At 36.3% G+C, this 60,948-nt stretch overlaps 3 protein-coding genes across 3 annotated transcripts; 1 reads left to right on the plus strand and 2 right to left on the minus strand.

Moving 5' to 3' along the window:
* The first annotated feature begins 20,307 nt into the window (after positions 1–20,307).
* MARCOL (MARCO like) lies at positions 20,308–24,465 on the plus strand. Its single transcript, XM_036424285.1, has 2 exons — positions 20,308–20,396; positions 23,765–24,465. Exons 1-2 carry the CDS (start codon positions 20,348–20,350, stop codon positions 24,463–24,465), a joined length of 750 nt encoding a protein of 249 aa, XP_036280178.1. The 5' UTR covers positions 20,308–20,347.
* Positions 24,466–32,096: 7,631 nt separating this feature from the next.
* Positions 32,097–35,791, minus strand: LOC118711837 (serine protease inhibitor Kazal-type 12). Its single transcript, XM_036425222.2, has 4 exons — positions 35,238–35,791; positions 33,637–33,662; positions 32,512–32,636; positions 32,097–32,279 (listed from the first exon to the last, which is right to left on the minus strand). The coding sequence occupies exons 1-4, from the start codon at positions 35,392–35,394 to the stop codon at positions 32,234–32,236; spliced, it is 354 nt and encodes a 117-aa protein (XP_036281115.1). The 5' UTR covers positions 35,395–35,791; the 3' UTR covers positions 32,097–32,233.
* Positions 35,792–44,658: 8,867 nt separating this feature from the next.
* On the minus strand, positions 44,659–58,457 carry LOC118711391 (serine protease inhibitor Kazal-type 6). The gene is made up of 5 exons (XM_036424426.2): positions 57,256–58,457; positions 54,438–54,460; positions 49,667–49,741; positions 46,747–46,862; positions 44,659–44,891 (listed from the first exon to the last, which is right to left on the minus strand). The coding sequence occupies exons 1-5, from the start codon at positions 57,311–57,313 to the stop codon at positions 44,846–44,848; spliced, it is 318 nt and encodes a 105-aa protein (XP_036280319.1). The 5' UTR covers positions 57,314–58,457; the 3' UTR covers positions 44,659–44,845.
* Positions 58,458–60,948: the final 2,491 nt, after the last annotated feature.

Consider the following 60,948-nt stretch of genomic DNA (forward strand, 5'->3'; position numbering starts at 1 on the left):
CAAATGGCCACCACCTGTTAATGCTTAGGTCACCTTTTTGGCTAATTTGGAGGGTCTCCTTAGGCTGAGGGCCATTTAGGGAGAATTCCGCACATTGGCTGCAGTACTAGCAGAGCCTTCTGGAGACTGGTTAAGGACAGAGGGACTAATAATTGTGCTTTCACTAAATGCACATGCACAGGAAGCCAGGCAGTGACTTAGAGGTGTTGGGGGGGGGGGGGGGCTCTAGGGAGCTGGACTGGCCAGTTTGAAGGGCCAGAGGCAGTTTCCAGGCTGGCCAGTGCTCCCCATCATGGTGAGGGGCCTGCTCAGGGGCAGTGCCAGGTGGAGTGGTGGCCAGGTTGTTCTGGTCATTTTGCCATTCAGTCACTGGGCTTTTATTACATAGGATATGTAAATAAAATGTTTTTCCTGATTTTCAGGTTGTACCTTTTACTTTATTGATATGACCTTTACTGTAATTTTTACAAATTTAATGAATTCCAACTTGTCAGTTTTTTCATTTGTTGCTTGTACCTTTGTTGTTTGATAAAATAAATTGCTGCTTAACCCAAATCCAAAAAGATGTGCACCTCGGTTCCCTTTTAAGATTTTCATAATGTTAGTACTTGCATTTAGATCTTTGAGTTACTTTTTGTATGTGGTAAGTTATACTTTTTGCATGTGGATATGCAGTTTTCACAGCATTATTTCTTAAAAAGACTATTCCTTGGCCATCATTTTTTTAGAACTCTTGTCAAAAAATAAATTGACTAGTCAAGACAGTGCAGTATTTATGAGAGAATAAGACAAAATGGTGAGTGAAACAGAATGAAGAGTGTAGAAATGGGTCCATATAAATACCGCAAAATGTAAAATGCAAAATTATAAAACTAGTAGAAAAAAATATAGTGAAAAACCTGGCTTATGTTGTGTATGTGATGGCTCTTTAAATACAACACTAAAGGCTTAGCCCATACACACACAAAAAAATTTTTGATAAGCTGAAATTCATTAAAACTTAAAATTTATTTTCTGTGAAAGACAATTATCAAGAGAATGTGAAAACAAGGCATTAACTGGGAGCACTATTTGAAAAAACAAATCTGATGAAGACTGTTATACAATATGTACAAAGAACTCTTAAAATTCAAAAATTAGAAAAGAAGTAACCCCACTTTAAATAAACGGGCCAATAACTTTAACAGACAACTCATTAAAGGTACACAGATGCAAAAAAGCATATGAAAAGATGCTCTCTATATTATATGTCAGCGGAGAAATGTACATTAAAAAAATGAGATGCCACTACCTAATACACTGGGTAAAATTTGGAAGACTGACACCACCAAATGCTGGCGAGGATGTAACAAGAACTCATACAATGCTGACGGGAATCTAAAGTAGTATATCCACTTAGGAGGACAATTTGGAAATTTAATCTCCTTATATAGTTTAATTTTTTCAAATATATATACTATATATTTTATTGTGGGTAGCATTATAGACTTCCCTTTTATCTCCCAATTAGACCTTTCTGCCCAATACCTACAGCCACTACCTAACTTAGAATACTCTTAACATACAATTGAGCAATCTTGCTCCTCAGTGTTGAAAACTGCTGAAACCGGTTTTGCTCAGTGGATAGAGCATTGGCTGGCAGACTGAAAGGTCCCAGTTTCAATTCGGGTCAAGGGCATGTACCTTACTTGTGGGCACATTCACCGTGGGAAGTGTGCAAGAGGCAGCTGATCGATGATTCTCTCTCATTGATCTTTCTAATTCTCTATCCCTCTCTCTTCCTCTCTAAAAAATCAATAAAATATATATTTTTAAAAAGTGTTGAAAACTTATGTACACTTAAAAAATCTTTATTCATGTAATACCTTTATTCCTCATTGGCAATACTTGGAAACAAAAATATCCTTCAGGACATTAATGTATAAATAAACTTTGGTACATTGGGTCATTGGAATATTATTCAGTTATACAAATAAAAAGTATTGAGCAATGAAGCCAAGAAGAGCTATGAATAAAAGTTAAATGGGTATTACTAAGTGAAAAGAAATACAATTGAAAACATTATAAACTGTATGATTCCAACTGTATGACATTCATGAAAGGTAAAAATACCAATGGTTTCCAGGATGAGAGACATGAGAAGGCACAGTGTAGATACTTTTAGGGCAGTGGAAAATGCTCTATATATTTACAATGATTGACAGAGTTCATTAAATTTTTGCCCATCTACACTAATAAAAGAGAAACGTGCAAATTTGACCATCACACTGCTATACCCACCAGCCAATCAGAGGATGCAAATTAACCCAACTAAGATGGCGGCCACCAGGGAGCTGGAGCAAGCAGGAGGCTTCAGTTGACCCTGGTGATGGAGGAAGCTAAGCTTCCTGCCTGCCCTGGCTGGCCCTGGCATCTGCTCAAGGCTATAAATTTTCAATTATAGAAGATAAATAAATCCCAACAAAGATGATGGCCACCACGGAGCTGGAGTGAGTTGGAGGCTTGGGTTAACCAGGCAATAGAGGAAGCTGCCCACCCTGGACTGCCCTGGCCTCCACTCAAGGCTTCAAAGTTTTAATCACAGAAGATAAATAAATCCCAGATACCTGCTTCCAGTTGGCACTGGCCTATGCTTGGGTCTAAGGGAAGTGTGGACAGCCTGCAGAACACCACAGGCCCCTCATCCAGGCCGTCCCATGTCCCAAGGGAAACCCCACCCTGATCCCTGATTTGAGACACCCTTCTGGAAAAACCAGCTGGCCCCACCTATGTACCACACTTTTATCCTATTGAATAAAAGAGATATATGCAAATTGTCACTCCAACACACAAGATGGCTGCCCCATGTGGTCAAAGATGGCTGTCCCCATGTGGACAGGATGGCTGCCACAAGATGGCCAGCAGGGAAGGGCAATTGGGAGGGACCAGGCCTGCAAGGGAGGACTGTTGGGGGTGATCAAGCCTGCAGGAGAGGGCAGTTAGGGGTGACCAGGCTGGCAGAGGTGGGAAGTTCAGGGAAGGGCAGCAGGGGAACCCAGGCATGCAGGGGAGAACAGTTGGGGGAGACAGGTCTGCAGAGGTGGCAATTAGGGGGGTACCAGACCAGCAGGGGAGAGCTGTTAGGGGTAATGTGGCTGGCAAGGAAGGGCAATTAGGGAGTGACTAGATTGGCAGGGGAGGGCAGTTGGGAGGCCCAGGCCAGCAGTGGAGAGCAGTTAGGAGTGGCCAGGCTGGCAGGGGAGGACAATTAGGGGCAATTAGGCTTGCAGGGGAGCAATTAGGTATCCATCAGGCTGGCAGGGGAGTAGTTAGGAGGTGACCAGGATGGCAGGCGGAAGCAGTTATGGGCAATCAGGAAAGTAGGCAGGCTAGCAATTGGGAAGAAGCAGTCCTAGATTGTGAGAGGGTTGTTCAACTGTCCATTTAGGCCTCATCCCAGTAGGATCTGGCCTAAACAGATAGTCAGACACCTCTCAAGGGGACCGAGATTGAAGATGGTTGAGGCTGGGCTGAGGGACACACTCTCCCCATGCACAAATTTCATGAACCGGGCCTCTAGACCCACAGAATATACAATACCAAGAGTGAACCTTAAGGCAAACCATAACTTTGGCTGATGATGATGTGTTAATGTAGGTTTATCCTGGTAAAAAAATAAAGTAGCATTCTATGAGTGATGTTGATAATGAAGAAACCTGTACATGCATGGGGCAGGTAAATCTCTGTCCTTCTTTCTCAATTTTGTTGTTACACTAAATCTTCTCTAAACATTAAGTCATAAAAATCAATTGAGCATATATGTACAAATTTATTTTGACTAAATTCTATTGAATTGTTCTATATGTCTATCTTTATGCCAATGGTATATTATTTTAAATCACTATTGCTTTTAGTATTTGTTAAAATATGAATATGTGAATCTCCCAAATTTGTTTTTTTATTTTTTTCAATATTATTTTGGTTACTCTGGGACCCCTGCATTTACAAGTGTGTAATATCTCATGAACATTCCCACATCAACTTTTGGAAATATTCCTAGAAGTGAAATTGCCAGTAATTCTATTTTAAATTTTTGACTACTGCATTCTGTATGGTCACACCAGTATTTACTTCTACCAATAATTCACAAGGGTTCCAGTTTTTCCACTTTCTTCCTTATACTTAATAATATTTTTAATAGCAGCAATGGTAATGAGCATGAAATATATGTGTATGCACATAAATATATTTACAAATTTATGTTTTTGCTTTTCCCCAATACTTAGTGATATTGAACATCTTCTCATATGCTGGTTGGTGATGTGTGTATCTTCTTTGGAGAAACATCTATTAAAATATTTTTTCCAATTTTTATTCAAGTTTTCAAATGCATTATAGTTCTTTATATATTTTAGATGTTAACCCCTTATCAGTTATCATTTTCAATTATTTTCTTTCATTCTATTGGTTTCATTTTCACTGTTTTAATTGATCCTTTGAGAAAAATATTATTTTTCATTTTGAAATAGCCCAATTTCTTTCTTTCTTATGTTGTTGCTATTACTTTTGGTGTAATTACCAAGGAACCATATTCAAATAATCCAAATCAATCACTTTGTTCTTGGATTTACAGTTAGTAACGTAAAGATGGAATACAATAATTGTATCCTTTTTTAAATTGAATTCTCCCAATCTAGATTTTTGATTGGGAAGTTTAATCTGTTCGCATTTATAGTAATTCCTAGTAGTAAAGAAATAATCATTGCCTTTCAAACTTGATTTTTCTATGTCTTACAACAGTTTTGTTTTTTATTTCACCAAGACCAGTCTTCCTGTGACTTAGTTGAATTTTTGTAGTGACAGATTTTAAAGCCTCTTTAATTTCCTTTTATTTATATCCCATGGATATTTTCTTTGTGGAGATTGCATGGCATACAATAGTTATAACATATAAACACACACAGATATGCTCTTGTAATAATCTCTTTTATGCTGCTAATTTCAACTGCATAAAACACAAATTTATTCCAGCTCTGTCCCTTACTTTATGTTAGTAATGCCAAAAACTCTATCTTTTTATATTGCCTACCAATGAACATACATAGGGTGGGGAAAAATTAGGTATAAATTGTGCATGTGTGAAATAGTACAATAATTAATAATAATAGAAGATAGCTTCTGTGTTTAGTAATTGCACAAATGCAAACCTACTGTTACCCCACCTTGTACTGTATACAACGTTTTATGCTCTGGTCTATAAAATCTTATAAAGGAATAAAAAGTAGATTTATGAAAATTACAATTAAATAATATATTATAATTGTCCTTTATTAATGAACTTTATACTTTCATGTCACTTATATTTAATTCATATTGTCCTTCTAACTTCAAAGAGAAGGATTCCTTTTACTATTTTTTGTAGGATAGGTCTAATGATAATGAATATCAGCTTTGGTTTATCTTGAAACGTCTTAATGTCTCCTTCCTTGGTGAAGGATATTTAATACCATATGATTTAAGACATTGATTGTCCTATCTGGTTTTAATTCATTCCACGGGTTTCACTCTTTTCTGTCAAATAAACAGGGAATATGGTAATTGACCCTCACACCATCACAAAGATGATGGCACCCACAGCCAATAAGGAGGGAATATGTTAATTTCCATATCCTAAAAGATGGCAGTGCCCACAGCCAATAAGGAGGGAATATGCTGACTGCCACACCCTCATACACACTCCCTACTGGGAATGTGCCCTAAACCAAGGGACTTAAGCTTTTAAGTCCCTACAAGGCAAGAGCCATCTAAGACCAATTGGGTTTTCTTTTCAAACTGTAAGAGTGGTCTTTCACATCTCATTTTTTCTCCCTATCAGGAGCATTTGGTATTTTTTATTACTCCTTTCTTTCTACATCCACTTTTTAAAACTTTGCTCCAGTAATATCATCCTTTTGTTTTTTTCTCCTTTATCATCTCTTGTTCCTTATTGGTTCCTTTTACTGATTAAATTTATTATTTTGGTGCTGGTACTCAATGTACAGTCCTCTTCTTTTTTCTATTTCCCTGAATGATCTTATCCAGTCTCATGAATTTTAAATCCATTTTATTATACATTAATTATTCCATAGCTGTATCTCAAAGACTAATTTCTGAATTCCAGATATGGCTATATCGCCAAGCCCACATAGTACTTGCATGCCTTTTTCTTATCCTTTCAGGCTCTATCAGTTCTTGGGGCTCAACATCTAACTGCCACTATCTGCATCTCTTTACCAAAGGACTTTCTCTGAATACTGAGCCCATATACACAGAGTGCCAGAAGCACAGAAAATCAGCACATCTTGTGGTCACCTCTCAATCAATGACTGATGAAGGTTGATATATAAATACTAGAGGCCTGGTGCACAGAATTGGAGCATGGGTGCAGGGAGGGAGGAGATGTCCCTCAGCCCAGCCTGCACCCTCTCCAATCTAGGACCCCTTGAAGGATGTCCTACTGCTGCTTTACAGGAATCGGGCCTAAACCGGCAGTTGGCCATCCCGCTTGTAATCTGGGACTTCTGACTCCTAACCTATCATCTGTCTGCTTGTCTCTAAGTATTCTGCCTGGTGGCCTGCTCATTCCCAACTGCTCTCTACTGCTGGCTTGCTTGCCCCCAAATGCACCCCAGCATCCTAACCACACCCAACTACCCACAGTGCTCCTCACCTCAAAATGTCTTCCCTGTCAGCCTGCTTACCTCCAACTGTCCCCCACTGATGGGGTGAGGGACTAAGTGCTGTTTTCAGGATGGCCACACCATCTTCACGATGGGGGTCCCCACTGAAATGCCTGGCCACCCTGGGTGAGGGTCTGATATCTGTTTGCAGGGTGGCCCAGCCCCTGAGTAAAGACCCTCACCCCACAGGAGTGTGGCCAGCCTGGGTAAGGAGCTGAGGGCTGTTTTCAGGCTGGCCATGCCTCCCAGTGATCCAGGTTCCCAGCCCCTACATTTATTTATTTATTTATTTATTTATTTATTTATTTATTTAGTTATTTATTTTTCAGCACCTCCTTGAGTGGAAGCAAGGGCCAACTGGAAGCAGGTATCTAACTGCACTGAACCCCAGCTTTGGGCAAGACCCTGGGGACCCAGGCTTATACGGGGATATCTGGATTATCAGGTGCAACCTAAGGGGAGCCACAAAAGACAGAAGTCTGGGGTGGGAAACGGAAGCAATCCCACTATGCTGTACTCCATTCCTGAGCGAGAATCTGGGAATCCAGATTAATTGGGGTAGAAATTGGACTCTCTGGCAGCGGGCAAAACTTGAGGGTGGCTTACTCTTAGAGGTGCTTGCAGTGATTACGGAGGGACACTGAGACTCACGGTCATCATAGCACAGGGCTAATGGGAAGCCAAGACTGTCTGCTCAGCCCTGAGACTACCCCATCCAAGCTGAGCACAGAAGCTTTTGCAATTTTCTAAGTCTTGTCTCATCCAGCTGTCTCCATCACAAAAGTTCTCCTGGTGTAGACAAAGCTGATCCTCACAGCCAATTGGCCTAGAGGTCAATTCCTCCCAGTGATACCAACAACAATCAAGACTTAACTACAACAAGGCTGTACACACAGGTTTGCATCAAAAGTGTCCATCTCAGGTAAATGGAAGAGGCTGAGCCACTGGGCCATATAGGACACCTAGCACACGAAGCTACCCTACCAACTCAGGGAAGCAGTGAAAATTTGAAGACAAAGAAACAGATCACAAACAAAAGAAACGGAGGAAAACAAATGACTGAGATATAGAGTTAAAAACCACGGTTATAAGGTTTTTCAAGAATTTCCTAGAAAAGGCCAATAAATTTAGCAAGACTCTCAAGGATATAAAAAAGGACCAACTAGAAATTAAACATATATTGACTGAAATAAAGTATATTATACAGAGACTCAATAGCAGACTAGAGGAATGCAAGAATCAAGTCAAAGGTTTAAAATACAAAGAAGCAAAAAAATCACTCAACTGGAAAAGAAAAAAGAATCCAAACATTTGAAAATAGTATAAGAAGTCTCTGGGAAAATTTCAAATGTACCAACCTCAGAATAATGGGCATTCCAGAAGAAGAGAGCAAGATACTGAAAACCTATTTGAAGAAATAAATGACTGAAAATTTCCCACACCTGGTGAAAGAAATAGATTCACAAGTCCAGGAAGTGCAAAGAACACCAAACAAAAGGAATCCAAAAAGGACCACACCAAGACACATCATAATTAAAATGTCAAGAGCAAAAGACCAAAAGAGAATATTAAAAGTGGCAAGAGAAAAACAGTTAGTTACATACAAGGGAGCACCCATAGACTGTTAGCTGATGTATGATCAGAACAATGAAGGCCAGATAGGAGTGGCAAGAAATATTCAAAGTGATGAATAGCAAGAACCTACAACCAAGATTACTCTACCTAGCAAAGCTCTCCTTCAGAATTGAAGGTCAGATAAAGAGCTTCACAGATAAGCAAAAGCTAAAGGCGTTTATCACTGCCAAACCAGTATTATACAAAAAGCTAAAAGGTATTCTTTAAGAAGAGGAAGAAGAATGAAAAGGTAAAGATAAAAATTCTGAACATCAAATACATATCTATCAACAAGTGAATTTAAAAATCAAGTGAATAAACAATCTGATGAACAGAATAATCTGGTGAATATAATAGAATCAGGGGCATAGAAAGGGAGTGGACAGAAAATCCGCAGGGGGAAAGTGTTTGGGGGTGTCAGAAGATAGTGGACAGAAATCGTACACCTATGGATGAGGACAGTGGCAGAAGGTAAGGGCAAAGTGTGGGGTGGGACCAGGTAGAGGGGAGTTATGGGGGAGAAAAAAGAGGAGCAATTGTAATAATCTGAACTAAAAAGTTTTATTAAATTAAAAAATAAAGGAACATCATTATAAAAAATACATTTCAGAATTAATAGAAGTAATCCTTTTATTTGCAGATTTTTAATTTTTCCTAAAACTTTGTGATATTATATTATGTTAATATACTTTTGATGATATAATATTTGAAATCTTTTTCTCTTAAAATATTAATGATTATTGACTGTAATCCTATCCTACAGTCCTAATATGTAAATCCTAATATGTAAATCGACAGAATGGTGGAAAGTCCAGTGGAATGACCGGTCACTTTGTTGTGCACTGATCACCAGGGAACAGATGCTTAATGAAGGAGCTGCTTCCAGCCTGCAGGCCCCAGGCCAGCCAAAGTGGGTGCCAGTAGGGCCCCAATCACCCTGCCCATTGCCCCACAGATCGGCACTGATTGCCACCCAAGACTAGGGACCCTACTTGTGCATGAATTTTATGGACCAGTCGTCTAGTATTATTATATTTAAAATATTTTTCTTGAAATATTAATGTTTATTGCATGTAACATTATTATATTTTAAATATTTTTCTTGAAATATTGTTTATTGCATGTATTATGCTTAAAATAATTTTTCTTAAAATATTAATATTTATTGTCTATAAATGAATAATTATTTTGTATCTACAATCTGGTAATAGATTTAGTTTGTATATTGTAAAAAATAAAATAAAACAAGGAGTTTAAAAAGTTTGGGGAAAAGGCAAAATAAAAATATAAAGAAAATACTAAAAAATTAAAGACAAAATTAACTTTTGTCCTTCAACAAATACATAAGAAGATGTTATATAAACAATGGTATGTTACTCAACCATGAGAAAGAAGAAAATCCTTCTAATTGTGAAAACACATGGTTCTTGAAAGACATGAATGACGTCAGACAAGACCAACAAATACCGTTTGCTATTAATAAAAGCCTAAGTGATCATCACGCCCTCACACCATGATGCCCTCATACTGCGATTGGAAATCACTTGCAGGCTGTGTGCACAGTGAGCATGCATGAGTGGGCAGGTTTGCATGCACATGCAGGTGGGTGAGAGCTTGACGTGTGCACAGGCAGCGGTAGGTCCTACAGCTCTGTGCTGAGAAGCATGGGAGTCCTGCAGATGTGCCTTATGGAGGAAGGGTCCACGACTCTGTGCAATGAGGCCTGGGGTCCCACAGATCAGGCCTACCTCTTTGGAGTGATCAATTGTGTAGCACCCACACTATAAGAGGGCACAGCCCAGACTAGCACATCCCCCTCTGAATGCACAAATTTTGTGCACCAGGCCTCTAGTAGTATCTAACATACATGGACTCTTAGAATGCTTAATTGATAGAAACAGAAACTAGAATGGTGATTATCAGAGCCTGGGGACTCAGGAAAATAAGGATATGTTGATCAAAAGGTTCAAACTTGGAGTTAAAAGATGAATAAGTTCTGCAGGTCTGTAGAACATTGTGATTATAGTCAACTAGAGGCCTAATGCTCAAAATTCATGCAAGAGCAGGCCTTCCTTGCCACAGCTATTAGCAACAGCTTCCCTAAAGCAATTGGGACACAGGCTTCCCTTGCAGCCCTGGCTTTACTACAGAAGACCGTCCAGAAGATCATCCAGAAAGACATCTTGTCTAATTAACATATCACACTTTTATTATTATAGATAATATTTATAAGATGCTAAGAGACTAGATCTTAAAGGTTCTCATAAAAAAGAAGTGATTCTGTGATGTGGTAGGAGTTTATCTAATGCTCTGGTGTTAATCTTATGTACTATACAAATGTATCCTATTAACATGTAATAGAATTAAAATCACACAATGTTTATATCAATGTTATTTCACTAAAAATACCCCCCTCCAAAGGCCAGAATTGTTAAGGAAATGTAAATTAAAACCACAAGAATATACTAATATATACCTAACAGAATGGCTAACATTATAAAAATTGATCACACCAAGTGTTGGTGAGGGTGTGGAGCAACTGGAACTCTCAGGCACAAGTCATTGGAATGTAAAGCACAACAATAGTTTGGCAAAGAATTGGGCAGTCTCTTTAAAAATTAAGAAGCTTTTAACCTTTTGAACTACCAGGTGTTCCAGACCTTCTACTGCTAGCTATTTACCCAAGTGAAACGTTTGCATATGCTTATGAAAGACATGTATGTGAATATTTGTGATAGCTTTGTTTTATATATCTGCAAAATGGAAACAATGTAAATGTACTGATACACACAACAACATGGATGTTTCTCAAAATACTTTTGCTGAATTATAGACATACCAGGGTACATATGGCACAGTCTATCTTTGAAAAATTCCAGAAAAAGCAAACTAATCTAAAGTGATAACAGATCATCAGCTGCTTGGGGGGAGAGAAAGATAGGGGTAGGAAGAAACTTTTGGGAGTGATGGATATGTTCACTACCTTGATTGTCAATATGGTTTCAGGGGTGCATACATATGCCAAATTTATCAGACTATACAGTTAAGTATGTGAAGTTTATTGTACGTGAATTGTACCTCAGCACAGGTGTTGGGGGAAAAGTATAAATTTTAGTGTTTGTTGTTTTAGCTGGTATACATTGACACTATATCCTGGAATTATGATGCATTCCTATTTATTTTAGTAATTGCCTTTTAACTTGTACACTTCTTAAGCTATTCTGCAGAAAACATATATTAATAGAAACAATTTACTTTTCTTTCCCCCAGGCCTTCTACCTTTGCTTTTTCTGTTCTTTATTGCACTGAGACCTTCTATTATTGTGGGAAAGCAATATAAATCACAGCATAAATTATACAGCTTGCTGTGATACCTTACATTTCAGTCATCAACTTTTTTTTTTTTTTATCATCAGAAGCTTTCTATTTAGCAGGTCCTATGATTTTCCTTTTATCTGTTAATGTAATTAATTACATTTTTTAGTTTTCAAATGCTGAATCAACTTTGAGTTCCAGAAAATACTACTTGATACCAGTCTTTCAAAAATATTGCTGTATTCAATTCACTAATATTTGGTTAATAAATGAAACAGCCCTTTCATATAACAGGTTTTCATTAACTACTTGAAAATGCTTCTGTCTTTATTCTAAGCTAATATGGTACAGGCACCTTTAGGCACTTTGTATGTGACATATTTAACAATGGAAGGAGCTATTTTAACTCATTTTTTTAAACAAATGTTTTAACTTATAATCAGATAATATGTGCAATTTTAAAAAGTACCTCACATAATAAACCATATAACTGAGTACAGGGGCACAGTTGGCTGACTTTAGTTTCTGTTGTTGTTATTAATACTCAGTGGAAGATATTTCTCCCATAGATTTTTTTTGAGGCAGTGGGAGGGGTTTGGAAGACAGAGATAAATATAGATGAGAGAGACACACATGAATTGGTTGATTCCCTTAGATGCCCTGCTAGTGGCTGGGGATGGAATCTGCAACACAGGTATCTGGGCTGAATGGTGGATCAAACCTGAACACTTGATTGTATAGGCTGATGCTGTACCACCGAAAAAAACCGGGCAAGGCTAGCTCTAGATTCTTAAGACTATGCTCTCATGATCATTTTAGAGTTTACTTTCCTTCCTTTGAGACTAGAAAACAGAAACCTGACACAAACTGAATTTCCAAAATGAGTGTAATTTAAGTGTGTGAATAAAGCTAGCCACAGACTGGTTGGTATATACTTCACTAACTATGGAAGCTCTGGTTTAGGGAAGTAGGAAGCATGATGGAATAGTGCCCCAGAGATTGCTCTGTGGCTCTAGCTCAGTCACTCTGCATGTTATTGCTATCTTAGAAACTTTAAAACAAAAACCTGTTACTAGGATCTCATATAGAAAACTGAATTGCAAACTTGGGGCTCAGGTAACTGTACAATGTTCTCCAGGTGTTTCACATAGCTATTTATGTTTTCAAACTACAGAGGTTCCAGGCATATTTTCAAATTATAGATTGTGAAATTCTTTTCCTGAGTGATCTCCTGATCCAATTATATACAGCTCCCTTGCTTAGCAACACTTCATGTCCTACCTATTTTAGGATCTATAGACATGTTTATTATTTTCTCCCTTTCCTATTCATTAGGCCCATCAGATAAAATTGTCCTCTAAACTTCCTGCTTTGATGGAATAGCTTTGATGACCTATGTGTGTGGCAACTTCCCAGTCATTGGCAGGACATATGGTCCCTCTGTGTCTTATCTATCTTGACATTTGTCTTCCTACATAGCAGTATTTAAAATACACTGCTCAACATAGAGGAGTGAGCTGAGGCTACACAAGTAAAGAAAACATTCGCAGTCTCCCTTTTATTGTGTCTTCTCAAGGTGGGTAACTTGGGACATACATTATTGTGTTTTCTTTTGTACAGTATTTCTGTCAGTACTGCTCCATCCAGGTCCTAGGAATAACTGTTCCTTGTTCTCTGAAGGATAAATTGAATATTTAAAACTGCATATATTCTTAAATGCTACATGAGATCCTTGAGCTTTATTCCATATGTATTGTTTAACATGTTTATTTTTAATTAATTTGAATGCAGGAGGAAAAAAAGGAAACAGCCTTCTGTAATGAAAAGAAAGGGGGTTTAGTCCTGGCCATCATGACTCAGTGATTGGCGAGTCAGCCCCTTCTACCTCCTAGAAGAGTCTCTCTGCTTCCATTCCTGGTCAAGTGTGAGTTCCTTGGTTGCAGGTTCTTTGCTGCCCCTGTTCTGTGCACCTCCAGGAGGCAAACAATAAATGTGTCTCTCTTGCTTAGATGTTTCTCTTTCTCCCCCTACCCCCTTTACCTGCCTCTCTCTCTCTTCCTCTCTCCCTCTCCCTCGCTCCCTTCTCTCCCTACCTTTTCCCTCCCTCCCTCCATCACTCCATCTTTTCTGACCTCCCTCTTTTTCTCCCTTCCACACTCACTGAAAATAAACAGAAAAAAAATGTCCTTGGGTAAAAAAGAAAAAAGAAAAAAGAAAAAAAAGAAATAGTAAACGAGATTAACAACTGAGGAGTTGAGTCTCTTCTTTCTCACCTTGGAGGATCCAGGAAGTGGCCTCTCTGGTTGTGTTCACTAAACTCTTTTTGGGACTTTGTCATATACATTCTGGTTTATTTACAAATTTCTAAGGAGTTTTCATGGCTTACTTCTCATTGAATACCATTGCCAGCTTTTTTATCATCATGTTGGCATTTAAAATTTTCTTCTGATGAGTACATTTTCCAATCCTGGGTAGAGTATTTCTCAATTCCTGGAAAATTCAGGCAAGATGTCCTACCATCTAGGAACAAAATTGGTTGTTCCATATGGTTTAGAATCCCTGAATTGATAAATCCAATAGGCAACAGTGCACATGAATCTTTAACAGTACATTGATGGATTTTTTAAAATCCCAAATTGCAAAAGGTTTAAAAACTGTAGAATAGATTTGAATGTCCACTGGGTATTGAGGCAGGGAAATTCATCCTAAGGTACCTGAAGAATCATTATGTAGGATTTAGAGGTCGTATTTTACTGTGGAAATGGCTAGACTACTCTCTTTCAGGTCTGATATTTTTAGTTATCAGTCCCAACATCAAAGCCTTACCTTAGGCAAACTGTCTTTGCTATCCCTTGGGGCAATTCACTTGCCTTGAAATTGAGAGTTGTTTATGGTGAGGCAATTACATGGACATTGGAAACAGCATTAAAATAATCAGTCCCAATTAATTCCATTTATATTAGAATGATGTTAGCAAGTTATTATCTTTCTTGGTTTTCGGTTTCTTCATCTAAAAATGTATATATCAAAATAATATCTTTAAATGAAGGTATTGTTGAGTTATATACATATTTTCAACTTTTGCAATTACATTATGCATCATAAAATAAACAACCTTGTGAATATGTATTTTATTAAGAAATTTCTTTGAATAGCAATTTTAGGTTCACAGCAAAATTGAGAAAATGTACAGAGGTTTCCTACATCCTTTATCCCCTTTGACACTACACATTCATAGTCTCTTCCATTATCAACAGGACAACAGAATGATACATTTCTTGAGAATGATGCAAACACACAGCCCAACATATTTACACAAAGTCTATAGTTTACATTACAGTTTACTCTTTGTGTTGGATATTCTATGAGTTTGAACAAATATATAATAATATAAATTCATCATAGGATATATATTTTTTTATTTGCCTAGATTTCACTGTGTTCCACTTACTCATCACTCCTTGTCCCAATGCCTGGCAACCACTAATTTTGTACTGCCTCCATAGTTTTCCCTTTTCCAGAATATCATAGAGTTGAAATATATATTGGTAGCATTTTCAGATTGGCTAAATTCGTTTAGTAACATACAATAAAGTTCACGCCTTGATAGCTCATTTATTTTTAGATATGAATAACAGTCCATTGGCTGAATTGACCACAGTTTATTTATCCATTCACCTATGATGGACATTTTGACTGCTCCCATTTTTTGGCAATTATGAATAAAGCTTCTCTAAACATCAGAGTGCAAGCTTTTGCTTTTTTTGGGGGATGGAGGGTGAGTGTCATATAATCTCAACTCCTTTAGGTTTATGTTAAAAAGCAACATTATTGGTATGCATGTAAATAAGTTTAGTTTTTGTAAAAACTGATTTCTAAAGTGGTTGTAGTATTATACATTCCCACCCACAGTGAAAAAGAGATTCTGTTGCTCGATATCCTTGCAAGCATTTGGTATTGTGAATGACCTATATTTTGGCCATTCGATAGGTGTGCGGTGCCTTTTATTTTAGTTTCCTTTCCTTGTGGATTATGAGTGGATTATATTTTCACATGCTTGATATCTTCATACCTTTTTTTTGGTGAGGTGACTGTTAAAGTCTTTGCCCATTTTCAAACCAAGTTGTTTCTGTATTTTTGAATTTTAACAGTCCTTTAATAGATGTGTCTTTTGAAAATATTTTCTCCCAGTCTATGACTTGTCTATCTTGACCTTTGCACAACAGGGTTTTTTAATTTTAATTAAGTTTCGCTTATCAATTATTTCTTCTGTGGATCATTCATTTGGCACTGTATTTAAACAGAGGACCATTCCCAAAGTCATCTAGGTTTCTCTGATTTTTATCTCTCAGGAATTTTATAGTTTGCATTTATGTTTGTGACTCATTTTGACTTAATTTCTCTGATGGGTTTAAAGTCTGCGTTTGCATTTATTTTATACAATGTGACTATACAGTTGTTTAGGTTCTGTTTTTGAGAAAAGGACCTTTGTTTCATTGTATTGTTTGCATCTTTGTCAAAAACCAGTTAACCATATTTATGAGGGTCTGCTTTCGGGATCTTTTACCCGGTCCATTGATCTATTTGTCTCTTCTTTTGCCAATAATGCACTATCTTGATGGTTGACTCAGTTATAGTAAGTTCTGAATTCGAGTAACATCAAATCTCCAACTGTGTTCTTTCTTTCAATATTCCGTTGGCTATTCTGGTCTTTTGCCTTCTAAATTTAGAATTAGTTTAATAGCATTCAAAAAATAAATTTGCTGGAATTTTGATTGGGACTGTATTGAATCTATAGGTCAAGTTGGGAGTAACTGATATCTTAACAATACTAAGTCTTCCTATTCATGAACACAAAATCCCTCCATTTATTAGTCCTAAAGCTAGTTAAAATTCATTGCTCATGCTTCAGGAGATTTGGTTTGAACTAATTTTGTCAGCCTGGTTACTACGACTATATTTTATGTCAGGTTCCCTAAACTGACTTGATCTTGCTTTCTTCACTTATTCTTCAGACCAATGATATAAATATAAGGCATTATACCTAATAGTCTCCATTTCACTCCTAAGCATTCTTTCACTCATAATCTTAATATTTCATATTGTTCTCTAACCTAGGTTCCAAACCTGGCTGACTGATATCCATCCAGCAGCTTATTAAATATTCCTGATAGTGAATTTGTAATACCGGTTTATAAGCTGTCCCCATTGGGGGAAATTGATAACTCTCTGCATTAGTACTTATAGCTTTATGAGAATCCCCATTTATCTCAACATAAAAAGTTTAATAAACCACATCTCTAATTGAGCCTAACATTCTTCTAGTGTTGCAAAATACTAAGGGCCTAGACATATATATAATACCAGTTTCCTAAACTTATTTTTCCTTTCTTGCTTTGATTCTCCTTTCTTAACAATTCAGTGGCTTTAAAAGCTTTCACATCTTATCTCAATTTTAGGGTTTCAAAGCACTGTTTATTATTTTATGCCCACCCCATACTTCTGAGTATATCATAAAATCATCCCAAAGCTCCTACTGAGGGAAGACAAATTGAAAATTATTGATATGGCATGTCTCACAAGCTATTGCTTTACAGCCTCTAGGCAGAACCCAGAATACCTCTGCCTTATGTTATTTTGAGCCATTTGCTCTAACTCCATCAAGCTCCTCAACAGAAAACCAATAAAGGAGACTCCTCAGCTGAGTGAAAGTTGTTGATAAATTAAGAGAAACAAAATAGGCACAGTCTCTAGAGCGCTGTAGGCCTCAGGCTTCACTGCCTCCTGTTTCAGGGAAGTTGGGTGGGGAATCTATGGGCTGGCCATGATATGCATCATTGCTGTAAGGCCTGCTCCAGGTCAGTCCTTCCTGAAATGTTTCTATATTCTGAGGAAAAACGGAGATTCTAGTGTATATTTCCTGTAGCGGTTTCAGGCTTCTGTGGGCTGAGCCAAAGTTTGGAAATGAACTGCTCCTTCTGAAATGTGCTGAGAATGTGTTTTGATGTTCTCTCAAATCTCTAAGAGGCCTTCTGTTCACATGTATATCACCTGGTAGTTTTGTGTAAGAAATAAAGAGAAAAGTTCATCATAATTAGGAAATTTAGGGGAGTAGCAGGTCCTTCGCCTTAAGAAACTTTCCTTCGGAAAGAGGAAATTTGTCTCTATGTCAGAATGTGAACATTGTTTTTGTGTTTCTTCTACAGACTTGATAAAATGTCTTTCTTCTCATCATGGATCAAAGTTATTTTCATTATTGCCTTGGCATTTCCTCTTTATTCTGGTGAGTACACTTCCAGTTCCGGATAAAGCAATTCACACATCTTAGAAAATGCAGGAAACAACTGTTATTGTCTAGAAATGGAGCAGCTTCCTTCATTAGGTTTCTAATACTTAAACTGGCAAAATGAAAGTGGGTATGTTACAAATCCCCTTAAAAAATGACTTCAGTGGACTGCTTTTCCTCATTTCCCACCTTAGGAGATGGAAGCAGAGAGTTGGCTTAGAATGAGCAGTAGAACTGAGCTTTTTCTTCATTTATGACTAAAGACTTTTACCTAATTAATATTTTCTTTGGAAATCAGATTCAATGTTTGCTTAGTTCAGAGTGTAGGTAGAAATGAGGTCCCCTAGACCTGACATTCCTATACAATTGATTTGTTGTTTTCCAGTTGTCAGACCACTAAAGTAAAAACTTTCTGTGAGGTGAGAACTCCTTAATCCCTCTCCTGGAAATTGCACTTCCTTTAGTTCAAGGAGACTGATGAATTTTGGAAAAATAGTTCTGAATCATCGAATAGATCCCTGATATTAGAATGAGTATTATTTCATTAAGAAATAAATAATTTCTTCATGTTAACTGACATTATGCAAGGCATATTAGGGGTATTAAACAAAGCACTGTCTTCTCTGACTTTGATATCTCATGAATTAAAACAAAAATAAAAAGAACTATGTTATCTTCACAACAGAGTTTGGTAATTGCTGTACAATACTTCAAGTTATTTTTCGCAGAGGAGAGTAGTTTGGAAGTATATTTCCAATTTGAAGCTAATTTGTGAACTTACTGTTTTGTTACTATCGCAAAAGCCTCACCTTAATATTGGGGGCACTAAGTAGGCAATTTTGTAGTATTTTGCTACTAAAAACTACAAGTTCTTCCCACCAGAGATTCTGATTGTTTTCCCCTCTTCTTCTTGTTTTTATATATTCTTTTTGTGTGCTGGTTGCAGAAACCGCTCTTGCACCTCCTCTTCCTCAAAAAAAAAAAAAAACAAACAAAAAAAAACACAAAAAAACAAACTGGTCCATCCACCAGTAAGTTAACACTGATTAATTAGTAAATTGAAAAAGATAAATCTTAAATTGTTTCATATTGTAAATTTTAACAACAAATTTTACCAAACATCTTGGCTGGTATAGCTAGATGGTTAATCTTTGACCCATGAGAATTCCCTGGTTTATTTCCCAGTCAGGGAACATGCCTAGGTTGTGGGCTCAATCCCCAGAAGAGGGCATTTAGGAAGTAGCCAATAGATGTCTCTCTCTGTCTTTGATTTCTCAATTTCTCTAGTCTCTTTTCCTCACTTTGCCCTTCTAAATAAGCTAATGTGAAAACCAAACATAATTCAGAATCCCTAAATCTGAGGACGTTAGAATTGGAAGTGATTGGAAGACCCCCCCCCCTTTTTTTTAACTTTTCTTCCCAAAGCTGAAATTTGAATTCTATAGAATTCAAAAATATTTATCCTGCACTTATATTAGAATAAGCTCTGTCATCCAGAGCTACAAATCCTATCACTCTTCCCCATTTAATGCCCTTCAGATGATGAATGCAATGTCAATCCTAAGTCTGTCTTTATTCACGCTTATATTTCTTACTGCTATCAACAAACTTTATGCTCTCTGGTCTCCAAACCTCACTTTACAAGGTCATTTTCTTTAGAACATGCTTCAATTAATTCACATTTTTCTTATAGGGGGCAGCCATTGTTAAACACATTATTCTAAGGCTTTATGATATTAAGTTTATGACTTAGTATCCCAAAATGATTTTCACATGAGCTTCTGTTTAACATAATATCTTGAGGCAAGAAGGCCCAGAATGTAATGTTATTCTCAAACATGAGATCTATTGTCTCCTGTTACCTCATAAAACTAAGCTACCCATCATTAGTTCCCACTGGGTGTATTCATCCCTTACTAATTGCAAATAATTAATGTGGTTTTACTTGCTTTTAAAATATAATTTGAGGTAAATAATTGGTACCTAACTTACTTGCAAAAAAAGTTCCTGGGAATGCCTATTATAGACATATAAACTTATAGGGTCAATAAGACTACTGACTAATGATAAATCCTCTCTTAACAATAAAAAAAGTGAACACTGAGTTTCCCAGATGGGTTTTTCCATTTTTATTTCATTTCTTTCTGTGAGAAAAATGTCTTATAGAAGCCTATTAAAGTTTGGATATTTATGGGAGTTGAGGTGTGAAGCTAATTTTAAAAATGACAATGACTCAAGAAGTAACACCTTACAGTATACCAAAGTTACTCAGTAATTTTATTACCTCACAATGACCATGTTTAGCAATTAGGGTGGGGGAGTTTTCAAATATATAACATGGTGGTGATCAACATGCTTTATTCAGAAAGCTTCTACTGAAGCGTTACCCTTAGCTCCATCCAATCCAACTGAGTCTGAAACAACTGGCTGTAACATGAAGGCTTTTCTTTTCCTTCCCTTCATGTTCTTGGCCATGTTCTCAGGTAAGGAAAGCTGCATGCAATAACTTTTCTTCCAACTCTCAAAGTAAAGAGTTAGAAATGTTCAATGATTTAATAATACATTGTCAGAAAATCTTAAAAAGTGGGAGCATCTATCAGACATTGAAGTGGACTAAGGTAATTTCAGATAACTTATAGATCAGGGTTATAAAAATAGTGATCGGGTGAGACAACAGTGGATAGTTTGATGTGGCTAAAGAGAAACAGAAGCAAGGAAATGAGAAAAGTAAGACATCAGACTAAAAAGAAAAAAATTAGTCTAAGAGGATTAGGTGAATTTGTGAATGCTCAAATGTATGTTCCACAAAGAATATGATTTTGGGTAATGATGCAGGTCTAGATGGTCAAATAGGAAAGGGCTCAAATCCTGGCTTTTCACTTTTCTACTTTTGTTCTTCAGAGTAATTTACTTAACCTATTTTAGCCTCAGTTTTCTCATTTGCAGAATGAAAATAGACATTCCAACAGGATGTTATAGGAATCATGTGTACACTAGCATTAGACACCATTACTTGCATTTTTCTTAGGTGCCTATCACTCAAAATACTTCTCTCTATTCCTTACCTCAATACCATTAGGTTGTCTGTTTTCAGAGATGTAAATTTCCAGCAAGCAATGAAAATTTCTCAAGATGATAAATGACACAGATAACATATTTCTCAAGAAAATAAATTAGGATAAATTAAACCTATTTTAATTTATCTCTAAATTATGACCTTCTACTTGATCATTTTTTTCTAATAGCTAGTGAAAGGAAATAAATGAAAATAAAGTGCCTATATGACCTTCATTTGCTTATTGTTGAGACACAAGAAATCATGGTTCTCTTCTCATTTTAAGCATTGCAGTTGTTTTCAGATTGTTGATAACAGGGGTGATCAGACCCATTCTGTTAAGAGATATCTGTCTGTAATAATATTGAAAATAAATTGGATGTGTGAAAAATTGTCCAGAGATGCCATTTAGCAAACTGTCAAAGTAACAGAGTTAAGAAATAAGAATATAGAACTAAGTGATAAGATGGGAAAAAGGAGGAGGAAATGTGTGTGTGTGTGTGTGTGTGTGTGTGTGTGTGTTTCTCAGGGGACAAAAGCATACAGAAAAAAAATTTCTTACTAAATATGATGGCAGGTACCATATTTCTTATGTATTGCAGTGTCTTGCTAGATAACATTTAGTATATATTCAGCAAGGATTTGTGGCTGGAAGAATGTACATTATAGTAATACTATATGTAATGGTTATATGGTTTTGAAGGATAAAGAAGAGTGAGGAATCAGGAATGCCTATTAAAATATACAGCAATACCAACCATGAATTTAGAGTTTGTAAAATCAGAAGAGAAAAATATGGAACAAAAATTAAAGATAATTATTTTACAAAATTAAACTTAAAAATGGGTGGTTAAACCATATTTTAATACCTTAGTTATCTTTTTTTACTAAAATATTTCACCACTGATTTTTATCCTACAAATTTATGTAAAAATTTTATATATTACTAGAAATGTCATTAAATCATGGTTTGTAATAGTTAAAGAAGAAAATAAATTAAGGACTCATTGCTAAAAGACTGGTTAAATAAATTATTATAAACTTAAATGAGATCATATGCAGCCATTGGGACAATAATTAAGGTGATCTCTCTATATTTGTATAGAGGTATCCTAACTGCATATTTCAAGGGATAAAATGAGTACAGTAGTGTATACAATGTGCCACCAATTATGTTGAAAAATATATTCAAATATGTTTGTAAATACAGAGATATCTGTAATAATACAGAAAACCCTGGTAGGTATGCTTGTGTTCTATGTAGAGAATTGGAGGTGTTAGGACCGAAGATAAAGGGAACGTTACTTTAAACTATTTACCATTTTATATCCTTATGATTTGATGCAATTTGCTTACTAGTATATGGCCTTGCATTATTTCAAAAAGCCAAACAGTCTACAACAAAAAATAGATCAACCAATCTTTTTTTTTTCCATTTTATCTATATTTTTATTCTATTTGATTTCTACTTGAATTTAGTTCCTGCTAATAAACAATGTTTGGTTCTTAAAACTCAGGTATACACTCATTGCTCTGCTAAAAATAAGTCATTTGTTATCAGTTTTTCTTGCTATGTAACCCGTATTTCTTATATGTCACCTCCTCCAGGAGGAGAAATAATTAAAAAAAAAAATACAAAGGAAGCTCATTAAGAAAAATAAAAAGTGAACCTTAATAAAACTTTTGTGAAAACCCCAAATTAAGAAAGTAGGGGAATAAAGACAGTCATCAAATAGAAAAGCAAGAAAGCCAAAAATAAACCCTTTTACCAAAATGAGTATAAGAAAAGCATAAGACCTAATGGAATACCATTGTACTTAACAGCTCTAAAGTCATTGCATTTGCTTATATATTGTGTTCTAACCTCTATTTATTTTGGAATAGAATCTGAATAATTCTAATATATATATATATATATATATATATATATATATATATATTATAGCTAGTATAATAAATCTATTTATCTATCTATCTATCTATCTATCTACTTATCACATACATACAGATTGGGTGAGCTTCCAAAATAAATTTGTGAAGCAAGTAAATAAGATAGAGTGAGTAAATTCTGAATCATAGGTTTTAATCAATAGTCACATAATACCTACCATTTTCTCCAGTGGTTTGACCACAAGAGAAAGAAACAACCACTAGAGAGAGTGTGAGTGATTGATTAATACTAAAGATTTTATGGGAAATTGTGAGCATAAAATTGATTGAAAAAAAATATGTTCTCAGTAAGGAAAACCACTGCCTTTGGAATGGGGTTAATGGGAGAGAATATATCTACAGAAAACAAATATAGAGATAGAGAAGAGGATATGAAAGCAGGACTCATGCCTGACAGCTTTTACATCTGAGTAGTTGATGACATTTTTATAAAATAATGTTGGGAATATAAGAAAGGGTTCTGTGATATGGAACAAGTTTACACAAGGCATTGGTCAGTCCTTTTGTCTTTTTAATTAATCAGGGAATCATTAAAAGGAATTTGTGGTAGTATTAAGGCCTAGTGCAAATAACTTAAGCTCTGATTTAGAAATGAGGCAAGCTCTCTTGAACCCAGGCTTTTGAGACACCATGTAATATAGTGAAGAAAGAGATGGAGGACACAAAATATTCTAAGTTATCAAAAGTAATGGGGAGAAGATTCTGTCTTGAGGTTTGGTTAAAAAAATCCAAGATGCATTAAATACATACTATATCTTGGGATGAATGATGTTGATTTTAAATTCTTGAGGTTAAGTAACTTTATTTTTATTTTGTGTGACCCTCCCCCTTTTTCTTAATCTCCAGTGTCTTCAACACAGACTTCGAAAGCACATGTTAAAATAGAGAAGGGCCAAGAACCTGCACTTATCTTAGAGAAAAACAATAAAGCTGACCCTCAGGGGGGACAAAAAGAATCTAATTTGGAAGGTGATAGCATCAGAAATTTAGACCTCCCTGTTTTTCCTGGAAATCCAGAGGATTATGACCATGTGGGGGAACATAATCAGGAAGGGAAAATAAAAAATGTACATCAGGCTCTGAATGTGCAAGCGAGTTCAGGAGAACCTAACCAAAACGCTGGTTCAGAAATGTCTAGTGAGCACGGAAAACCAGGATCATCTCTCCAGCAAAGGAAGCCGGGGTCTTCTGGCAAGCAAGGGGTTTCAGAATCATCTAGCCAGCAAGGAAAATTAGGATCATCCAGCCATCAGGGGAAGCCAGGATCATCCAGCCAGCAAGGGAATCTAGGATCATCCAGCCAGCAGGGGAATCGAGGATCATCTAGCCAACCAGGAAAACCAGGATCATCCAGCCAGCAGGGGAAACCAGGATCATCCAGCCAGCAGGGGAATCTAGGATCATCTAGCCAGCAGGGGAATCTAGGATCAGCTAGCCAACCAGGAAAACCAGGATCATCCAGCCAGCATGAGAAGCCAGAATCATCTGGCCAACAAGAAAATCCAATGTCTTTTTACAGTCAAGAAGGAATAAAAAATTTAGGTTAATAATTGGATGGCAATATGGAGAGTCAGGTAAGTGTTAATTTCTTTTTTTTCTTGTTTAGTCAACTTATCTCAGCAATTCTATTTTCCAAGTTTTAAAAATTGTTAACAGAATACACTTTACTAAAGACATACACTTTGCAATGACAGTGATTCAACAAAAGAAGAGAGGATTTGGAGATGGTTATTTTTGTATACATCTATGATCATTAGTATCATGGTTTTACATCCATCCCTTATTTCCTACTGCTCTTTTTCACTCAGACATTCTAACTGTACTGGAGTAGCTCAAACCCTCATTAATTGAGCCCCATTTCCACCAGATTTAACTTTCATGCTCATTTCCATCCCATCCAGAATCTATACCCCACTCAGGTGGCATTTCTAAATCACAAATCTGATTTGATGAAAGTTTTTCAGTGGTGCCACAAGATAAAATCCAAACCTGTGAGCAAGGCATTAAAGAGTTTTCAACATTCAACCCCATTGACATTATCAAACATCTCCTGCCACTCTTTCTCACTTATTATACTAGAGGCACAGTGCATGAAATTAGTGCATGGGTAGGATCCCTATTTGCTTCCGGCTACTGTCTGCCAGCCAGGGCCTCTTCCTGGCTTCTGGCTGCTAGTCTGGGCCTTCCTTCATTCTGTGCTGTCCCCTAATGGTCAGTGCATGTCATAGTGAGTGATCAAACTCCCAGTTGGTCAAACTCCCTAGTGGATACTTTGCATATTAGGCTTTTATATACATAGATTGTACAAAATCCTTTGATTTTCTACAAATGTATTCCTAATACTAATGATATCCTTTATTATGGTGTGTACCTTATTGCTTTGTAATGGATTGTCTCTCTATTCAGTTAGAATGCACTTCATAAAAAAGTACCATTTTTCCCAAACCTGTATCCCCAAATCTCAGAATAACATAGGCATAGACTGGGTTCTCTTAAACTATTTGTCAGATAAGTAGACAAATGCCTGATGTCTGGGAGCCATTGTGCAAACACGTGTATATCCATGACACCTGTACTGCCTTCTGAGTTCTATTGTGCTTGCCAGTTTCTCTCCCAACTACCAACCTCTTGATTCAATTTAACAGTGACTCTGTACACTTCACTTAATACATCCAAAAGGGTTTTCTAGAACACTACTTTCATCTCATTTTATTAATGAAACTTCATTTTTTTAATCTCATAACTGGCCATTCCTCAACTCCCTTTAAAATGAAATTTGACTCTCAGTATTTATGAGTTGGCTGGCATGAAGTAGTAATCTCCTGTTACCATATGTTAGGACCCCCTTCCCTCTGGCTACCATCAACTGCTGTTTGTGTACAGGAGTTTCAGTTTTATATTTCACATATGAGTGAAATCACATGGTTCTTAGGTTTTTCTGTCTGACTTATTTCACTTAGCATGATATTCTCAAGGTCCATCCATGTTGATGTTGCAGTATTTATTCAATTGTGTGTATGTACCACATCTTCTATATCCAGTCCTCTATCATGGGACACTGGCTGTTTCCATATCTTGGACACCAATAATAATGCTTCAATGCACACAGAGGTGCATATGTCTTTGTAAATACATGATTTGGGGGCTTTTGGGTAAACACTCAAGAGAGGGATTGCTGGGCCCCATGTGATTTTTATTTTTAAATATATTTTTATTGATTTCAGAGAGGAAGAGAGAGGGAGAGAGAGATAGAAACATCAATGATGAGAGAGAATCATTGATTGGCTGCCTCCTACAGGCCCCTACCAGGGATCAGGCCCCCAAGCCCAACATGTACCTTTGACCGGAATCAAATCTGGGACCTTTCAGTACGCAGGCCAATGCTCTATTCACTGAACCAAACAATCTAGGGCCTATGTAATTTTTAAATCACATTTTCTGTCTATGGTGGTGCCACAGAAATTACTTGGTCCTTGATTTCTCTCATTATCTTTTTTCAGGTTGAGTGGTAGAAACCTGAATCTGTGCAACTGAGTCTAGCAAGAGTCCTCCAGATATAATGGATCCTACATTATTTTCAAGTTTGTTCCACTGCAAATAAAGTCATTTCCAAAGTTGCTTCTGACTTCTTGGATTGTTTATTTTCTAGACTTCCCCAAACCTTGTGTCTATCATTTATCTATTCCCAAAGTACCAAATTGACTGATACTTCAGGACCTATCACTGCAATTTGTACACCCTAATAGATATTTTAAAAATATCAGAATTGCATGTAAAAAAAAAAAGGAATTCCACTTTAGAAATACTTATGTTGTAGGTTGCTGGTAACACACTACAGTTTTTTAAATCACAGTCTAGGTGTTTCTAATGAAGGTAGTCTTTGGAACTTGATATAAAATTGATTTAAGATGTTTTTAAGGATGCATTGATTTGCTTCAGAAGGTCTTGGGAATATATGCAAAATAAATTCTCTGTGTTCTTTTTTCTTAAGGGTGTCCAAAAGTCCCATTAGATTCTTAAAGGGATACATGAGTGCATATATATTTTGAAATGATTACTGATATTGAAATGTAGAAATTTAGTGTATTTATCCAAATTACTAATAGGATTGTTAAAGTCTAAAACTCAGATGATCAGAAGGATCTCACTAGGATATTAATCATGTTGATTAGCAACCTGGGTCTCAAGAAAAGGAAAAAGACACAATACGATGGTGGGATCAGAGCTGGTAAAAAAATGAGTTACTAAAAATGACATCAGAGAGATTGAACAGAGGCTACTATTTTGCCAGTCCCTCTCACAATCTGGGACTGCTAGCTCCTAACCACTGACTTGCCTGCCTGATTGCTTCTAACCACTCTGCCTGCCAGCCTGATAGCCCCCTAATCACTCCTCTGCTGGCCTAATTGATGCCTAACTGCTCCCCTGCCAGCATGACCATCCCAACTGCTCTCCCCTGCTGGCATGATTGCTTCCAACTGCCCTCTCCTGCCAGCCTTATCAAGCCCAACTGCCTTCCCCTGCAAAGCTGATGGAACTGTGGGGCTGAGGGAATTGGGGGACTGTGGCTGGATGAGGTGGGGGCTAAGGGGACTGAGTGCTGCCATCTTGTGGCTGTGGGGGCCAGCATCTTGTGAGGGCTTGACAGTCAATTAGCATATTCCCTCTTTATTAGATAGGATTGTCTCTTGCAGAGACATTGTGCTATCTTCCTAAATTGTTTGGACATCTTTACTTTTGTTGTTAATGCTCAACTGAGGATATTTTTCTATTTATTATTTTTAGAAAAAGTGGGAGGAAAGAAGATAGAGAGAAGAGAGAGAGAAGAGAGAGAGAGAGAGAGAGAGAGAGAGAGAGAGAGAGAGAGAGAGAGAGAGAGGAGAGAGAGGTGACAGAAACAGGGCTGGGGATTGAACCTGTAATCCCAAATATGTACCCTCATCCTGGAATTGAACCTGAGTCCCTTTGGTGTCAGGACATATTCTCTAATCACTGAGTGACATAGGTCAGGCAGGTATCTGTACTTTTAATCTTTTTAATCCATTCCTCCTAGAGCAGCAGAGTGATCTGTTTGAAATATAAATTATATAATGTCACTACTGTCTTTCCTGATTATAACTCTGAGTCCCTATATATTTGGGACCTATAAAAAATTCAGTATATTAAATTATTTCTTGTACTATACTCCTCCTTTTAAGCTGTAATTTAGGCATATTGGCCTTTTCCAATTTTGGTAATATCAATGATTCCTCCAAACAATTATTCATACATTTCATCCTCTTAGAAACTCAACACACCAGCCTTTTGTCTTGTTTATCACTTTAAGTATACTTTATTCAGAGATAACTTCCTAACCACATCCACTGTCTCCCTTGATATATAATATTGCCTTCTAAATACACAATATATTTTTCTTCATAACATAGATCACTTATAAGTGCATGTATTATTGATTGAGATCTGCCTCTCCTACTTCATATAAGCCAAAAGCTTATTTTATTGCTTTTTAGACATCTTTGTTGTGATATTTACATATCAAAACCAGCAATTTTAGGTAAAATTTAATGACTTAAATATACAGAGATACACTATAATCACAACAATTCAATTTTAAAACATTTAGATCATTTAGTAAAGGTTCCTCTTTTCAGCTTTCGGTTGTCCTCCCCTTCCCACTTCCAAACCTCAGCATCAGACAACCAACCACCAATCTCCATTTTATTTTTATTGCTTTGGCAATATAAAATCGACAGCTTATATAAATATGAAAAGAAAAACAAAACAAAACTCTATTTTATCCTTTGTGTCTGCTTCTTTCACTTTGCATAATGTTTCTGAGATTCTTTCATATTGTACCATATATCAGTAGTTTATTAGTTTTTTAAGTAATAATACTCAGTGATTGATTGATACACATTTTGTTTATTTATTCACTGATTAATGGACATTGAAATTATTTCCTTTTTTTTTTTTTGGCTATAATATAGAATGTTGCAGAGGACATGTTTTTATTTCACTTGTATAAGCACATAGGAATCGAAAGGATGGTTCATATGGTAATTTGATGTGCAACTTTTAAAGACCCAGCCACATTCTTTTACAAAGAGGATATGCCCTCTAATATTTCCACCAGCAATGGATGCTGCATCCAGGTCCAAGTCTTCCAACTCCTCACTCGAATCTATTGGAACTCCTTAACTACAGCCAATCTGGTGGGTGACTTCAGTGCTTTTCTTAAAAAGCCAGCCTTATAAGCACATAATATTGGCATATATAGTGGTCAACATTTTGAAAAGTTGGAAAATGAATAGAAGATAATAAACCAAAATACTATCAGTGGCTGCCTCTGGATGATGGAATGAAGACAATAGTTCTTTTCAGCCTTTTAAAATAAAACAGCATCACTTTAAAATAAAGAGGATGTACCCGCCAGTTGACCAGCTGCCCATTGACCTTTGACCTTTATGTGGCGCAGTTGAAGGCCCTTACCCCTCCCCCCCCCCGCCCATGGAAAGTGGTTCCGCCCTCCATTGGTTCCGGCTTCCGGCATCCGGACCCATTTCGCAGGCGCAGCCCTGAAAGAGCGAGGCGTTGAGTGGCAGGAGCCCCATGTGCAGACAGGTCAGGTGAGGCCCGGTCCCCTGGGGTGCCCGGCGGTGTGGACGGATCTCTCCTCAGATGGCTTGCGGGACCCACGGCAAAACCCCCTGAAATAAGTGCCTTTGCTTATTCCACCGTCACCGCCCGCACGGGGCCCCTCGGTGGGCCCTCGCGGCCCTCGGGGCACGGAGGCCAGTTTTGAGTTTCAGCCGCGGACCTGAGCGGGTTGCACACCAGCCCTTGGCTGCCCAGCTAGGAGACCAGAGGAACGCGGCCTGGGAAAGAGGCATCTGCGGGGGAAATCCCAAATTGGCCGTGGAGCGCTAATGTGGGGAGGGGAGGGGTCATTTGTGTGTTGTGTGTCAGTTGCTGGTGGTCGCCCTGGGAGTACCCGCCACCCCCTTCCGGGCCCCAAATGCAGGTCTCTTTATGCCGTTTGTTTTTTAAAAAAATGCTGCCTGGCACACTGTGGCAAAGAAGCGAAAAGAAGGGCTGCTGCGGCGGGCTGACCTCCACTGGGGGCAGCAGGGCCAGGCCAGGTGCACCACTAGGGCCCGGAGCTCAGGTGAGAAAGCCGGGAGAGCTGAGTTTACGGGAGGGCAATTTATTCAATTTGTCCATTGGAAGGAGGTGGGGGAAATATATTCGATTTGCCCTTCGCCACGATTCTGCCAGATTCAGGGTTAGCAGGCAAGGTGGGAGAATTAGAAAAGAAGTTGATGGCTTGCCCTGGTCGGTGTGGCTCAATGGATAGAGCGTTGGTCTGCAGACTGAAGGGTCCCAGGTTCGATTCCTGTCAAGGGCATGTACCTTGGTTGCGGGCACATCCCCAGTGGGGGTTGTGCAAGGGCAGCTGATGGATGATTCTCTCTCATCGATGTTTCTAACTTAAGGTGACCAGACATCCCACTTTTGGCGGGACAGTCCCGATTTTTAACAATTTGCCCCCTGTCCCCAGCGTTTTAAAAAAATCCCGATTTTTGGAGAGAATTCACGACAAGCTCGGGAACAACGGGAGAACGGGAAGGGAATATACGGTTTTCGGCGGCCGTGTGGCTATTTAGCCAGGATGTGAGTTTTATGTTATTTCTGTTAATTTTATAATGTTAAACTTTAAAAATAACAATAATTGTTGAGAACTGATTATCGAGAACTGCTTATCAAAGTTCGCATTGTTGATCAGTTGTTAGAATTCACTCAAATGAGAAATATGCCCAAGAATAAAATAATACTATACATAATTTTTAAATTTTTTTGTTATATTTGTAAACTGTACTTATGTTGAAATTTAAAAATATATATAATGAAAATTTTTGTTGCCCCATATAGACCAAATTTTTAATCAAGAACCCCCCTCTCCCAATGGTATCCTGCTTTACCAATGTTAAAATCCTCCCACCTTATTCTAACTCTCTGTCCCTCTCCGTTTCTGTAAAAAAAATCAATAAAATATATATATTTTTTACAGTTGGAGGCTTTAGCTGCCATTTTACAAAGCTACCCTGTTTCCCCAAAAATAAGACAACGTCTTATATTAATTTTTTCTCCCAAAGTTGTGCTAGGTCTTATTTTCAGGGGATGTCTTATCTTTCCATGTGCTAGGTCTTATTTTCGGAGGATGGCTTATTTTCGGGGAAACACGGTAGGAGGTCACAGACCGTCATGGATTAAAAGAGCGCTTGTGCACAAATTCGATTTGAGCTCTGAAAGGTGGTGGAATCCCTTCATTATATGCCAATTTTTTTCTTTTATAAACCTATTAGTAACTGGAAATGTATTTTAAAATATTTATCCTTATGCATTCACTAAAGCATAAAGTCCTTTGAAGCAGAGATCTCATTTACCTATGCTTGGAATGATATCTTGGATATCATAAGCATTGAATGGTCATTTGTGCAATTAATAAATGGAACAATTCATTCACTGGGATATTTATAAACAGAAGCATATCAAGCTATATTTTAGTTAGTTGGTATATACATTTGACTTTCCAAATTGTCTATATACACTCTGAAAATGCCAGGTTACTCAATTCATTTTTACATTTTAAGCACCCACATGTCAATAAGCCTATAATTCTAAGCTTTTTCATCACTTACCACACATAAGAAATGATAATATTTTATGCAGTACACTGTAGTAAACTAATAAAGCAAGAGTCAAGTAGACTAAAGACTTCTGCTGTCCTGCAACCTATTCAGCAGCCCTGATAACAGAAATGACCAAAATTTAATTTTATTTGCTCCTTAGTCACCTCTGCATACATGTTGAGACACTAAAAAAAAGCTCAATGTGACCAGTAGGGAAAACACTTCCCAAGCATACCATGTACTAAAAAATGCTAATTTGTGTCAGATGATGTATATTTTCTTGGATATAACTTTATTATCCTTGACATCATCTTATCATTGTGAAGAATTGAGACTCAAAGCACTGAATGAAGAATTCTGGATGCACTAAGTGTGGTGATATACTATGCCCTTTATTTCAAATTGTATCTTTTCTATCAACAGATTAACTAACCAAAGGTGGCTTCATTATTACCTGGGGGGAAAAAAATCAGTGAAGTTCTGCCAAGATAATTTTATTGAAATTGATTTTTTATAATTAATTATTGGAGAGAATTACATTGCAGTGGAGATTGGGTATAAGGAAATAAATCTTTGAAGCAAAAGGCAAACTGAAGGCACTTCCAATATTGGAGTATCAGAGGATTCAACAATTCCCTTCATACTTGATACCAAGCTTTCCATTTTTTTCTCTGAAAGAAAGAAGACGGTGTTCAGAATGAGATACAGTGGAAATGTATTTCAGACTAAATGAACTAAATGGGGAACTAGCTTTGTTTGGGGGTAATAACATTGCTTTATTTTAAATAATAATTATATACAAAATATTTATAATAGTAGATGCTTAATAAATAATTTCCCCAATTCATACACCATTGACCCAAACTAAGGGTGCTATTCCAATATCTGCTTTCATGTGCTTACTTAGCTGCTTTGCAGAATTCACAGCGATTATTGTAAGTTTGCCCATCAGTGCCACACACTGGTTTTTGGATCTTGGAACAAGGTCTTTCATCTGTAACTGTTTTCTCAAAGCTGCTGCAGAAAGCCTGTGATTTAAATGAAGTTTCTTATTTTATTTCATGATCAATGATATTGATATCATTAGCTCTTTCAAAGAATAAAAAATATGCTAACCTTTTTTCTTTTTTTGAAGAAACTCCACAATGCTGTCATAGAAGCATTATTTATAATAACTATGATCTGTAAATAGCCCAAGTGTCCATCAGTAGATGAATGGATTAAAAACCTGTGGTACACTTACACAATGGAATACTACACAGATATAAAAAAGAGGGATCTCTTATCCTTTGAGACAGCATGGAGGAACCTGGAGAGTATTATGCTAAGCAAAATAAGCCAGTCAGAGAAAGACAAGTATTGCATGACCTTACTCATATGTGGACTCTAATGAACAAAATAAACTGATGAACTAAAAAATCCATCACTTACAAAGCTATGTCAGGAAGCTTCCTAAATGTATATTTCTAGGACTCAACACCTCTAGAGATCTCACTCCAATTGATAGGTCTAACATGTATACATGAGGACAGAAATATGCATTTTATGAAGATTTTGTAATGACTATAAACAAGGTGTTCAGATCTAGAGTAACTATATACTCTGAGTTGCCTAGGATATTCTCAGTTTATGATTATTTTCTTGTTTTAATTCATATAAGCACCACTTTCACTCTCAAAATTATCCTGATTTGGAAAACAAATAACATTCACACCATACTTGCATAAGCACTATTCTGTTTTCAAAGTTTTGACTACATATAAAATCCTTATTATGGAATGTGATATCTGACTAATAAGAAAATAGGAGGTCATTTTCAAGTCCTTTTCCACTGTTAAAAATGCATCTGTACTAACAATGACACTTTATCCAGATCAGTGAGTCATATTATCATCCCACCTTCTCACAAGACCAACCAAATGAACTCAGAAATCTTAGTAAAATAGCCACAGTAGTTCCCAGCACATCACCGTTGCTAAAAGACAACCTTTTGTAATAGAGAAATTGTCATAACCAAAAAGCACTTACCTGAGAGCCTCCTTGGCTCACAGCCCCTGCAATGAGAAAACAGACATTGATTAATCACAACACTTCATAAGAATTCCAGAACTTTACAGTGAAAAGTTGTCCTCAGAGATCTTCCGTTACACTTGTCTTGCTTTGTGGATGAAGAACTGAGTCCCAGAAAAGAGAAGAAAGCTCATCCAGGACACTCGCCTTGTTAACTACACAACTGAGCTAGAGAACACATTACAAAACTCCCTCTACTTCATTTGCTATTTATGCTTTATGTGACATTTATCCAATATATTGTTTACTTCTATATAATGTTACCTTAAAACTAGACTGTACCTGAAGAAAAGAAGGCAAACTCTGGATCTCTTCTTTGTCAAAGTGGCCTATATTTAACCAGAAAGAGACTGACATTCCAAAATCTAGTATCATTCAGTTAAAGGATAATAAAGGCAACTGGCAAACCAGGTGCTAATCTATAATAATAAAAGTGTAATATTCTAATTAGACTGGAAGTCCTTCAGGATGAAGCTGAGACTGTGAGGGAAGCCCAGGTTCTGGTTGCCAGAGGGAAGCTGGTGCCAGCAGCTGGGGGAAGGAAGGCCTACTCTTGCATGAATTTTGTGCATCGGGCCTCTAGTATAATAATATAATACAAAATAATTTTGAGGGCATTTGAAAAAAATCGTATGATTTATCACCATTTCTACTAACACTAACAATATTTGCCATCTACTTGCAAGAGTTCTAAATTTTAAGAACTGTATTAAATTTCATTTACATTAAGTCTAATATTTCTGTTTTAAAAATAAGGAAACTGAGCTCTTGTGCAACTTGTCTAAAGCCATACGCCTTGTAAATGGCAGAACCAGGAAGCAAACCCAGGTCGCCTAGACCCTAAAGCCAATGTACTTAAGCATAACCTCTGATTGAAAGAAGTCTTGGCACATATAAGGTTCACATTCTATTTTCATGTAATGAAACAGCAGCCACAGACAGTGAGTTGCTCACTACTAAAGTAGCAGTATGAGAATTTAGAAGCCAAACTTAAAATTCTAGTCCTGAGTTTTTTTTCTACTCTATCTACTTATCATCATCATCATCATCATCATCATCATCTATATCATCATCTGTCTAGCATCTCTTTACTCTCCTTAGAGGGTAAGCAAGAATGACTCAACTTTCAGCAAACTAAAAACATCTCAGAAAAATTCTGACATTGAAGCTTTTTAGGTAAGAATTTTTTGAGGGTGACTTTAAATGAAAATTTCTAATTTAAATATATTCCTTGAAAATGAAGCTTATTTGTAACCTTATGCTGTTAATTGTGATCTGATGAGGAGAACACAATTGGTCTAGAAGTTCTAGATTAGCCACTTGGGGCCCATGTGACCTAGAACAGACTATCTCATCTGTAAGATATGATATAATTAAAGTAGCTAATTTGTAAGTAAAATTCCTTCTAAAAATGTGATAGTCACCATCACTAGTCTTTTTTATCATCATTATAATACTTATCCTCATGTTATCATCATCATTATAATAAACAACATCACATCATGACTGCTGATATTGACCTGTCTGGTCCAGAATTTCATTTCAAATATAGTACTCACCAGCAAAGAGGAACAAATAGACCATGCTAACCAAAAGAAGAAGGCTGCCTGATGGCTTCATGTCGACGAGGCCTGTGAGGTCTGTAGGGAATGTTTTAATAGGGTTCATCACTGTGGATGTTCTACAGGCTGTATTTATAAGTGGATCCATATGCATGCATCTATATACCTATAAATGGAGGCCAGCCAGATTCTCCGCCCTGATTTTGTAATCTATTTCCTCAGCGATTAAAGACACCAGAAACCAAAGCAGCTTATTTCATACCTTTTTAAAACAGAGAAACAATGGTCAATTATGATGTTTAGGTAGAATGCAATGAATTACACGTAACATACCCAGAATTTGCTCTCATCAGCATACGGTGATAATTGCAATCAAGTCATTTTCTTTCAGTTAGTATATTTTGGATCTTCCCCCCAGCAAAGTCTTGAGGGCAGACAGCTTTCATCTGGCAGTAACCTGCAGGACAGTCTACACAATTTGCGCACAGTATTAATAATGCCTGGTGTCACAACTTCCAGGAAAATAATAATGTGAGGGTTTTTGAGGTGAGGAATTTATTAGACAGATTAAGAGCACACTCTAATGGTCACTGAACTAAAAATTCTAGATACTCAAGGTTAATATGAATGGGGCTATTTTCTTCAACCCTTCCCTCCTGTGCAACATTTTTATATAACAAGTGTCTCACAGGTGGATTTTAGTCACTGTGCAGAAATGCCGTCCACACTCGTCTTCTTTCTCTTCCTCAAATATACCATGTAAGTCTTCACCTTGGGACTCCAGCTCTTATAATTTACTGGGAAACTGCTCTAGAAACTAAAATGGCTAGTTTCTTCTTTCTGGAAACAGAAATTCAAATATTATCTGCTCAGTGAAGATTTCCCTGACAATTCAAAACTAATTCCCACCCCAGATTAGGTCAACAGACTTTGTTTTCACAGTGCTTTGCAATACCTAAGATGATCTTTGTTACTTAATTATTCACTTGTATATTTTCCACCACCAAATAAACACATATACATATACAATCATCCATACAAATAGAAGCTGATAGATCTTCACCACTACTTATGTCTCCCTGCACAGAATAATGCCTTTAACATAGAAGTCCACAAATCATTTTGACTTTACAAATGTTAAGCAATAAAAATCCCTTCCTTCCTTAAAAAAATAAGAATTGACCTCTAATTATTTTAAGTATTACTAGATGCTGAAGTTATATAATGACAACAAAGACAGATTCATAGAACTGACATTCTTCATTCTTTTCTCAAATACTTGCTGGGTGGAACCTACTGATTCAGGAACTTAATTAGGTTCTGGAAATTTAAAGTTGAGTAAGAGAAGTTCACAGGCAAATGGAGAAGAAAACATGTGATTAAAGTAACACACAAATATGTGTATAGCTCAGGGGAACACTGAGGAGAGCTCATTTATTTGAGTAGGGTGGAGGAATGGCAGAGAGGATGTGGTCAGGACCAGGATTCACAATAAATCTGACTCAGAATTATTTGGAAGTCAGAGGCAGATGAGTGACAACCAGCATTCCAAGAATAAGGATGAAAGGAGACAAATAAAAACTAAGGAATATTTTGAGAAATGAGAGCAATGGTTAGATTCAAATGCAGAGACAGGGCTTCAGATAAAGAGTGTATAGGCTAAGCTAAGGATATATATAGTATTTGGGGTCCATTTAGATCCCTGGATGCACTGGCTTATAGTTTTTATCAAATTTATAAATTATACAACTATCACTTCTTAAAAAAAAACAAAAAAAAAAACTTTAATTCCCTCAATTCACCCTTCTCCCAAGGTGCATAAAGTTGTCCCACAACTTACTAATGCTTTCTCTAATATTTTTTCATGTCTTTCCCCCTGCCCCCTCAGTTTAATTTCTGTTCCTTTCTAATGCTGCTTTAAAGTCTTTTTTTTTTCTTCCTCAATTGCTCACCTGCTTTGATACCATGTGGTATATTTTACTTCTTATTTTGCTTTACACATATAAAAATAAATGATGAAATATATATAGATTTTTTCTTAACATACTCTATCTTTCCTCTACCTTCCTGAAAATAAGAGATAACTTATTTAATAGCCTCATCTATCAATTATATCATTTCTAGATCTGCTTATATGATTAATATATTTCCAGATTTAGGGTAAATTATTTTCCATTTCTTTGAATAAAATAGATTATAAATTTTGCTTATTGGACACTGAATATTTTCCTATTTCTATGATTTTTTTTCTGTCTCTGAATGCTGATAAATTACTTGGAAACAGGAAACAGTTTGATAGATAGGGAGATAGAAAGGTATATATAGAGTGTCTCCCAAAAATGTATACATACTTTAAGTAATTGTAAAAGTAATATTTATTAAAATACATTTAATTTTTAAAATTGAACCATTAAAGTGTGTATACTCTGGACTTTGGTTAATAATGATGTGTCAATGTTGATTTCTTTAATTTTAACAAGTGTATCCATCTGGTGGGGGATGGTGGTGGTGGAGAGGAGATGAGGGTATATTTAGGACCCTTCTGTATTTCCCACTCAAATTTGCTATAAATTTAAAAGTACTCTAAAAATAAAGTCTATTCAAGTTAAAGAAGAAAAACTATGACAGAAACTACTAAAGACAAAACTAAAAATACTTTGCCGGGACCGGTTTGGCTCAATGGATAGAGCGTCGGCTTGGAGACTGAAGGGTTCCGGGTTCGATTCCGGTCAAGGGCATGTACCTTGGTTGCGGGCATATCCCCAATAGGGGGTGTGCAAGAGGCAGCTGATTGATGACTCTCTCTCATCCATGTTTCTAACTCTCTATCTCTCTCCCTTCCTCTCTGTACAAAATCAATAAAACATATTAAAAAAAAAAAAGAGTACACCCTCTTTAAAAAACAACAACAAACAAATAAAACCTAAAAATACTTAGAAGATCCTATTCATCCTCAATAAGGCTACTGAGTGTATTTCAGGGCTGTTTCCCTAGGAGTGGAGGATATTTTCCTTCAAAACTATTATTAAAAGCATAATTCTTTATAAGTACATGACACAGCACTTCACAGTATGCATAGAGATTTTATACACATTATACGTGTTCATTATTAAGGATTAGCAAGTATGATTTAACCTAAAATTGTTCAAATGCCAAACCAAAGACATTTGTCTATCTCCAAACCTATTTCCTTCCAAGGTCTCAACATCCCTTATACAGATGTACCAAGAGCACAGAGTGATTTCTAGTACAGATAGTGTTGATGGTGAGGACAACGGTTGCCAAGGTCCCCGTTGAGGAGGTGACATGTGAGCTAGAGGAGCAAAAAAGAAATGCTTATTCCCTTTTGCCACCTTTTTGCTCATTAGACTGATAGTCTACACATTGTTATTAAACAGAGCTTCCCCCTTAGTGTGTTTTTGCAGTACCAAACTTCTCCTCTTACGCAGCAGTATACAAGTGTCCTCCAAACTAGGACAGCTTATGAGAAAGTACAAGCAAAGCTCTTCCCAGATTCTAGGATTTGGGGAACAAAATGTTTGGTGTTTTTAGAGAGGTGGGAATGCAATCTTATGCAGTGACACATTCATGAGATTCTGCCAGTTTCACTTATATAAAAGAGTATAAATGTTTTCAGTAAGTTCCAGAAATGAACCTATAATTAGTTATGACGCCTGTAGGAAGAGTTCAGTTCCTATTGAAATGGTGAGTAAGAAAGTATTTTATGGCATCTGTTTAAGTCTATAAAACTGTTTTTGAAAGCCTTGTACATCTAATAAAATTACCACAACAATGAGTTTGGTTTTATTGGGTGAGCAGTCTCACGCACCATGAGAACTTGAGAACTGTAATTATTAAGTCCAACTATTCACATGAAAAGTAACATAGTTCATGTTAAGTGCCATTGTTGCTTTGACCTGAGGTCCCCTCTCTCACCTGCTTCCCTTTCTCAGCAAGTGATCTTACATACTTTTTACTTATATACTTTTTAATACCGTATTAACTATAGTCACCATGCTATATAGCTATATAATAGATTTACAAAATATATTCATCTTATTATCCTATATAATAAAAAACTAATATGCTAATTAGACTGAAGAGCAGAACAACCATCCAGACGACCTTCTGGATGAAGCCAGGGCTGTGAGGGGCTGTTAAGGCCAGCTGGAGCTGAGAGGGCCGGCCAATGCTGCAAGGGCCGGCTGAGGCATTCAGAGCATTGAGGGCTGGGCTCCTTGCAGGAATGTCGTCATTGGGCCCCTAGTAATCTTATAATTGAAGTTTGTACCCTTTGACCAACATCCTCTCATCTTTTCCTCCCATTTCCCACCTCCAGCACCTGGCAAGGGACATTCTTCTCTTGGTTCTATGAGTCCAACGTTTTACATTCCATATGTAAGTGAGATCGTATAAGTGCCTTTTTGTGGCTGGCTACCTACAATATTTAGCTTTATGTCCTTCATGTTCAGTCGTGTTGGCAAAATTACTCAGATGTCCTTTTTTATGGCTGAATAATATTCAATTGTATATATTCTTAACGTAATTAAACAAGGGGCCATTGGACTGAGGCAACTCTATTGCCTTCGTAGCCTGTGTAGTAAGCAAACTTAAACTAAGCCAGAGTCAATGCAAACAAATCTGAGAAAATAAAACCTAAGAAAACTAATCATGAGCAGCCAACCATGCTTTCCCAAATAAGGCAACCAAATAGACAATAAAATAATCTTTTGGTCCCCCTCCCATGTCTTCTTTATAAAAAAGCCTTTCCCCTAACTTCTATTGCACTCCTAACTACTTTCAGTTCACAGCTGGATGTTTGAACAGATGTTCACCCAAATAAACTCTTGTCAATTTTAATATGCCTCAGTTTGTCTTTTAACAGTATATATCAAAATGTCTTTATTCATCTGTCAATGAACAAGTACATTGTTTCCATATCTTGGCAATTGTGAATAATGTGGCAATGAACATGGGAGTGCATATATCTTTCTGAGATCCAGTTTTATTTCTTTGAGAACATATCCAGAAGTGGGATTGCTGTACAATATGTTATTTCTATTTTTAACTTTTTGGAGAATTTACATACTATATTCCATTATGACTATCCTAATTTATAATCCCACACAGTGTACAAGGGTTCCCTCTACTCCACATTAAAAAAAAAACCTCACACAAAATGTTTTTCATTGATTTCAGAGAGGAAGGGAGAAATAGAAACATCAATGACAAGAGAGAATCATTGATCAGCTGCCTCCTACATACCCTACACAAGCAATTGAGCCCAAAACCAGGGCATGTGCCCTGACTAGGAATTGAACCATGATTTCCTGGTTCATAGGTTGATGCCCAACCACTGAGCCATTCCAACTGTTTCATGGACAGTTTAACAATATTAATTCTTCTAACTCATAAACAGAGGATATTTTTATATTTATTTGTATTTTCAATTTTTTTCAACAAGGTCTTAACAGAGACAAAGAAGATAATTATATAATGATAAAGAGTTCAATCTATAAAAAGGATACCTATTGTAAATATACAGGGTGGAGTAAAAGTAGGGTTATAGTTAGAAAATATATAATATATAATGTAGAAAATATATAATGTAGAAAATAATATAATAATAAATAAAATACAAGAACAAACCTTATGGTTTGCATACTCACAACTATAAATGTACTTTGGATTCTCCTTGGATGTGCACCTAACATTGGATCATTTGAATATATAAAGCAAATATTAATAAAATTTTAGATGGAAATAGACCACATACAATAAGAATTGGGGACTCGGTGTCCCACTTTCAACAATAGATTAGACAGAAATTTAATAAGAAAACATTGGATTTGAACTATATTTTTGGTCAGATGTACCTAATAGATAGACCAGGTGGAATAGAACATTTCATCCAACAACATAAAACACACATCCTTGTCAAGTGCACACAGAACATTCTTCAGAGTAGATCATCTGGTAGGCCACAAAACAAGTTAACAAATTCAAGAAAATTAAAATCACTCCAAGAATCTTTTCAAATCACAATAATATAGAACTCAAAATCAATACCAGGAGGAAAACTGGTAAACACATTTCCAAATAGGTGGAAATTAAACAACACATTCCCAAAACACCAGTGGGCCAAAGGAGAAAATCAAACGAAAAATAAAAAACCCCAATTTGGAACAAATGAAAATGGAAACACAACGTATCAGAACTTAAGAATTGTACTCTATTATATGCATTACTTTAATATACAACATCTTATCAAATCTGAAGGGGAACTGTAGTGAACTAAGTGGGCAATACAATGATAGCCTTCTCTTTTTAGGTTAGTTCTAAATCTTGTCAAACTAAAGCAGGAGAAATCTGGTCTACTTACTTTTCCTTAAGTCAAACTGCAGAACTGAAATCAACCAAAATTGTGTAAAGTCACAGATAGCAGTTCTGGAAAAGACAAGAAGAAAGTGAGAGAAAGACAGAGAACACTTCAATTAACTCAGAGTTAGTAGCCCCTTTGAACCAGATTACTCAGGCTAACACTGTAACCCCTCACAAAATTAACATAATTGTTCACATGTTAAGAATTATGATATGTATTATACATGTCACCTGCTTTATATATTTGCCTAAATAGTGTTGACCTATGAATCCTTCTATTTCTGATGTATCTAAGTTTATAGGCCTAATCCCTCTAACTCAACACTTACATCCAAGCTATTCAAATTACTATGATTATGTGATAGGAAGTTTAGGAATTTGGAATTGGCGTAATGCTCTTGAGTAAATCCAGATTCTGCAACTCACTGGCTGTAAGATCATGGACAAATAATTTATATCTCTCTACCTCAGGCTCCTCTTTTTTATAAAATGTGGCTACAACTTCACAGCCATTACTAAATTTAAATGTGATAATGTTTGTGTGCTTATCACAGGAAACATGGGAGGTACTCAGTAAATTGGCTAAATGTATTAGTGGTGGCTTATTTCAGTCTTTGTCTTAGTTTCTACTTTCTCTGGCTCCCCTCTCCTCCCCCCCCGCCCCTGTCTTTCCCAGCCCCACTCCCCTCCCTCCCGTTGCTCCTCTTTTCATTTGGGAGTGTGTTTGTGTGGTATATATGTTTGTGTATTCCACTTCAAGAAATCTTCACATTGACACAGAGAAGCCCCCAGACAAGGATTTCACAATAATGAGGAACAAAAACAGGATTATGAAAATTTGCTCCTCCTGGAAGAGTCTCTGTTTTATTTTAAAGCATTAAAAAAACATTTTAATAAATAATCTTAAACATCCAGCAGTGCTAAAATTACTTTATAGTAAACCCCTATAAACCCACCACTTAGATTTTCCATTGGTTTTTAGAGAAAGTGGGAGGGAGAAAGAATAGGGGATGGGAAGAAAGAAGAGGAAAGAAAGATCAATATGAGAGACTCATCAATTGGTTGCCTCTTGCAAGCACCCCAACTGGGGTTGGGAATGAACCTGCAACCCAGGTATGTACCCTTGACTGGAAATCAAACCTGTGATGCTCTGACCACTGAACACCCTAGCTAGGACTACTATACATGTTTTTTTTTTTTAATGTATCTACCTATCTATTCATTAATCCATCTTTGATGCAATTTAAAGTAAATTGCAGACATCAGAGCCCTTCTCTCTAAAACCTTTGCCATGTATGTCATATTAAAGACTATATTTTATGTTTCCATTCTTTATTTTTGATATAAAGTTTGCAAACTATGATATACATAAATCTTATGTGTGTTTTCACTGAGGTTTGGAAAGATGTGTACATCTCTGAATCAAAACTTCTGGAGTTTGACTTGATTTTTTATATTGACTTGCTTCTTCTTTCTAAGAGATACTAGATTTCTGATCTTCTGTGGTTTATTGTTTATGTGCTTCCCTTTCATTCCCAGAGAATAGCTCAGACCTACACAGTATTTTGATCACTTACTCAGTTAAGGCACCTGAAATCAGCCATGAAGTAAATGGCAGAGTCTTACGATGTGGGTGAGAGATTTGTATGAGGGAGAAAGGATAGGCAGAGTGGCAGAAGGTAGCACAGAGGCATTGCAGGCAGCCTTGGCAAAGTGGTGGAAATGTACCTTGTGTGGACAGCCAACAGGGACCTGGCCTTCCTGGAGTAGCCGGTTCCAGCAAGAGAGAGGAGGAGGAGGCCATGTGGAAAGGCAATGCTTTTAGTAAAGATGTGCAATGATTCACTTCTCTAACTACATACATTTACATTAGCAATACCTAAATTACTTCAGGGGGAGAAACTACAAAGGAGAAAAGGCTCAATTTCCCTAGGAAGCAGGAAATTTAGTAAACAGTAACCCCCTCTATCCATAGCTTTGCTTTCTGTAGTGTCAGTTACTGTGGTCCAAAAATATTACGTGAAAAATCCCAGAAATAAAAGAGTACCTAAGTTTTAAATATCTCACTATTCTGGTAGGTTTAGTGTGGTTTGATCTCATGCTGTCCTGCTTCCTCCGACCCAGTAGGAGACTGAGTGAGTTATTGAAAGGGCTGTGTTGTGACCTTGGTTCTTCTACTATGTCCTGTGTTTTTCTTTGGTCGTAACTAATTAAACTCTCTCTGGGCCTTAAGATTCCTTATATTTCATCTAATTCTCTCATTCCATGATTAAGATCAATGAGCTGCTTTCTTTAAATGTGCACACTGTTACAGACTTTCCCTGTGCTCATTATTGATTTGATGTTTTTCATTTATTTATTTTGTTATTTTGTTAATCCTCACCCGGGGATATTTTTCCATTGATTTTAGAGAAAGTGGAAGAGAGAGGGAAAGTCAGAGAAATATAGATGTGAGAAAAACATATCAATTGGTTGCCTCCTGCACATGCCCTCACGAGGGCCAGGATGGGGAGAAGCCTGCAAATGAGGTATGCGTCCTTGACCTGAATCGAATTTAGGACCCTTCGGCCCCAGGCCAACTCTCTATCCACGGAGACAAACTGGCTAGAACTGGATGGTCGTTGTTTATTGATTATTTATTTACTTCTTGCTATCTGCTGGACTCTATGATATTGCTTGGAAAACTAATAAGTGTTCACATAGTATATAGTCCAAAACCACCAATTCATACAGATGTAAAACAATAGTCCAGAGAGGATAAGTGTTTTATTTTTACATAAAATACTTTCCCCAAAATTGGAGAGAACCAATATTACCTCACCTCAGCCTTCTAGAATAGATTTTATAAAAGAAAATTCTTCATTATTCACATGAAAATTCCAAGAATGAATGAGGGGAAGGGATTTTCCCAAGATGCACAATGACTGCATGGTTGATTTAGATTAGAAAAACAGGTGATCCACATTTATGTCAGGCTAATTATTCCATACTGCATCTACATGTTTTCTTGATCTCATAGTAAAAACACAGGCCAGGCTTCTGCAGAATTTATTTTATTGTTAAGCAAATGAAGGAAAATATTATATATTGAACTCTCCAAGAACCAGGGAGAGAAGAAGGTGTGTTTTTATAAATTTAAGCTATCTGCTGGAGAAAAATCAAAGCATACACAAGAAAAGAAGGCTGAGAAAGCTGGCAGCTGAACACAAAACATTGGCTCCAATTCAGCATGCTCCAACGTGCTTTAGTTTGAGCTTCCCACCATTTTCCCTATCAAAGAGAAAGACAAGATATGCTCAGTGCAATATAATTAGTATTCATTGCAGACATTGGACAAGGCTTAACTATGTCATCATCTATGTAATTATTTGATTCTACAAGGTATCCATGTTGACAATGTGGCAGAAGTTAAATTCACTTAGCAGTGACATCTGTCCTAATTACAGAAAGCATGAATCTTAAATTTAATAAGGCTTAGATCTTTTGATTTCCATTGTTTCTTCTCTGGGAGTAAATATTTGTACAACTGGAAAAGGTAAAAATGACAAGAGAAATAATGGCAAAGAAACTAGTGTCATAGCTGTGTCCTAATAGAAAATGGAAGAAGTTAAACCAAATATTCAGGCATTTGGCCTTTTATAGTAAACCATGTATTTAGTCCTTCTCAGTAATGAGTGTCCATCATATGTAATCTCAACTTACCCTACTGCCCTTATCCTGGAAAAAATTTGGTATTAATTAGCAGGTATTCTATATAATAAAAGCCTAATATGCTAAGTGTCCTACCATCTATTCAACCATTCTTTCAATCAGTCACATTTTGATGTGCACTGATTACCAGGGGGCAGATGCTCCAACTGGTAGGTTAGCTTGCTGCTGGGGTCCAGCTGATTGAGACTGGGCAAGACGAGCAGGACATGCCATGGAACCTCCCATGGTTCCTCCCCACCCAATGGTGCACTGGCGGGGTCCTTCAGTTTGGCCTGCATCCTCTTGCAATGTGGGACCCTTTGGAGGATGTCGAAGAGCCAGTTTCATCCTGATTCCCTCAGGACAGGCCAAGGGACCCCACCAGTGCATGAATCCATGCACCAGGCCTCTAGTGTTATATGTAAATGTAGAAATGTTTATTAGGCATTGATTCAATATTTATTCATCTTATTCTGTGTGCTTGGCTTTGCAGTTATTGATAGGGAGCTATATAATCTCCATGTTTAGGAGTCTTACAGCAAAATTGAGGAAAATTAAGACATTGATAGAAGACAATCTAATACAAGAAAAGAATGACAATGGTGAAGAAGTGAGGTTACTTTTAAATAGGGCTATAATTCCTTGATTTTAGAGCAATCAGACTAAGAGATTGATTGAGTTAATAAGTTTTTATTAATTATAAAATATGTCACATCAGGAAGTTCACAATCTATTTGTTAAATCTATAGTACCTGTTCTATTTCGTTAAACACATACATTCAATAAATATTGATCTTTGATAGAATCTTCCTAGTATGCTATCTGTAAAATTTGAATAGTCTGGATAGTAAAGGATGGTCCTCTCCTCTATTCTTTGTTGAAAGGCCCTTTTCATCAGAGGAAAAGAGAGGAGTGAATGGAAATTGTTGCCTTAGCAATATAGAAATTGCTATAAAATAAAATGCTTGAAAATAATGTGGGTAAAGTAATACTTTTATTGTTAATAATAAAATTTCCCACAAGTTTTTCATGTTTCTAATTTTGATGAATTTTCAAGCATAACTATATTGCTAAAATTTATTATTTTTGAAATTAATAATAACAAAGCATAAAGGATACAACTATTAAAAATCTTAGAAATAAATGGGAAAAAATAAAATGTATCAAAATATTTAAAGATGTATACTTTTTAAAAGTCCCTAAGATTGATCACATTTAATAATTACAATAAAGATTATGCTTTCATATAATTTATTATGCAAATTGTTATTCCTTTTTGAATGAATTGTTTTTAATCCATTTGCCTGAAGCTTATTTCTGTTATTTCTATGGGTGGGTGTGAATAGAAATTTCTAGACTATTTCCAGGGAAGTGTCATTGTCTTATTCAGGAAGTTTGTGCTTGTAAGGGACAGGTTTCTGAGTATGATACTTACGCCATTGCCTTACAGAAGGCACATTTATTGCCATATGTCTGGCCATTAGAGCCACAGTAGGGATCTGATTCCCGAGTGCAGTAGAACTTGGGATCCCGGAACTCAGCACAGTCAACCTACCAAAGTAAGCATAGCAGTGACATGGACATTAGTGCATTCTGTCTAAGGGACTGTTCCACACGATAGAAGCTTTAGAGAGCAAACTTGAGAGAGAGAGAGAGAGAGAGAGAGAGAGAGAGAGAGAGAGAGAGAGAGAGAGCGAGCGCGTAGCAGCATGTCCTGGAAAATGTATATACACTTTAACAGCTAATAGCTCAATTTTGAAGTTGAAATAAAGTTTAATAAACACTGCCTTTATAATTATTCAAAGTATATATACTTTTTTGTATACACATACTCTATATGAGTATAAATATTTATATGTTATATACAAATATATAAATATTTATTTATATAAAGTCATATTAATATATAAATACTTTATATATTTATATGAAAGTATACGTATATAAATATGTTTATAAATTATATATATATATCTGTAATGTAAAGCTTCCTGAAATAGAAAATGACCTTCTTTGTCTGTTTAGCTAGAATGTATTAAACATAACTGAGACTTTTTCTTTGAGATACAGGATACCCATTTCTGTAGTCACAGTATTCAGAAGTGAGTTGATTGAGTTAATGAACTGAGGCAATTACTCCCTACAAATGTAAGAAGTAAGGCAAATGCCATAGGTATGACTTTCTGTCCCAACACTAAATTTTCAATTGAGAGTGGTTTTTTATCTTTAGTGACACTTTTTTTTTCTTTCTTTTCTTTCTTTCTTTCTTTCTTTTTTTTTTTTTTTACTGTATTAACCTAACTCTAATAGCACTCCTGTTTTGTTATAAAGATATGGATGATCATTGCAAGGAGATTCCAAATGTTATGTGATGGCTTGTTAGTTTTCCTTGTGGCTGCTACATTCATTTATTCTCTTGAAAACAACATTTTAATGTCTTCATATTAACTTACTTTCTCTCTGTAATATTTGAACTTTTGTGACTAAGTTGCTCTATTTAGGATTCTGAGGTTGAATCCAGCCTTGGTGAGAACACGTGCCATGACAATTAATGATTATTGTCATGGGCTCTGTAGAAGGAATGGTAGGAGCACCTGTGCTACTAATATTTGCCCTCAGTTATAGTGGTCTCTCAAAAATAGCCTGGAGTTTTAAAATTCTTTTCAATTGAATCAATATTTTATATGCAAATGACATTTGAGCCCTTTTATTCCAAGTTATAGGCAATACACAACAGGTAGAACCAAACTTTTCCAAATATCAACTGTGTGGAATGAAGTGCCCTTTAACATGAATGGAGGGACCATACTTTACCCCTCTCCTAGTCCCATTAATAATGTCTTATGTTTATCTATTGCTTCACAATATTTAAACCATATAAAGTAACTCCGCTGAGATAACTCTGAGATGCATGTAGAACAAATTATATTAAGCAGTTTACAAAAGTGAATATTGATCCTCCGGATAATTAAGTAGCTTCCCAATGCCATACAACCAGGAAGCGTTAAAAACCAGTGCTTGAATATATGTCTTCTCATTGCTGATTCCAACTATCTATTATGGTTGATTTCCAACATAGCCTCATTTAGAGAAATAAAGACCAAGTTCATGATGTACTCTTGACCTCACTTACAATCAGGGAAAGTAAGCTTTATTGAAATACCTTATAAATTAAGTGGGCACAAATAAGAGTAATCATGTTTTTAAGATATTAGCAAACTGTTATCTATATGTATAAAAGCCTAAGTGACCAGCTGATTGGCCAGTAGCTATGAGGCACACTGATCACCAGGGGGCAGTACTCAATGCAGGAGCTGCCAAGCTGCAGTGACTTGGGAGCTGCAGTTCTCTGGAGACACACCTGGAACCAGGGAGAAGGGAGCCTGATTCCAGGGTGTTTCACCCGAGAACTGCCCTCTCACAGCCTGGGACCCCCTTGGGGGATGTTGAAGAGCCAGTTTCAGCCTGATCCCCACAGGCCAGGCAGAGAGACCCCCCCCCCCCCGCCCAGTGCATGAATCTGTGCACCGGCCCTAGTATACTGATAATACTCTCTGAAGATTTGGATGGGGAAAAGCTCAGTAAGAGAGTCACACAGTTGAGTTACAAAATATCACACATATCAGAGTTAAGATAACAGACTATTAAACACACATTTTAAAATGAAATTTCACATTTTGTACTATTGAGGCTGGGTGGAATGATGCTTATCAGAGATCTTAGGGTTGGTTGGATAGAAGATGTTTAGGCTTATTATAGTCATACCTATAGTCTCACTTTTTCCTCACTGATCATAAAGAAAACTCCATTTTTATACTACTTTTGGGATAGTAACCTTTCCTTTAGGTCTCCAAATAAAAAGTAAGCTGAGAAATCTTTAGGACATGATTAACCATAGGAGTTTTTTTCTTTCTTTCTTTCTTTCTTTCTTTCTTTCTTTCTTTCTTTCTTTCTTTCTTTCTTTCTCTTTTCTTCTCAAAAGCTAATTTATTTTGAATTTAAGTCATGAATACACACATTTGCAACTGTGTGAGTCAAGAATAGACTGTAAACCATAGACTTATCACTGATATTTTGATTTATCCCATCAACAGCCAATGGGTAATTAATATTTGTAAGGCATGGTTCTGGGTGCTGGTGATACAAAAAATGAATGAATTATAATATCTCCATATGTTCACCATCTTATTTGCATTAGGAAAGCAGAAAGAATACCATTAATTATAGCACAATGAGTGATAGACACCACAATGGGCCAAACAGGGACAATGTGCAAGCTGAGAAAGGGCATCTCAGTCAGAGAAATGTGTGTCTCTACAGTCAGATCAGTGAGAAAGGAAACCAAAGTCTCTTACTTTAAAGAGACGCCTTCTCAAGCCATCTTTCCATCGTATTCCACCCTCTGATCTTGTGATCCAGGCTCTTCTGTCCTTTAGAAAGCAGGTATGAAAGTGGCACTTGGAGGGCATTTACTTTGAGAACTTCTAGACCCCACCTCTGTGCCCAGACCCACTTTCCCCCTTCCACGGCCCCCTGGGAATGAGAGTAGGTAGGGCTAAGAATTTCCATATCAATCAAGTGGTATATGAAAAAACTTCTTTAGAATTTAGATTTAGTTTATGCTTCTAAATTGTTCAAGGGTCCCTGATGTAGCTAAAGAACCATGTTTCAGTACTTGTCTTGTCATTTGCCATTGGCTGGGTGTCATCTCAGACAAAGTGCTCCCTAGCTGCATCTAAATTTTCTTAACTAAAATGTTCTTTTTTTAAATTTACGGTTGGCATGCTTCATTCCCATGATTGTTATAAGGATCAACTGTGCTCATATAAGAGTTGTAGAAAGTCAGCGTGGAGTATTTGAAATACTCTTGGACTAGGCATGCAAAAAATTAGGTTCATGTTGTAGACCTGCTCTAGCTGTAGGTCTTACCATTTTGGAAGGAGCTTCGAACAAGTGTTCAGTATCAGTAGCTATGAGGCACACTGATCACCAGGGGGCAGTACTCAATGCAGGAGCTGCCAAGCTGCAGTGACTTGGGAGCTGCAGTTCTCTGGAGACACACCTGGAACCAGGGAGAAGGGAGCCTGATTCCAGGGTGTTTCACCCGAGAACTGCCCTCTCACAGCCTGGTCCCTGAGGACTAGATGGTCCCTGAGGACCTTTCCTGCTTTGATAACACAAGATTTAGCAGTGTTTCATTCAATAAAGTGGCTTAAATTAAGGTAAGTCCTTAATTCTTCAATTGGATGTGAGAAATCACTACTGCCTGAATGATTCTTTTATATCTAGTGGCCTTTCTTCACTCACACCGTGTGAGAAATTTTAGCATGGTGATGGGACAGGAAAAGGCCACTCTCCGAGAGCCCTGGACGTTTGAGAAGGTAAAGAATGACTTTCAGAGTCAGCCAGAAATCCTTTCTGTGAGGCAAACAACGAGGCAGAAGAACATCAGAATATCTAATAGGACTAGAAAGAGCTCACAGTTCTCAACTTAGGGAGAAGCAGGCTAAGAATGGCATGCCTTTGCTCTGTCTAAATTTCCTGTCCTCTTTTATATTTTTATTTTAGTCTTTAAATAGAATGCAGATAATTAGTTTCTTAGTGGACATAAAAAAGCAGGCCTAGAGCAGGGGTGATAGGATTATCTTTCCTCCTTAAAGTTTCCTCCAAGAGGACAGCCAAAATCCTCTGAATTTATTTGAAATACCCAATGCTCTATAATGTTAAGAGACTGTGCTGCAGAAGGTATTAGACTGACCTGGGTTTGAATTTTGCTTCTTCCTCTTGCTACCTGCATTACCTCGTGCATATAGTTGACTACTCTGAGCTGAAATGTCTTTATATTTAATTGGAGCCCAGCAATATCTGTCTTCTAGGTTTCTTGTAAATGATTAGTCCTTTGAAAAACACTTTATAAAGCTTCAAGCACCCTGTGGAGGATTGATATTATGAGCACTAACAATGTACATTGTTTCACATTCTAGAAGTTTTGGAGCCCATTATTTCTTACCCTACTTAATGAGAAATTTTATTTTGTTTTGGTGTTTTTTAGGTTGGTGTTGGCTTTAACAAGAGCCTACTTGTTAAAGCCAACAAGTAGGCTTATTTTCTTAGTTCAGCTTCCTTAGACTACTTCTATGTACTTGTGTGCCAAAGTTTAGTACAGGCCTGACCCCTTGTGGCTCTTCAAAGAATTGTACCTTCAAAAATATTCTGAAATACAGGGACACTTTTAGTACCCAGATTAGTATTCTAATGGAAACTACAAAATCATTTAACTTTACTGGAAAGTGAGCTTATATGATCACAAAAATTAACTTATAAGTCAGGGTCATTGATATTTTAGTCTAGCATTTCAGTTTTAAAAATAAAGCCAATGAAAATTTGCAAACACACATATATCTCTAGGGTGTAGGACTTCATCTGTTCTTCCCTTTACTACTACCCATGTGGTTACATCAGCTCCTTTTTAATCACACCAGTTTTCTAAACCCCTCCATGACTTGGCCTCTACTTCTCCTGCTTTTATACTCCATCCACACTACCAAAATGGCTCTACAAAATGATTCAGAATATATCCATTGGCTATTTGTAAAATGTTCATGATTTTTTGTGATGCAACTCCTTTTTGAAACACCTTATTTCTGTAAATTAAATATGTCAATACTCTGACTCTCCAACTATTTCTTCTCTCTTCTTTTTATCACTTTTTATTTTACTCTTGACTATTCACTATGTTTATTTTCAAGAAAATTTTATATACTTGATTTTGCCTCTCTAAGAGCCTATATATTCCCAGATGATACTGATGAATCTTAGCCATTATTTTTTTCTTGAATCTTCATCAAAATTTCAAACTCTAATTCCTGTTATTAGAAACATACAGGACAAACTTTAGATAATAATTTAATTCACAATTAATACTCATTTATATATTGTGAAGGATTCTAAAATTCTCCTTTTATAAGTCTATAAATTAGACTATTAACTATAATCTACCATCTGATGCTTCAGCATGGAGAGGCTTCTTGGCATGAGTGGACTGAGTTAAATGTTGGAGGAAATATTTCTTCCTTTTGTCTTAGCAGAATTAGAATTGAGCAGGCATGCTCCTAAGATTAGTTTCAACTTTTCCTGCCTGTTGTTTGGATAGCCACCATCTTTCCAGCTGAACAGAAGAGAAATGGAAGCCTTGATGCTATCTGAAAGGTGGCACCCTCCCTTCCCTGACTACTTGAGTGGAAAAAAAAAACAGCGGTCTTGGCAAGGCAGGCTTGGTTCCTACTGATTCAGATAGCTAAGGTCAGATGGGGCTTTAGAGATCATTGAATCTAAATTTTTATTTTGGAGATGTGTAAACAAAGGCAGTGGCAAGAGAGGAGACATCTCTTAGATCACACAGGCAGTAAATATTCAAATTAGAACTCATGTATACAGTCTCTAAGATGTTTGAGCAAAAACAGCCCTCCCCAGCACTGGATAATTATGTAGAATACAGATTTAAAATTTCCCCATCTGTGATGATTATTTAGTAAGTCTGGCATGGTGCTGGGGATCTGTATATTTAGGAGACATTTCCATGAAGGTAGGGGAGGGGAGGGATGAGGGGGAGAGATCAACCAACGGACTTGTGTGCATGCATATGAGCCTAACCAGTGGTCACAGACAAAAGAGGGGTGGAGATATGCATGGGGAGGGGTTTAGGATGGGAATGGGGGAATGAGGACAAATATGTGATACTTTAATCAATAAAGAAATTTTAAAAAAGAAAACATTTCCAGTGATCCAAAAGCAAGTCCACAAAGAGACTTAGACCAATCCAAAGGAATAGAATCAGTAAATAGTAGATTTTAAGTGAACTTTAAAAAACACTGAAAATCTGGGAAACATAAAATATCCTGAAGATCAAAACCTAAATAAGGGAAGAGACTTGAGTGTTGATGAGAAAACGGATAAAATTTCATATATTTTCAATCTATGTAATGCTTTTATATTTTATTACCTCGTAAGATACAAAATGGGTTGGTTGTATTGTGCAATTGTGTATGTTTAAAACAATAAGAAATCAATTTTAAGATATACAATTTTATATGCAAGTAAAAAAAGTGTATGTATGTGTCACACACACAAGTGCACACATACATACATTAAGAGTTAACAGTATGGCATCATCTATTGAAAGATACATTTCAATTTCTGAGAGTTTAAAATTGGAAGGAAAAAGTCTTATGCAATATACTAGAGTTGGAAGAGGTTTTCAACTCTTTTGCCAACTTGAACTAGTTGGCAGTATTATCTGGAAACTTTTAATGTCAAGAGTTCTTGGGCATACAAAGGCTAACAAAAATAAGTGCCAAGGTCAAGTAGAAATGTTCTTTTGTATGGACACAGGAGTAGCACTAGCTGGAGCAAATGCCACCTGTTTCTATTTTTTGATGCTTAGAACAAGCAATCTGAGGAAAAGTTGATGGATTAATTTGGAAAAAATAGCAGCCAGACAATGAAGATAATTTGTCCCCATTCCAAATTTTAACCCAAATTGTACTTACATTTAAGTGAACCAGTCTATGTATACTCAATAAAGAACAGTAAACAAACTTGGTAATAAGCAACCTTTTTTTCTCACTCTTGGAGGCCTTATTTCTACAAAGGAAAGAATAACCTCTGACCTAAATCCTTCAGAAGCTGTTAATTATTAATCAACAACTAATCCTTTTATAGTTAACCAAATACTTCCACATAGTTTATATAATTTCAGCCTGACTACAATTCTTTGAAGTGAATAAGATTGTTTTCTTTTTTTATAGTTGTGGAAATTGCAGCTCAGAAAACCTGAGTTACTTGCCCAAGATCTCACAGTGAAAGCGGAGATAGATTATGAGTGTTATCATAGACTCATCCCATTTTCATTTATAGTTTCTTTCCTTTAACAAAAACTGAGAATGGGTATTTAGGCTCCTTTATCTCATAGAGAAATTGTAGTTAAAATGTTTATTATTTCTATTGATTTCTGCATTTGGCCTGCTGGTTCAATGTTTTGCCCTTTAGCCCACAGACAAAGGCTGGGCTGGGAATACCAACCAAGCACCACCCAGGTCTGAAGAATAGATAAAAATATTCACTGACCTTTTTTCCTTGACTGAAGACACCTGAAAAACAAATCACAGTCTTAGCACTATAATTTCTGAATGTATAAAAAGTGGGATTTGCAAAATTGGGAGTTCCTCAAAGCTGGAATGATACTTATTCTTGATTCTTGGTCATCTCAACAAGGCATGGCATGTTTGATTTTTTTTATACCTGTTCACTTCTCAGGGAGAATAGACACTTGGGAAGTGATGAAAGGGGATGGACAAGGTTGAGATCAGATTTCTTAGAGGTTGGGGAGGGGAAGTGAAAGAAAATTGTTTCATAATCTGGAGATTCATGTTAGAGTTCTGGCCCAGTTACTAATCCATTGTGGAAATGACCTCATCTCTGGTCTTCAGAGAATTTGGGTTGGAAAGTCTCCTGAAACTTTGACATTTCCAGGTTCATTGCATTGCCTATAGGCAATTCAGGAAGAGATTAACTTTATTTGTTCTTTGAGGTCAAAATTGCTTTTCTGTCCTCTATACTCAGATTTAAAGCCTTGGCCCAAATATAGACTGACAAGGACAAACTCTTTTATTTTGCTACGTCTCTCTAAATTACTGAAAGAGGAAACAATCTATAAATAAGTCTTGTTTCTCTCTCTCCCTCCATCTTTATAGCCATGTCTGTGATTTTGGATTGTGGTTGATTAGCTCAATGGTTTTAAATACTGAAATAATAAAAATGTTAGGTTCAATTCTGCTCTGAGCTGAATTCTGGTCATTTCTGGGGAACTTCTAATGCCAGTGACACCTGGCACATTTAGCCAAAAGCCTCCTTAATGACAGAAAGTATAAGTGTCATACTTGAAGGAGGACAACTGGAAATATCTTTAAGTATGGTCTCTATTAATGGAAATGAGGCAAGAACAGGGCTTTTAATCTTAAAATAAAGTTGATGACAATCTACTATAGTGAGTACCAACCATATTGCAGCAGTGTTATTAAAAAATACAGATTTTTTAGGACACTTTAAAATTTCATTATATAAGATCAAATAGGGCCTAGAAGTTTATATTTTTGTAACCACTGAAAGTAAGTTTTATGGCCCAGGAAAACTCATTATTACAATTCTCAGCCATTTCTTCACTGTACAAATCTTTGATCAGAAGAGGAAAGATTGTGCCCACTGTCTTCTTATATGTAGAATTACCAAGGCAGAAGGATGGTTAACATCAGCAATACCTGAATTCAATACAGTGGTTGTATTATTGAAATTTACTAATGTTAATATAATGGACATTTGTTAAACTCTTACTAGATCCCATCCACTATGTAAAGCACTGTTCATGCATTTTCTCATTTAATTCCACACACAGGGATATTCCTTTTATAGCTGTATTTTATAGATGAATAAAATATTCAGAAAGGTCACACACTATAAAATGGAAATGCTAGGACTGAAACTCAACATTAAGGCTCTTAGGCATTGGCCTTCCCAAATACAGATTTATCCATGAAGGACCATGTTTTGGTAAATGCCTTGTTGCACAATATCCAATGAAAAGATCATAAAGAGAAGCAATGGAATATAACTTAATTTTTGAGAGCATCTTAGCCAGCAACTTTTTATATAGTCACATTTATTTTTTGTCATCTCAGCAGGTGACAGAAACATCATTTCAGGTTAGTTAGCCTTATTAGTCAAGCTTATTCTATGAGATCACAGTAATCCTTTATCCGACTTTTTTTTTCTTTCATATTCCTAAAAATATTTTTTCATTTAAATATAACCAGTTTCCAGTGAATAATGACTTCTTTATCTATTCAATCTCAGTGAAAAACCTCTGATAGCCCCCCAATTCAATGACTTTTGTCACAGAAAATGATAGATTAAATATGTAAGGTCCCAGGATCCAGTCTCATATCTAGAATTCTATAAATGAGAGCATATCTCAGAGAGCTGAGCTGTCTCCAGTTGAGACAGTCATAAATGGAAGACATGGGTCTAGGTCTTGGGTCTAGAGTCTCTATTGTGTTCTTTGTCTACTATTACATCATTGGGTGGAAAAATAAAGAAGTTAGGAAAGAGATACAGTGTTCTGTTCATTCACATGGCCCTATACTGAAAAACATTAGATCCAAGTATAGCTGCCCTTTGAACAATCCAAGTTGATAGAGAATATATGACTACTGCTCATTAAGGTGTCCAAAGATATTCCCCTTCTTGAACAATTATTGAGTTTTCCAACAACATATATGTTTCAGTATTCTGAGATTGGATACCTTTTCCTGAAGGATTTTTCTAATTAAGTTTCCTTTTCCCTCTTGTTGTAATTTTAATTGAGTTCCAATTACTGTATAAAAATAATGAGTACATAGAAGCTTTCCTTTGTCTTAGAAGAAAATATTTAAATATCTAAATAAATATTTAAAACAACTAGCCATCCCCCCAGACCTAGTTTTGTGGAACAAGCATAAACTGTGATACATAGAAGACCTGATCAAATTCCAAATTCTACTTATGAGTTACAAGTCCTTAGGCAATTTTCTTATTTTTCTTTTTTTTTTTGTGCCACAGATTTCTTATATATGGAAGATAGATAAGAATAGCTTGCTATGTGTATTGGAGATAATGCATAAAAGCTCTTAGTACATGCCTAGAATATAGTATATACTCAACAAATGAAAGTTATTTTTATCATTATTACTATTACCATTTTCATCATTATAATCATTATCATCATTATGATAATCTCATAGAATTGGTCTTTTATATCAAAATTGTTAGAATTTAAAATGTGGTGGACAGATATATTTGTCATGTCCATTCAGCATAAGTATTGGATTTTAATTTTAAAGAAAAAACTCACCTGAGAAAAAGCAGAAAAGAGCCAGAGAGAGGAGCAGAAAGACACCTGATATTTTCATGGTGCCAGTTAGCTCACTCAGATGCAGGCTGCTTTGTCCAACTCAAGTTCTCTGTCAAGACACTTCCCAGAACACTAAAACACACACACTTAGACATATATATAGAGACATGAGAAGGAGTTGGGATCTCCACCTTCTTTATAAAGTCACCTTCTAAAACCATAAGCAATCCTGTACATTTAGACATTTTTTATGGCCCGTACCCAATGTAAAGGATATTGTTTCCATCAATCTTAAAATTAGAATAATTATGTGAGTCGTACCTTACATCTTATTAATACAGGATGTCATTTTCCACAGGTAAACTAGGTTTCCTTAGCAACCAGTACATTCTCCCTGCTCTTCCCTCTATAGTTTCACTACATTAAAGGGATGAGTCACTGGTGGGGCCACACTTGATGTTATGTCTCTTTTAGACAGGCCTTACATGTCTGTGGTCCAGGTGAGTAACCGCAGAGGAATGGAATCTTGGGTGTAACTAGGATTTTCCGAGTCCACATCACCCAAGATTTATGTAAAGAAGACAGGTATTCTACATTGCCACCAGAACCACACCAGTAAAAACATTTTCTAAGCAGAAATCAGTCTGTTAATTTTAAAAAACATGATTGTAGTCAAATGGCAGTGATTTTCAATTTTTAAGTCAAAATGAACAAAGGAGGTAATGTCTATTTTTTCCAATTTGTAAAAAGTAAATTACTAATTTGTAAAAGTTACTAAATTGAGGAATTTTTAATATTTCCCTTTTTCCTGCAAAGTAAAGAAGTGGTTACAATAAAACTTTTTATGTTTTAACTCCTTGAAAAATTGCTTTTCTACAAGTTAGATTAATTCCATTAACTATCATGGCCAGTTTAATTGCAGACAGAGCAAAGTATGGATGCTATAGATTTCTTGGGGGGACAAAAAATAAATAAAGAATGGTTATAGTTATGATAATAAGATCTGTCTCAAATCATAATCAACTACTTAAAATATCCTGAGGAAAAAGTATAATAATTTAAAATATGGGAAGAATATGAAAAATGTGCCCAATTTAAATTCAAGTGATTATTGCAATGTTGTGCAAATAACTCAGAAATTATATATTTAAATACCTATTTTCCTTTTAAATTAGTCACTTTGAGAAAATATATACATAGTATAGATATTGTTTCCTTTTATTCAGGACATTTGTTTTCTTTCTGGAAAATACATATTTTTAAAATATTTAATTTTATTTATCTCAAAATTTAGAATGACATTTCTGTCTTTGAGAAGGGGAGATCTATTTTATTTTACAATAAAAAAGACATTACTGTTTAATAAAAAAGTAAAGCATGATTGTAATAAAAATAAGAAGTTGCTTCTCTGACAGTTTTAAAAGACCTGAACTTAAAGGAAAGAGGAAAAAGAAGTACAGTCAGGAAAGAATGGAAAGGAATAAGAAGCAACTAGTATGCTTGGCAACTATTAAGTGTTTTCATTCTAAGGTAGTGTGATGACATACACACATACACATACACTCACTTATAGGTAACCTTAAAGTCCTATATAAAATTATAGGTCAAATGTTAGACACTGAAAATTTCAAAGACACCAATGAACAACCTAAAAAACAAATTGTTTTGAAATACTTTGTAAACACTTTATGGGAGTAGTAATCTGGGAATATTTAGAAAACAGAATAATTGGTAAGAAAATAATTGTTTAAGAAAAGCTATGGAATTTTCACATAATACTTTTGTCTAATTGACATGATCTTTAAGTATTTTGGCCTTGTTGAATGAGATAAGATAAAGAGCTGGGCTCAAAAATTTGACATATTCCATAGGCTTGGTTTTAGGTACTGCTGCTTTCCTCCTCCCCAATTCCACTCCCAATGCCTCCTCCTCCCTTTTGCATTCTCTCTTTCCTTCCCCTTTTTGATCAGAATATTTGGGGCCAGTCTAAGCATAGCCTCATGTCCCAAAAAAGCAACAAATTCAAAAGACTTAACAAATAATAAACAAAATATAAGATGGAGCCATGGCATTCCATCAGAATGATGCTTTCTTCTCCTCCAGTCATTTTTGTTAGTTACTTCTCATCCTTTGTTCTAAAGTCTCAAAATCACTGTTTGCCTAAATGTTATTATCTCTCTTCATCTTCCATCCCCATTTTTCAAGAGCTTTCCTTCAACAGGTGTATATTTTATTGATTTTTTTTTACAGAGAGGAAGAGAGAGGAATAGAGAGTTAGAAACATCTATGAGAGAGAATCATTGATCAGCTGCCTCTTGCACACCCCCTACTGTGGATGTGCCCCCAACCAAGGTACATGCCCTTGACCGAAATCGAACCTGGGACCCTTCAGTCCACAGGCCGATGCTGTATCCACTGAGCCAAACCGGTTTCGACAACAGGTGTTTTTGATAGAATGATTCTAATCTATTTTTATTCCCTTTATAATAAAGCTTGGAAAAATGGAAGATGAAATAAGTATTGAATCTGAGTGGGTATTGGGGAGAGAATATTATATCTCAATAATATATATTTTAAGAAGACTGGTACTTTGAACAGTAGTTTTTGTTAGGTTTCCGAGCCCATGTGAAAGATAGCTTTTTTGTTTGTTTGTTTGTTTGTTTGTTTGTTTGCTTTTTGTTTGTTTTTTCTTTCTTTTTATAAGACATAAGAAAACAGCTAAAAAATAAGAAGCTGAGATCATAGGAGGTTACTGAGAAGTTACAGGCACTATTGACCACTATTAAAGTTGTATATAATTCTACTCTTTTGGCTACAGAGTAAGTAGATGAGAGCAGTTTGAATTTTGTTTTCTGTAGCACTCTGACAGGAAAATTAAAAAAAAAGATTTAATAATCATAACATTTAAAGGTAAGTTTCAATGAATTAAATTATGAAAAAAAGAAACAAAAGTGAATAGAAAAGAGGGTGTGGAAGAAAGCAGTTAAAGTCAAGCCATTTTATAGACAGTAGAATGAAGTCTCAGCATACATGTAGTTAATTTCCAAAAATTAGCTATGCACACTTTCTTTATGTAATTAAAGACAAAAATACTGTGATATTATATTTTCCAAGAGCAGTTTATCAATATAAACTCAATACATTTACTTACAAATATTATTCGGAGTCAAATACACACAATAGTCTACATTTTAAAAAGGTAATTATGATTCTATAAACTTTGTGATATAAGAGATTTTTTTTTGGCACAGCTGAGAGATTTTTAAGGGTGCTTTTTGATTCTATAATTTTTTTCTGTTGGTTGTACAACATCATTTTGCATATTGAGGTGCAGCTTTATTGCTTTTAGAAAGCTTAGGTCTGGGCCCAGGGGTATACCTACCTGTTTATATGTTTTAACATTTTGTTCATTCATATAAATATCTCGCAATATTGTTCATGTGTAGTATGATGTGTTATTTTGAAATGTCAGTTCTCAAACACTGATGTCCTTATCTCTAAGCCCTTGAGCCCTGCCACTATTTAGCATAGGTCATGGGATAGAGAGGTGTGTTTAAAAAAAAAAGAACAGGCACCACCTTAATCAAGGAAGTCACTGTTCAGCATTAAATTATGAAGTGGCTTTTTAAATTTTGTTAACATTACTAGCCATACAATAGACTAAAATCAAGAATTTTGCATTTAGCTACAATG

Source organism: Pipistrellus kuhlii, unplaced genomic scaffold (assembly GCF_014108245.1).
Source record: "Pipistrellus kuhlii isolate mPipKuh1 unplaced genomic scaffold, mPipKuh1.p scaffold_m20_p_8, whole genome shotgun sequence".
Taxonomy (NCBI): Eukaryota; Metazoa; Chordata; class Mammalia; order Chiroptera; family Vespertilionidae; genus Pipistrellus; species Pipistrellus kuhlii.

Bases quoted from the DNA above. Each gene is read 5' to 3' on its own strand.
- LOC118711837 (XM_036425222.2), bottom strand. From the start codon at position 35,394: ATGCATATGGATCCACTTATAAATACAGCCTGTAGAACATCCACAGTG. The intron at 33,663-35,237 runs GTGAGTACTATA...TTCTCATTGCAG, and splicing joins CTATTTGTTCCTCTTTGCTG to GGGCTGTGAGCCAAGGAGGC. The intron at 32,637-33,636 runs GTAAGTGCTTTT...TTTAAATCACAG, and splicing joins TGAGCCAAGGAGGCTCTCAG to GCTTTCTGCAGCAGCTTTGA.
- MARCOL (XM_036424285.1), top strand. From the start codon at position 20,348: ATGAAGGCTTTTCTTTTCCTTCCCTTCATGTTCTTGGCCATGTTCTCA. The intron at 20,397-23,764 runs GTAAGGAAAGCT...CTTAATCTCCAG, and splicing joins GTTCTTGGCCATGTTCTCAG to TGTCTTCAACACAGACTTCG.
- LOC118711391 (XM_036424426.2), bottom strand. From the start codon at position 57,313: ATGAAAATATCAGGTGTCTTTCTGCTCCTCTCTCTGGCTCTTTTCTGC. The intron at 54,461-57,255 runs GTGAGTTTTTTC...TTTGTTTTTCAG, and splicing joins TCTTTTCTGCTTTTTCTCAG to GTGTCTTCAGTCAAGGAAAA. The intron at 49,742-54,437 runs GTCAGTGAATAT...TGCTTTCTAAAG, and splicing joins TCTTCAGTCAAGGAAAAAAG to GACAGAAGAGCCTGGATCAC.